General features: G+C 39.1%; 4 protein-coding genes across 4 annotated transcripts in view; 2 read left to right on the plus strand and 2 right to left on the minus strand.

Annotated features, from left to right (window-relative positions):
* rnf180a (ring finger protein 180a) overlaps positions 1 to 12,548 on the plus strand; it is a 16,861-nt gene extending 4,313 nt beyond the window's left edge. The window contains exons 2-4 of the mRNA XM_073819705.1: positions 7,154 to 7,385; positions 10,644 to 10,769; positions 10,894 to 12,548. Coding sequence (XP_073675806.1) covers positions 7,154 to 7,385; positions 10,644 to 10,769; positions 10,894 to 11,096 — 561 coding nt within the window. The 3' untranslated portion in view covers positions 11,097 to 12,548. The remainder of the gene's footprint in view (positions 1 to 7,153; positions 7,386 to 10,643; positions 10,770 to 10,893) is intronic.
* A 5,709-nt stretch (positions 12,549 to 18,257) lies between these two features.
* On the plus strand, positions 18,258 to 26,643 carry rgs7bpa (regulator of G protein signaling 7 binding protein a). The gene is made up of 6 exons (XM_073818659.1): positions 18,258 to 18,862; positions 20,269 to 20,435; positions 23,260 to 23,390; positions 23,662 to 23,806; positions 23,910 to 23,980; positions 25,708 to 26,643. Exons 1-6 carry the CDS (start codon positions 18,722 to 18,724, stop codon positions 25,797 to 25,799), a joined length of 747 nt encoding a protein of 248 aa, XP_073674760.1. The 5' UTR covers positions 18,258 to 18,721; the 3' UTR covers positions 25,800 to 26,643.
* Positions 26,644 to 27,959: 1,316 nt separating this feature from the next.
* c7a (complement component 7a) lies at positions 27,960 to 42,665 on the minus strand. The gene is made up of 18 exons (XM_073818658.1): positions 42,535 to 42,665; positions 42,249 to 42,307; positions 40,206 to 40,314; positions 39,905 to 40,046; positions 39,658 to 39,793; positions 39,430 to 39,568; positions 39,157 to 39,300; positions 37,711 to 37,954; positions 37,477 to 37,593; positions 37,169 to 37,335; positions 36,830 to 37,058; positions 32,612 to 32,783; positions 32,364 to 32,451; positions 32,138 to 32,270; positions 30,490 to 30,678; positions 30,206 to 30,296; positions 29,899 to 30,083; positions 27,960 to 29,220 (listed from the first exon to the last, which is right to left on the minus strand). Exons 1-18 carry the CDS (start codon positions 42,538 to 42,540, stop codon positions 29,036 to 29,038), a joined length of 2,535 nt encoding a protein of 844 aa, XP_073674759.1. The 5' UTR covers positions 42,541 to 42,665; the 3' UTR covers positions 27,960 to 29,035.
* A 13,935-nt stretch (positions 42,666 to 56,600) lies between these two features.
* The window catches only part of plcxd3 (phosphatidylinositol-specific phospholipase C, X domain containing 3), a 43,402-nt gene continuing 27,913 nt past the window's right edge, over positions 56,601 to 72,089 (minus strand). Inside the window, exons 2-3 of the mRNA XM_073819488.1 lie at positions 64,640 to 65,348; positions 56,601 to 58,097 (exon numbers count right to left, since the gene is read on the minus strand). Coding sequence (XP_073675589.1) covers positions 57,941 to 58,097; positions 64,640 to 65,348 — 866 coding nt within the window. The 3' untranslated portion in view covers positions 56,601 to 57,940. The remainder of the gene's footprint in view (positions 58,098 to 64,639; positions 65,349 to 72,089) is intronic.

Here is a 72,089-nt window from a genome sequence, read left to right on the forward strand (position 1 = left end):
ACTGTGAGAAACAAAATTGTCTGGTCTGATAAACCTCCATTCCAAGCATCATGTTTGAAGGAAACCAGGCACTGCTCATCACCTGCAGAGTACTATCCTAAAAGTAAAGTGTTCTGGTAGCAGCCTCATGCTTTGGGGCTGTTTTTCGTGGCAGGGACTGAAGGACTTGTCAGAGTAGAGGAAAAGTTAAATCCACCAAAATGTTGAGATAGTCTTAATGAAAACCCAGTCCAGAACATTCAGAACCTCAAACTGGGCAGGAGGTTCACCTTCCAACAGGGCATTGACCCTAGGCACACAGCAAGAGTGGCTTATAGACAACTCTGAATGTCAATCAAATATTTCTGGAGAAACCTGAAAATACATGCTAGACCCCATCCAATCTGACAGAGCTTGAGAGGTAAAGAGGTGAGGCAAAGAATGGCAGATAATTGCCAAATGCAGATGTGCAAAGCTTGTTTCATCATACTCAAAAAGACTTGAGGCTGTAAAGATGCTTCAGCTAAGTACTGAGTTAAGGCCGGGTATGAATACTTATGCAATGTACTTATTTCAGTTTTTTTTATTTTTAATAAATGTATCAAGTTGTGACAATTCTGTTTTTGCTTTGCAATTATGGTGCATGGACTGTAGATTGATATGGGGAAAAAGTAATTAAAACAGTTTAACATAAAGCAGTAACATAACAAATACTTTCGCAAGGCACTGTATGTACAGAAAGCATACTCTACTTCTCTCACTCTCTCTCCCTCACAAATGCACACACATAGTACAGACACACTTGCACAGAAACATGTAAGCTCTGCTCTGATGATTTTTCAGTAAAATAGTTCAGCAACTTAATAGCAACTCATTTCTCACTAACAAAACACATCTGTTCTTGAAGATGATGAACTTTTAATATGATAATGATGAACAACAGCAATAATAATAATACATTGTTAGTAAATAACAACAAACCTCTTTGACAATATATTATTATTATTATTGCTGTTGAACCAGTTTCGTCATTAGTAGAAACACTGCCGCCGAACACTGTTGAGAGACACACAGACTCAGAGGTAATTCACACACGCTTAATCTCTCTATTTTTCTCCGTCTAATAATTCCAGTAATAACTGCATTCATCTGCTATCAACAGTTTAAGCCTCCGTTACTAAGTCTAAAATGACGTTTGGAATTAGCAAAGAAGGCAATGAATGAGATGCGTAAGAAATTAATCCTACTCACAAGAGAGTTTCAAGGACGAAAACTGGATGAAATGTCTTTAAACACAACATCTGAAGGTGTGGTAACCATAATATAAGCAAAATAATTCACTCCGCTCCATTAAAATAACAGAAAATATTGCTCGTGTGCATTATTTTTTATTATACTAAGGGCCGTTGAATGTTTGAATCTGATTGGCTGACGAACGTTCTAATGGTGTGCATTATTTTCAGGGAAACTCACAGGCGAAAGTAGTTCCAGGCAGCTCTTGACCGCATTACATGTCTATATCACTTCGCCACACCATTATTTCCAAAGGTCCTTACAGCCCAAAACAGCAAAATAATCAAAACCCACAATGACACTGGCCAAACAAATAAATACAGTAAACAATAGGATAAAAACAGTGGATTATTTCCATGTTTTGCCACAATATTACGTTTCATTACTCTATTTCTCTCACTCTCTCTCTCTCCCTTACAGATGCACTAACATACAGTTTGCACATACATTAGCATACACGCTAATGTTGTTAGCGCTGCTCTGACGATTAACAACTTAAAAACTACATGACATTTCTCACAAGTGAGGGAACAACGTTGTGGTCTTGAAGAAAATTAACTTAAAGGTGCCATAGAATGCATTGAGAGAATATTTTAAATTGTTCTCTGATATCTACATAGAAGGTATATGGCATAGGAAAGGGCAAAAAATCTCCAGAAACGGTTTTACAAGTCCATTTACAATCCTAGGATTTGCCCCTAGAATGAAATGCTCTGTTTTTGCCTTATTTGGAAGCTTCATGAATAATAATGAGCTCTGCTCTGATTGGCTGTTTCACAGAGCGGCTCAATTCAATAGCTGGCACATGGATAAAAATATATATTTAATTAGGAGCTCTAGCCGCTTTTAATATGTGGTTTGTTGAATCTGCCGTTTTGAATCGCCGACATTTTAGTCTCATTCCATTACTGTGATCGTGTATACCAGGGGTCCCCAAACTTTTTTCTGAGCGGGCCACATAATTTTCATTTCTTTAATGGGGGGCCGGGTCGGTTTACAAAAGAAAATTCCATGGGCCGGACTGACTACTATTATTATTATTTTATTATGATTTTACCTGTATTTTTTATACCTTTTAATGCTAGAATAGTTTATTATTTTGTTATGCACCACACAGACAAATGATTTTTTTTTTTTTTCAAAAGATATACAGGTGCATCTCAAAGTAGAATGTCATGGAAAAGTTCATTTATTTCAGTAATTCAACTCAAATTGTGAAACTTGTGTATTAAATAAATTTAATGCACACAGACTGAAGTAGTTTAAGTCTTTGGTTCTTTTGATTTTGATGATTTGGCTCACATTTAACAAAAACCCACCAATTCAACAATCTCAACAAATTAGAATATGGTGACATTCCAATCAGCTATTCAACTCAAAACACCTGCAAAGGTTTCCGTCAAGCTGTCAAAATGGTTTCACAGTTTGGTTCACTAGGCTACACAATCATGGGGAAGACTCCTGATCAGACAGTTGTCCAGAAGACAATCACTGACACCCTTCACTAGGAGGGTAAGCCACAAACATTCATTGCCAAAGAAGCTGGCTGTTCACAGAGTGCTGCATCCAAGCATGTTAACAGAAAGTTGAGTGGAAGGAAAAAGTGTGGAAGAAAAACACCAACCGAGAGAACCGCAGCCTTGAGAGGCTTGTCAAGCAAAATCGATTCAAGAATTCGAGTGAACTTCACAAGGAATGGACTAAGGCTGGGGTCAAGGCATCAAGAGCCACCACACACAGATATATCAAGGAATTTGGCTACAGTTGGCGTATTCCTCTTGTTAAGCCACTCCTGAACCACAGACAACATCAGAGGTGTCTTACCTGGGCTAAGGAAAATAATAAATGGACTGTTGCCCAGTGGTCCAAAGTCCTCTTTTCAGATAAGAGCAAGTTTTGTATTTTATTTGGAAATCAAAAACACTGAAGTCCAGTGTTACATTTCCACAGTCTGTGATAATTTGGGATGCAATGTCATCTGCTGGTGTTGGTCCACTGTGTTTTTTGAATCACACGTCAAACTCCTCAAATGCTATTGAGTCATTTTGTCATCACTCTGTATTTTCTAGCTGCCTCTTGCATCACCTCTTCGATTGCGATGACACATTACGTTGAATGTACCATTCTGTTGGTGAATTTAACAAATAATTAGGCTATGTTAATAACTAAGGGAAATTTTAGTTTGAAAGCCAACCTTTATTATCAAATACCGACATGATATAAGTAAAACATATTTAAAATTACATTTTCAAAATATGTCTCTGGCATTGTTCAGAGGGCCAGTCCAAATGTGGGGGCGGGCCACATCCGGCCCCCGGGCCTTAGTTTGGGGACCCCTGGTGTATAATCTGTATAATGTTATAATGCAGAGGGAGTGCTTCTTACCACACAAGTTCAGCTGATACTCGGGATCTGCAAATCATTCACCATCATCCGTGCAGTTATTTTCTCCATCATTCACCATCATCAGCGCAGGCATCTCTCTGTTTATGTGGTAAGTGAAATCTTTTGGACTGCAATGTAACAGGCTAGCGCTAGCATTAAGCTAACCGTGTCCCTTCAGTGACTTGCCTTGTTTTACTGATGTGCTGACGTTACCGATGATTGGGCGATGCAAATGTTGGGGGCGTAACTATGAACGATCCCGGGGATGTTTCGTAACAGTCCTATTTTTTGGTGGTCTTTTGCAAATACTAGATTTATACAGTATAAGAAGGAGGAAACGATGGTGTTTGAGACTCATGGTATGTCATGTCCATGTACTGAACTGTTATTATTTAACTATGCCAAGGTAAACACAGTTTTCCATTCTATGGCACCTTTAAAGTTTCATTCACTATTAGTAGAGACGATGCTGACAATCACTTTTGAAAGAGGCACAGACTCTTTCTGTCTGACTGCCTGTCTGTCGATCAGTCTAAACTTCATTAGCATAGCTTCATTGCTATGAGTGTCGTTAACCTTACTAGGTCTAAAATGATGCTTTGGAACTAGCAACGAAGGGTTGGATGAGCTGCGTAAGAAATGAATCCTACTTACAATAGCGTTTTAAGGACAAAAACCGGACGAATGTCTCGAAATATATCATCTGATCGATGTCTTGAAGTGTGGTAACCGTAGTATAAGCGGAATAATTGACTTTCGTCCGTTGAATTCTACGAAAATTCAACCCAGGAACACTTCCTGTGTACACCAGAATCCTATCAATAACATCTCAAAATGGAATCTGTTAACACCTATCCAGTTTATTTTTGCTGTAAGAGTAGACGTTTGTAAAGTTTATGGTCTGCCTTCCGGTCTCATCCGCGTCCAGCTATTTTAGCTGTACAACACAGCTTGTTTAGCTGCTTGATATTGCAAACTGGTGTGTATTACCATATTATTTTAATGTATTATCTTAATTATAAACACACTGGGTTGTAGTGCAAACAGTTTTACTGTTTACTGTGCATTATTCTCTCCTTATTTCTGTAGCGGCTAGAAAATAATGCACACCCAAGGTGTAACAGCCGCGTTATTCCGTACATAAATAATTTATATCTTATATAAATGCTCTCATGTTTATTTATTTATATGATAGGGGAGGGATTTTGACTTTATAATCCACTTTATTCTTCATCGCGTAAGTACAGTATGTACTCACTTTTGTTGCCAGCTATTTTGACAATAATGGCTGTATATTGGCTGTTATTTTCAGAGGACAGTAAATTCATACTGCTATACAAGCTGCACATTGACTACTCTAAAATATATCCAAGTTTCATTTCTATATTATTGTACCTTGAGAAGATATACTAAAATGGTTGCTGAAATGTGAGGGGTGTAAGTACTGTAAGTCTATGGGTGAGACTTCCGGTTAATTAGCTGCTAGAGAAATAAGGAGAGAATAATGCACAGTAAACAGTAAAACTGTTTGCACTACAACCCAGTGTGTTTATAATTAAGATAATACATTAAAATAATATGGTAATACACACCAGTTTGCAATATCAAGCAGCTAAACAAGCTGTGTTGTACAGCTAAAATAGCTGGACGCGGATGAGACCGGAAGGCAGACCCATAAACTTTACAAACGTCTACTCTTACAGCAAAAATAAACTGGATAGGTGTTAACAGATTCCATTTGAGATGTTATTGATAGGATTCTGGTGTACACAGGAAGTGTTCCTGGGTTGTCAAGTGGGATGTGTATTTGTTGATAATGACACACCTAGGGAACGAGGGGCATGGGCTCTGGAGGTCCCCATGGGTGGAAGAGCTGTAATTATGCAGACAGGCCCTGTGCACCAGAGGAGTCATGTGTGGGACACACCACCCCTGTGGGCTGCCTGTGACACAATCCAAAACAGTTCAGGGAATCTTGTTGTGTGCTTGTGTCATGATCTGGGCTGTGGGGCTTCCCTCAGCCACCTGAGGTCGCTGTTTTCCTTTTCCTGCACTGCACTCTGATAGCATTCACCTGTCCTTGTCGTTATCACTGATTACACGCACACCTGTTCACAATCACTATCTGGACTATAAGAGATCCCACTACTCACTCTGCATTCATGTCTGCATTGTCTTTTGTTGTTCATGTTATTTTGTGTTTCTGCGATTCCTGGCCTTAGACCTTGTTCCCTGTTTTGGTTCTTTTGAGTTTATGTTGTATTTTGCCGTGTTGGCTTTTTGTTTGTTTATTTGTATTTGTTTCATTAAAATCACTCACCCTGCTTTTGGACCCAGACCTTTATATCTACGTGACAGAATGCAGACATCCCAGATGGGTCCAGCGGGGAGTAGTTTTTTTTCTGAGGAGGCGGAGGCGGCGTCGGTCGCCCGCTTCGAGACCATCTACGCCTGTTTGGCGGTGATGGATGCCCTCAACGCTGAGGCGGCGCGGAAGCGTCCCTACTATAGGGCGATGGCGGAGGCGTTTTGTAGAGAGAGGGCGTCCACTCTCTCTGTTCCGGACGCGGCGGTGACCGCTCTCTCTGTTCCGGACGCGGCGGTGGCCGCTCTCTCTGTTCCGGACGCGGCGGTGACCGCTCTCTCTGTTCCGGACGCGGCGGTGACCGCTCTCTCTGTTCCGGACGCGGCGGTGACCGTTCTCTCTGTGCCGGACGCGGTGGTGGCTGCTGGCGTTCCTCTGGTGGCTATGCCAGCTCGCGTTCCTCTGGCGACTGTCGTTCCTCTAGCGGTGAGGCCGGCTCGCGTTCCTCCGGCGGCGAAGCCAACTCACGTTCCTCCACTGCACGGGCCTGGCCCGCCATCCCTCCCCCTGATGCACCTTCCACCGTTCCTCCTCCCTCCAGATTTTTGTTTTTTTTGGGAACGTCTGGAAGCCGTTCCCTTGAGAGGGGGTACTGTCATGATCTGGGCTGTGGGGCTTCCCTCAGCCACCTGAGGTCGCTGTTTTCCTTTTCCTGCACTGCACTCTGATAGCATTCACCTGTCCTTGTCGTTATCACTGATTACACGCACACCTGTTCACAATCACTATCTGGACTATAAGAGATCCCACTACTCACTCTGCATTCATGTCTGCATTGTCTTTTGTTGTTCATGTTATTTTGTGTTTCTGCGATTCCTGGCCTTAGACCTTGTTCCCTGTTTTGGTTCTTTTGAGTTTATGTTGTATTTTGCCGTGTTGGCTTTTTGTTTGTTTATTTGTATTTGTTTCATTAAAATCACTCACCCTGCTTTTGGACCCAGACCTTTATATCTACGTGACAGATTGATAGTCCAACAAGCCAGTGTGTTAAAAGTCAAATTAAAACACTGTTTATACAAACCATCAGCACAACACTGCAAGCGATGCTCCCTGGTAAAGGTGAAGCTCAGCAGATTGTTGAGTTGAATAGCAGCACTGAGTCATCTCTTGTCCTCTCTCACTCTGCTCAAGAGCTCTACAGGGAACCCATCTAGCAGCAGTGAGGATGAAGAGCTGCCGGGCCAGGATCGTGAAGGCTATATCTGTGCTGTGTGTCTGGATGTCTACTTCAGTCCATATATGTGCCATCCCTGCAGCCACGTCTTCTGTGAGCCTTGTCTGCGGACGCTGGCCAAGAACTGCCCCACCAACACACCCTGTCCATTGTGCAGAACCACCATAACACACGTCTTCTTCCAGAAAGGTTTGTTTCAGAAAATAAGATCCTAAATTTTGTTATCTTTTTGCAAGTGTGAGCAGGAGTAGTAGCCGTAGTAATAATAGTAGTGATAATAATAATAATAATAATAATAATAATGTTGTATTTTTCACAAATCTTTTGGGGAATTTGATCAAAAACAGTTAACAATTATCAATCAGATATTATTTATAATTTGTTATTATTGTTCTTCTTTTTGTTGTGATTTTTTTATTTTATTTTATTTTTTTTAGATTTTGGGGACATTGTCTAAGAGGTTTCTTGTTATTTATCTAACAATTATTATTATTATTGCTGCTTTTGTTGTTTCTGTGATTATTTTTTTTATCTTATTTGGGAATTTGTCAAAAACAGCTAATAATAATAATATCATTTTGTTTATTATTATTCTTCTTATTATATTATTATTATTATTTATTATTATTATTATTATTATTATATTGAAAAAAATCACAACAACAACAATAATAATGATAATAATATTTAACAAATAATGATATTGGTATTACTGTTTTTGACAAATTCCTGAATAAAAAAAAATCACAACAACGGCAATAATAATACTAATAAATAATAAATAATAATACAAATTAACAAATAATGATATTATTATTAGCTGTTTGACACATTACCAAATAAGATTGAAAAAAATCACAACAACAGCAAAAGCAATAATAATAATGATAATAATAATAAACAAATAACAATACTATTAATAGCTGTTTTTTGACACATTCCCTAATAATAATAATAATAATAATAATAATAATAATAATAATAATAATTTGTTAAATATTATTATTATTATTATTATTGCTGTTGTAGTGATTTTTGTTCAAATCTTATTTAGGAATTTGTCAAAAACAGCTAATATTAATATTATTATTTGTTAATTATTATTATTATTATTATTATTATTGTTGTTGTTGTTGTTGTTGTTGCTGTTGTTGTTGTTTGAAGAACAAACCTCTTCAAATTCCTCAAAATATTCCAACAAAATAACCTGACAACAAAAATGATAATAATAATAATAACAATAATAATATGTAACAAATAATTATATTATTATTATTAGCTGTTTGACAAATTCCCAAATAAGTTTTTAAAAAAATAATCAAAACGACAAACGCAATAATATTAATAATAATGAACAAATAATTATACTATTATTAGCTGTTTTTGACAAATTCCCAAATAATTTAAAACAACAACAGCAAAAATATTAATAATAACAATAATAAAAGTAATAAATTGTTAGTTAACAACAAACCTCTTTGACAATGTATTATTATTATTATTATTATTATTATTATTGATGCTGTTGTGATTTTTTCCTTTATATTATTTAGGAATTTGTCAAAAACAGCTAATAACTGTATCATTGTTTATTTATTATTATTATTATTATTGTTGTTATTAATAAAACAACAATAATAATAAATAAACAACGATACAGTTATTAGCTGTTTTTGTTTTTCTCCAAAGCTCAAGGAAACGAATATCTAAACAAATGTTGAGCAGAATGCAAACAAAAAAGGTTAACAATAATTGACAACAAACACATAAAATAAAACAACATCAAAAGAGGGAAACGAGCAAAACAAAACAAAAGAGCACAACAGAGCTCTTCACTTTGTAGTCCTAAAACCCTGAAGACAATTTGGATTTACAAGCAATCGATTTCCTCTGGAATTTCCTATGGGTTTAGATAGCGGTTTAGATTCATGAGTAAAACGAGGTCTGTGGTTCACATTTCTTGAAGAGATTTTCACATTATTTTCAACAACATATAATACACACAGTCATGCCTCAAGCCTTATTTTTAAAACCTTTGTGTGCTTTATAAACATAAGTGGCTAACAAGTTGCTATGTAACAAATAACAGCGGCTAAATAGACTAAAAACCCATTAGAAATTCCTAAGGGAACCCAAGTAGCATTAGCCTCCTGGGTTGGCCTTCAAACAGTTCTGTAAGACAAAGATTAACAGTGAGGAGAGGAGAAGTGCTGTGAGAATAGAGCTTAAACTCAGATCTGAGGGAGGAAGTTCATGACAGTGAATAATCTACTAACTGAAGTAGACTTGAAATTAAAGGAACTGACAGTGCAGGCATGTAAAGATGGAGGTCAGAGAAGGTCACTTTTTTTTTTTTGTAGCTTAAACTATATATTTATAAACTTCTTAATATTTGAATTTACGTCTGCAGAGTAGTGCATTGCAATAATCATGGCGTGCAGTGATAATGCATGGACAAAAGCATCTCCACGGCAAAGAGATACGTTATGAAGATATTAAATGGCAATTCTAATAATGGCACTAATGTGGGCTTCAAATGTAAGGGAAGGAACAAATGTAACATCCTTCACTCACATTACGGACGTTTTTAGTGGGATTGAGCACAAGAGTGAGCGCCTACATTTTTCAGACACTTTGTTCTGGAAGTACTTTTTCCATTTTCCATATTTTGTCCAGGGATTTAAATAGTTCTACCAGCTTAGAGATAGATTTTCTTTCATTAATTCGTTAATTTACAGTACCAGTCAAAAGTTTTTGAACAGTAAGATTTTTAATGCTTTTTAAGTCTTTTCTGCTCACCAAGCCTGCATTTAATTGATTTATTAATTTATTATTAATTGAATTATTAATTATTGTTGTTGTTGTTGTTGTTGTTTAACAAATAATTATATTATTAAAATAAAAATCTTACTGTTCAAAAACTTTTGACTGGTAGCGAATGAGAGTGTATTCTACTAATGCCATCTAGAAAATCATATACACTGTAAAAAATATATATTTTAAACCAAGATTAGTGTAGGACATTTTAGAATAAAAATTACTTGAGTCTTTCAACTTCAAAATTTCAAGTTTAATTCGATGTGTTACTTCTTCTTAATTCTTTTACATTGTGAAATTTACTTCTTTTGAATTGTTTCCACACCAAATTATTTTCACTGTAACAGTCTTATACAGAATTGTTAAAAATCTGTTTTCTTAGTGGGAAAATGAATGGAATCTTTCATTTCAGTCACTCACTATGGTTTTTTCACAGTGAATGAACAGATACTAGGCTCTTATATTGCTTACAAATACTAAAAATGACATCAAAAAATGTGAGAAACATGCTATATGAGATATAATAAATCCATTTAAAAATGAGTGTGGGCTTTCTAAAAGTAATGCACATTGCATTTAGCACACTAATGATTCACAGATAAATAAATTCACACATCCCACTCTTCACAGAACTGAACCATACAGCCCGTAAATTCTTCCCAAAGGAATACCTGTCTCGGAAGCAGAATTTTCAGAAAGCGGGCTGTGCAAAATGGCCTCTCCCAAGCTGCCGTAAACTATTTCGAATTTTTGGAGGTAAAGTCATTTCTACATCTATTCCATTGGTTACATAAACTCTTCAGATTCAGTTGTTGTTCTTTATATGGTATATTGTTCTTTATCTTGCTCTTTTTTTTCTCTCCCACTCTCTGTTTCTTAGGCTTTCAAAGGCAGGCAAGTCCAATCGGCAGACGGCAGTTCCCTCACGGGGGCTACCGGCTTGATGCCTTCAACTTTGAGGATGATTCGCATGGCTGGCGATTTGACATGGACATGGTGATCATCTATATATACTCCGTCAACTGGGTCATTGGCTTCATTATCTTCTGCTTCTTCTGCTATTTCTTCTTCCTCTCTTTTTAAAGAGAGAAGGCACAGGGAAGCTGTCTGCGGTGTTTCAGATCTTTTAGGACAATACAAGAGTCGGCAAGAAGGGAATCACATGCTGCAGCTGCTTCTGGACTATGAGTAGGAAACACCAACCAATCAGAAAGAAATTGATTCATGCAGCTCAAATTCCAGAGCGTGATGATCCGTTTACTGTAAAGATGAATTGTGATTTTTGAGTTTGTGGTTTGCCTAATATCTGTTTGCTTTTAAACAGAATTTTGGCAGACTGCGTGGAGAAGCTTTGCATGGATAATCACACGAGTGGACTTCATTTCACTACAAGTTGAATTCATATGCTGTCCACTACTAGACAACTGTGTTTTTGAACAGTAAGATTTGTTTTTTATGTTGTGTTATAAAGTCTTTTCTGCTCACCGAGCCTGCATTTATTTGGTCCGAAGTGCAGCAAAAACAGTAACATTTTGAAATATTTTTACAATTTAAAATAACTTACTTTATAATTTATTTTATGTAATTTTTTCCTTTGATTAAAGCTACATTTTCAGCATCATTTCTCCAGTCACATGATCCTTCAGAAGTCATTCTAATATGCAGATTTGCTGTTCAAGAAACATTTCTTTATTTTTAGTATCAATATTTCAAACTTTTCAGGATTCTTTCATGAATAGAAAGATCCCAAGATCAGCATTTATCTGAAATAAAAAGCTTTTGTAACATTATACAATGTACCATTCAAAAGTGTGGAGTCTTGTTTTATTTAGCAAGGATGTTTTAAATTGATCAAAAGTGATGATAAAGATATTTATAAGGCTGTTCTTCTGAACTTTTTATTCATTAAAAAACTTTAAACTGTTTTAAACAGCAGCAAATCAGAATATTAGAAGGATTTCTGAAGGATCATGTGACTGAAGTAATTATGCTAAAAATTCAGCTCTGACATCACAGGAATAAATTATATTTTAAAATATATTTAAATAGAAAAGCTATTTTAGTAAAAATAGTAAAAATATTTCAAAATTGTACTGTTTTGCTGTACTTTGGATCAAATAAATGCAGGCTTGGTGAGCAGATGAGACATATTAAAAAAAAAAAAAAATCTTACTGTTCAAAAACTTGAGTGGTAGTCTATATTCAGTTTGAATACATTTGTAAGGGTCTTTTCTTACAGCTCATTTCCAAAGCTGTAAACTAAACTATCCATAATACTGCTCAGTTTTTCAACTATCCATAAAATATGCTGAGATAAGAACATCTCATTTGTTTTTAACCTTTCTTGCTTGCTTTTACAGTATTTCTAAATTGGCCATTAAGGTTCCTTGTCTAGTCTCAATTCCTAATGCTCAGTTTGGTGTCTGTAAAACTATTATGTCAAATATAGACTTTTGCAATACTATATGTGACCCTGGACCACAAAACCAGTCTTAAGTCGCTGGGGTATATTTGTAGCAATAGCCAAAAATACATTGCATGGGTCAAAATTTTTGATTTTTCTTTTATGCCAAAAATCATTAGGAAATTAAGTAAAGATCATGTTCCATGAAGATTTTTTGTAAAATTCCTACTGTAAATATATCAAAATGTAATTTTTGATTAGTAATATGCATTGTTAAGAACCTAATTTGGACAACTTTAAAGGTGATTTTCTCAGTATTTTGATTTTTTTCCACCCTCAGATTCCTGATTTTCAAATAGATGTATCTCGGCCAAATATTGTCCTATCCTAACAAACCATATACCAATAGAAAGCTTATTTATTAAGCTTTCATATGATGTATAAATCTCAGTTTTGTAAAATTTTACCTTATGACTGGTTTTGTGGTCCAGGGTCACATATAGATAAATAAATAAATAGATTAATGAGACCAAAGACTGTCTGTTAGATTTACCCAAAACGAATTATATCTCATGTTTAACCACTATAGAGACATCAGAACCAGCAGCAAATTCCAGCAAGATCTAACTGAGGTAAGGTAACCCCAAATATTTGAAGTCTAAACAAGTACATTATACATTCTCACCCAAAAAACTCTTTAAACTATATTCCCGTGACACAAAAACAGCATTATTTATAAAATTATAGTAGATTTGGGTGTTTGCCATGACAACTGGTGAAATGGTTGAAGTTCCAATATCACTAGAATATCGCACTCCTCTCAGCCAATCAGATTTGAGGACCAGAAAGAACCGTATATATACAGTTGAAGGCAAATGTTGACATACACCTTGCAAAATCTGCAAAATGTTAATTTTACCTAAATAAGAGGGATCATACAAAATGCATGTCATTTTTTATTTAGTAATGATCTGAATCAGATATTTTACATAAAAGACATTTACATATAGTCCACAAGAGAAAATAAAAATGACCCCGTTCAAAAGTTTACATGCGCTTAATTCTTAATACTGTGTTGTTACCTTTATGATCCACAGCTGTTTTTTTGTTCAGTGATAGTTGTTCATGAGTCCTTAGTTTGTCCTGAAGAGTAGAACTGGCTGATGTTCTTCAGAAAAATGCTTTAGGTCCCACAAATTATTTGGTTTTTCAGCATTTTTGTGTATTTGAACTCTTTCCTACGGTGCCCGCCAGGGGACATCTTCGGTTCACTTATGTTTGTCGTGGCCACAACATATAAACTCGTGGGAACGTGATATTATGTTGTGGCCACAAGATATTAATTCGTGGGAACGTCATATTATGTCGTGGCCACGAGATCATTTTGTCGAGGTAACGACATCCTTATGTTGTGGCCACGAGATATTAACTCGTGGAAACGTCATATTAACTCGTGGGAATGACATCCTTATGTCGTGGCCACGAGATGCGATGATGAGGGAACGAGATCCATTTCTCGTGGCCACCAGTTTACTACATAAACAAACCTGCGTGACCATAGTAACCCAGGAATAGATAGGTTTATTAATATTTTATTTTGAGTTAACAAATGATTGTATCAATTATTATAGAAATTAATACAATATTAAATTATTATATTAACAATAGGCGATGCTGTCTGTGCGCGATGTAGACAGCATTCAAAAGTTTATCATGAATAAATATTACAAAGTACATCAAATAAAATAGCCCTACAAAAAATATTTTATGCATCCCACATTCTTGTCCATTAACTGATCCTATTTTGTACGTAATATTTGTATTATTCGTTTATATTCGTTATTTTCCCCTTTATTTCGATCACTTAAAGGTCCCATATCGTCAAAATCAAAATTTCCTGGCTTTTTTCATGATAACTAAGGTCTAGGGGCTATCTAACTACCATATGAGTTTCAAAACAGTCAATCCACAGTAAACTGCACACAGCCTGCTTAAAGTAGCTGTTCATTTTCATGAGCAGCTGTGACTTCCGTAACGATGTGACGTCCGATCGACTCAAGTCACCGCCTTCAGTCACAAACCAACGTCCCACCCTCCTTTTGTCAAACCCCCAGACAACAACGCATCCATTCCATTGAGCAACAACAACAGGAAAACAAGTGGAGAAAACCCTGTTCAGTCGATAGATGTCAAGCTACGATCATTACACAGGCTTCAGAACAACGTGAATATAAGAGACCAGCGGCACGTCAACTTCATCCTCTTTCACACAGCGATTCCGGTAAATACACGGATAATGTGTCCCACGATTTGTTCCGGAATTGTTTAATTTGGTTCATTCACAGTTGTTTTCCGGAATCTGTGCGTGCTTTACACACAAACCATAAAGACATGTGACGTTTGGATGTGAGATGTAATGCGACGCGTACGTTTCACTAAACTGAAACTAACCTGAACAAACTGTGCTTCAGCGCTGATAGTGAGGAGCTGGCTCTGCCCGATGATCGCTGCTTCATTCCACTTTGCACGTAACGTTATTTTTCGTTGTGAAGAGTCGCTTGATAACGTGCATCATTACTACAACACTGCCTTTAGGTTCTGGCTTTGGTTCACACAGTTCCCGTAATTTTCCAGAATCAGCGCGCATTGTGAAAGGGGCTTTACTAAAGCAACAGTTATGTAGCTTACTGCATTCGGTGTTTGTAAAAGAAAAAACATTAATGATCATTCTAAAATATCCTGTTGAGTATCAGCTCTCTCTATTGCTCTGAGCTCGCTTACGCTTACAGCATACATGACCGTAGTTACCTGTGATTGGCCTGGTTGTGCGTCACTCAGAAAACAACAGGCCAATCAGAAGAGAGGCTCATGAATATTAATTAGATGGGCCAAAATCGACCTGTTTTTGACAGAGCTCCTAAAAAAGGAGCTGTAAAAATATATTGAGATGGATTTTGGCACTTATACCGCAAATATATATTCTTAAGGACATCAACAAATAAAATAAACCTCCAGAAATGTGTACGATATGGGACCTTTAATGTTCTTAATACTGTAAGGTATGACTGGGGTATTCACTGGAATGCAGTTTAAAGGTTGAATTTACCATATATTGTAATTTATTTAGTCTAATTAATAGACAAATATAGTGTTTCACTGAAGAGTGAATTATTCAAGTAGTTTCATTTGGAAATCATTTATTTTTTCAAATCAAATCACGTCTTTTTTCCGTATTATAATTATTAATAATAATAATTATTATTAGCAGTAGTAGGCTAGTAGTAGTGATTCCTATTATTATTGTATATTTTTTAATTTTCGTTTATATTCGTTTATTTATATATTTATGTGGAAATGATACTGTTATGCTTGACATATGCTATGACTGATTTTTACTGTAATTTAAAGTTTGAATTGAACATATATTTTATTTTATTTAATCTATATAGACTAGACTAAATAATACTATTGTGTTTCACTGAGGAATGAATCATTCACATAGCCTAGTTTCATTTATAAATAAAAACATTTTCGTTTATCGTCACACAGGGGTGTAAATGCAATCATAAAGTCAAAACTTAATTGGTAGCTACAATTGTCAGGCGTGAAAAAATATAGCCCTAACCAGTTATTAAAATAATAATAGCCTAATAATAATTATAATAATAAATGATAAGTGACTTAGAGCTATATTTTTTATTTATTGTGTATCGCTTTATCTAAAAGCGTATCCTTGAGGAGCCTATTGTTGTGTAGGCTATAGGCCTATGTTATTTATGCCATATATTTAGCAAATATTGTGAACGACAATTATGCCAATACAGTTTTGTTTTTATGATTGTACTTATGCCCGTGTGTGACTATAAACGATTTACAAATGAAACTACGTGAATGATTCACTCGTCAATGAAACACTATTTATATAGGTTATCTAGGTAATAATTAGACGAAATAAAATGAAATATATGTTAAATTCAACCTATAAACTGCATTCCAGTAAAAATCCCATCATATAGCATAATCAAAGCTTTACTGGCATGTCCAGCATTTACAGTATCATTTACATTAAGAACGTTAAGAGATCGAAATAAAAGGAAAAATAACGAATATAAACGAATATAAACAAATAATACAAATATTACGAAAAAAAATTCAGTTAATGAATAAGAATGTGGGATGCATAAAATATTTATTGTAGGGCTATTTTATTTGATGTACTTTGTAATATTTATTCATGATAAACTTTTGAATGCTGTCTACATCGCGCACAGACAGCATCGCCTGTTAATATAATAATTTAATATTGTATTAATTTCTATAATAATTGATACAATCATTTGTTAACTCAAAATAAAATATTAATAAACCTATCTAATCCTGGGTTACTATGGTCACGCAGGTTTGTTTATGTAGTAAACTCGTGGCCACGAGAAATGGATCTCATTCCCTCATCACGACATAAGGATGTCATTCCCACGAGTTAATATGACGTTTCCACGAGTTAATATCTCGTGGCCACAACATAAGGATGTCCTTACCTCAACAAAATGATCTCGTGGCCACGACATAATATGACGTTCCCACAAGTTAATATGAGGTTCCCACGAATTAATATCTCGTGGCCACAACATAATATCACGTTCCCACGAGTTTATATGTCGTGGCCACGACAAACATAAGTGAACCGAAGGTGTCCCCTGGCGGGCACCGTACTCAGTTGCCCGCAGTGTGAAAAGATGGGTCTCAAAATAATAGTCATTGTTGGAAAGGGTTCAAATACGCAATGCTGAAAAAAACATTTTTGTGGGAACTGAGGGATTTTCTGAAAAACAGCGGGCATTTCTTTTAATTAAATAAATATTTCATGAAAAATTTCATGAAGCATCATCCTTTAGAAAAACTTGTCCAGTCCATGTTGTTAACACGCGCTGTCTTGTTCTGCAACATTGTCTAAACTTTAAACAAGACACTCCATACCGGATCCATCACATCAATTCTAGTCATCTCATGCACACAAAAACAGTATATCAAATGCAGTGGTTTCTAGTGATTTGGCACAGTACAACAAAACAGGCTGCCATTAGCAGCTCATCCAACATTAAGTCTAAAGTCTGCTTGCTTTTTATACAATTAGGATTTGGTACAATAAACAGTATGAGTCAACCGCTAATAGAACATTTCCTAACAACCAGCCTTAAGATACTTTACTCTTATGAATTTTTAATAAGATTTATTTGAAATGGCTTGCATGAGAAACATTTTATTGATTACACACTCATAACACATATGTGACCCTGGACCACAAAACCAGTCTTAAGTAGCACAGGTATATTTGTGGCAATAGCCAAAAATACATTGTACGAGTCAAAATGATCCATTTTTCTTTTATGCCAAAAATCATTAGGATATAAAGTAAAGATCATGTAAATTTTCTACAGTACATATATCAAAACTTAAATTTGGATTAGTAATATGCATTGCATTTGGACAACTTTAAAGGTTTCTCAATATTTTTTTTTTTTTTTTTTTTTTTTTTTGCACCCTCAGATTCCAGATTTTCAAATAGTTTTATCTCAGCCAAATATTGTCCTAACAAACCATACATCAATGAAAAGCTTATTTCCACCAACACCAGCTTGACCAGACTAGAAGACCAGCTAACTTGGCTTTAACTTGTCTTTTTTCAACATAGTAGATACATTTGAGCTGCCTATGATTTGACTTGTGTAATTTTACTGCTTCCTTTCAGTGGCACATTTGATGAAGCCCTGAACACAGTGGAGTTGGTGAATCTGTTGCATTAGTATTCTCATCCTATGAGAGTGCAGTGTGTTGAACCACGTCATGCCTCAAGCAACTGCACCTATCAAGGTTAGAATAGCGCTCTTAGATCACCTTCTGCTACCTACTCTCAATAAACGCCGTATAGAGTTTATCATTTCAACTTGCGGCGCATATTAGTCTATTTCGAGTAGCGTTTGCAGTCGCGGGGAGGTGTTTCGTTTAAAAGCGGCTGCTATTTCTTCGTTGAAGGACTATACGGGGCATCAAGACATGTTTGCATCTGGTTCTTTGTTATCGCATTTCTCTCTGCTGAAGAAGACAAAGCCCTGCAAGGACACTTCAGCTCTGTGCTGGAGTGAATGAAGGTGACTCGGCTTCTGCATCGTGGCAATGCGGAGAGAATCCAGGAGCAAGACACGGGCAGATCGATCAATTGAGTAAGAAATTTTCCAAACGAGTGGCAGCGCATTGATCAATCAGCGTTTTATATCAGGGCAGTTTCTTCACTTGATGTGTATGCATGAGTTCTGCACCGAATGGGCGCAAAAACCGCCCCAGAACTGCCGGGACCATTTTCCAGATCGGCAGTAAGCCCCCGTCCAGAGAGTCGGAGCGCCGGGAGAGCAGCGAAGCTCTGCGTGCCGTAGCGGACTGCAGAATGGTGCGTATATGCCTGCGTCATGACCCACAGCATTATTCCGCTCTGAATCCTGCTGATTGTTCAAGCACTGTTTGAAATTCACGCAGGGTTCTGCAAGTGCCAACATCCTAAATGTGTAATGCGACACTAGGGACGTTAAATATGGAATGATTTGGCTTGGAGCTCTGCGACTTGTCCTGTGGTGCGGCGGTAGTTCCAGCTTCATTTTCTCGGGCTGCTTTTCCAGAAACAACGTTTCATTTGGCAGATTATGGCGTGGACAGTTAGTTCTCCATTTTGGGTTAAAACTGCGAACACATTTGGAAAGCAAACTGGCTTGTGTGCTCTGTTTGAGGAGTCTTTGCCCCATTAACAGGCAGAAGGCTTGTGGCAAGCCGTGTTAACATTGACCGATTGCTTTGAATTTTTGACAGCGAATTCTGTGGTGCAGATATCAGCTGTTCGTTTATGACTAATATATGTATTCTAGTTGTTGCTGGTAACTATTCCAGTGTTGCTAGTGAGTGCTGGAGTAGCTATTTGTAAGCTACTTGTCATCATTAGTCAGTAGTTGACATCTTACCCACAGATTCCTGTATGCAGTATGTATAATGTAAGTTACTGGTCACTATAGTAGTGAGTGAATGCATAAATAGATACTACGGAAATAATCAGCTTCATTTCTAATGAATAGTAAACTAGTGAAGTTATTGAGATTACTTATGCGAGTAATATGTGACAATGGACCACAAAACCAGTCAAGGGGCAGTTTTTTAAAATATATTATGAAATAAGCTTTCCATTGATGTATGTTCTGTTGGGATAGAACAATATTTGGCCGTGATACAACTATTTGAAAATCTGGAATCTGAGAGTGCAAAAAAATCTAAATATTGTGAAAACCGGCTTTAAAGTTGTCCAAATGAAGTTCTTAGCAATGCATATTACAAATCAAAAAGTAAGTTATGATGTATTTATGGTAGGAAATTTATCAAATATTTTCATGGAACATGATCTTTAGTTATTATCCAAAACAAAAAACTATAATTTTGACCCATACAATGTATAGTTGACTATTGCTACAAATATACCCATGCGACTTATGACTAGTTTAGTGGTCCAGGGTCACATATAGTAACAGATTCTAGTCTAAGGTATTTATGTTAAAACAGCTTGCCATTGAATGCTTCCTTTCTACCAAATATTGATAAAATGGCATGAGCATTTGTCGCCTGTGGCGCTGCTCTCCAACAAATAGCCTGTTTTACCTTTGTGACATTGTTTGGTTGTTTCAGTATTCGGAATGAAAAAAATTCTTGATGAGTTACCTGTCATTTCGTCAATGTTTTGTCACATTTTCAAGGTTAAAATGGTTGTGTGAGCCTTATATTTTCTCAGTTTGCCTTTGTTTTTCTTTCTTCCATCAGGTTGTCCAGGAGTTCAATACACTTGTGGCCCTCTATAGGGAGTTGGTTATCTCTATTGGAGAGATTTCTGCTGATTGTCCCTCTCTTCGTGCGGAAATGCACAAGACACGCACAAAAGGCTGTGAGATGGCACGAACCGCACATCAAAACCTTTCTGCAATATCAGGGTAATAATATTGGCTCATGCTTTATGTGCATGTAGGTACACAGATAATCTAATGTATCCTGTCACTTAAAAATATCAGTGAGTTAAGGTGTTTTACAGTTATAAAAGACAGTGTTGCAGTGCAGTTCTTTTAATAGGCAAAGTCCAAGTATTTGATTATGGATGCAAAGAAACATATATATGTGCATTACATGGCCTACTAACATTGTGCGTTTAATGTGGGAGGGTGAAGGAGACATTTAGGTAAACATTAGTTTATTTAGCTTTGTTTAAAATTAATATCCAAGTTATTTTTTATTATTTTTTTCATTTCTTTCACAAAGATTAGTTTGTTATCAAGCTTGCAGTACCCCTGCTTTTCCCCTAGGGGTCATGTATTCATTCCATTGTATTCATGTTATATATTATGAAACTGACAAAATTTCACCTTCACAGCAATATTTAGGTCATAAATATGAGCTAGTGCTGACTGGCATATCATGTACTATATTGGGGGAACAGGGTAAATGCTAATTAAGTTGGAAATTATGTTTTCTACAGTGCATTTACTATAAATCACAGGGCTGTTATGTAATTTTATATTCTAAGAACACAATAAATTGATATTACAGCTTTTGATTAGAAATGGCCAAATATTTGAAATCGTTTCACTGCTCTTCTGCACTCAAATACGTATTGCTTGGTTTGTTTTTAGGATGACAAAAAGGTTTTAAAGTTGCATTTTTAAGCTGGTCTGCCTCAGCGGTTTAATCGTCAATCCTGCAATTGTTGAGATGGTCAAATTTCAAATTCAAGCACCAAGCTTCAGTTTTAACATTGAATTTAACTTCAGTTTTACTGAGAGTAAAATTTTATGAAAATGAAGTATTGTTTAAATGATTCAAGTAATTCTGAACTGAATGTGGCGGATCGAGACACGTTTTGCATTTTCAAAATATTAAGCATACAGATGAAAGTGTATGTATGCATATTTTAAAATAAATATTATTTAACTACATTACAAACACAAATAGACCTATTTCCTTCAGTGCTCAGTCTTTATACTACAATGGTCAAGACGTGATTATGGCCTTGCTTTACATGATTTATCTTTTATGCATGCATTTGGTGCATCTCTCTGTTCCAAGTAATTCTAGAACAGGAAAATAAAGTATCCGCCATGCCACAGCATTACACCTGGGAATTACCGAACAGTAATTACAGGCGTAGGATTCTGAGAAATATGATTTTCTGAGAATTCTCACTCGCCACTGAGCTAATATGTTTAGAGCTCAAGATTGTCTGTACAGCCTTGTGAACATGCTGCTCAGAAATAGTTAAACATCAACGCAGGGAGAAATACTGAATATTCATGATATATTCACAATGCTTTTGCTGGGGATCGGGAATATTGCCATGATTTCAATGGGATTTTTATTTGGTTATTAAGTTTCAGAAAGACAGTGATGTTTAAATAGCAAAAATGGTGTTAGAACTGGTAGGTTTGATGTATTTCTTTGATGTATTTCAGTTCTTTTTCCATATATCAAATCAAAACTCAACATTCCATTCAGTCTGCTTCACATTTTAAAGTATTTTTGTTTGTATTGTTTTATTGTTATATTTTGTGCATTTAATACTTCCTTGTGTTCATTTAGTGAAAACACTGTTGAAGAAGTGCAATGGTTGTTTTTAATTAGATTTTTACTGTTTTAGATTTTGAATGTACAGTGGCTGTTCTACAGATTATAAAATATGCTGTTCAGCAATTTCAGTGCAAATAATAAACACAAATACATTAAATATCACCAAAAGGCTAAAAAATAGCAATATATACACTACCAGTCAAAAGTTTTTGAACAGTAAGATTTTTTGTTTTTAAAAGAAGTATCTTCTGCTCACCAAGCCTGCATTTATTTGATCCAAAATACAGCAAAATTGTGAAATATTTTTACTATTTAAAATAACTGCTTTCTATTTGAATATATTTTAAAATGTCATTTATTTCTGTGATTTCAAAGCTGAGTTTTTATCATCATTACTCCAGTCACAGGATCCTTTAGAAATTATTTTAATATTCTGATTTGCGTCTTCAGGATTTTCAGGATTCTTTGATGAATAGAACGATCCAAAGATCAGCATTATCAAAAATGTATCTGAAATAAAAAAAAAAAAAAAAAAAAATATATATATATATATATATATATATATATATTATTATTATAATTTTTTGGAAGAAATTAATATTTTTATTTAGCAAGGATGCTTTAAATTGATCAAAAGTGATGATAGAGACATTTATAGTGTTACAGATTTCTATTTCAGATAAATGCTGTTCTTCTGAACTTTCTATTCATCAAAAAACCTGAAACAGTTCTACTCAAGCTGTTTTTAACATAATAATAATAATAATAAATGTTTTTGAGCAGCAAATCTAAATTTAAAGTATGATTTCTGAAGGATCATGTGACTCGAGTAATAATGCTAAATCAGCTTTGAAATCACAGTAATAAATTACATTTTTGAAATATATTCAAATAGAAAACAGTTGTTTTAAATAGTAAAAATATTTTACTGTTTTTGCTGCACCTTTGATCAAAGAAATGCAGACTTGGTGAGCAGAAAAAAACTTTTGACTGGTGGTGTATAGTCAATGCTTTAGATACAGTATATATTGCCCAGCATGATTTACAGTGTATCACTGGTCACTTGTTGTGGACTGTGAGGCATAGGAACGCAGAGATATGTAACTCGTGAGAAATTAGACAGGTTGAAGCGCAGGGCTCGAGGCCAGAACTCTGCAGAATCCAGATCTAAGATGCATTATTGATGCTTTTTTTCCACAGCCCAGAAGATGGAGAGATACATCCGGAGATCTGCCGCCTCTTCATCCAGCTGCAGTGCTGTCTGGAAATGTACCTGACGGAGATGCTGAAGTCTGTGTGTCTGCTGGGATCCCTGCAGCTCCACAGGAAAGGTAATGCTGTGAGGGCGCCCCTGGGCTCCCAGCAGGAAACAGCCACACCAGCGACAGGAAATTGATGTTGATGAAGCCTGGCTTGTCCAACTGTAGAGCTTTCCAGTGGCTTAGTGTTTACAGGAGTCAACACTGCTAGCTTCTGTGATTTGAGCCTAGTTTCTGGATGCTCTGGGAGTAGGTTGACTTTTGTCCTGGGGTTGAACTTTGAGGTGACATATTTTGACCATTTCTGTTTGTCTAGAGTGACGTCTCATTGTTTGTGTTGCAGGAAAACATTATTTAGGAGCTACAAAGATAGACAGTAAGAAAGACGACAGCTCTGACATCCCAATCCTGGAAGACACGTCCTCCACTCCGCCGGACTGTCCGCAGACATACTTCCTGGTGGCCACAGACATTGAAAACATCGAGAGGTGAATAATCTGAGCTGATGAATAGGATCTTCTTCTTTTCTTTTTTTTTTTTTTTTTGGTGAAACTGACATTTTGAATCTGAAATGGTTCCTTGATGTTCTAGGGACATGACAGAGATGAAAAATCTGCTAAGCAAACTCAGGGAGACCATGCCTTTACCACTGAAGAACCAAGGTAATATCTTTCAGCTTTCTGAATATTTTGCAGACAAATTCATTGGCCATCAAACAACAATATCTCAACAAAGTAATCAAGGTCTGTTCTGCTCTTCAAATGTCTAGACATTGTCTGTTTTTAAAAGAAGAGTCATCAAGGCTGCATTAATTTGGTTTATAAAATTATATTTTATAGTATTTTTTTAAAACTGTTATCTATTTTAATATATTTAATATATTTTTTTGTGGTGGTAAAGCTGAAATTACTGTCAAACTGTAATACTTTTTCAGGATGTTTGATAAATAGAAGGTTTGGCAACACTTTACAATAAGGTTCATTATTTAACAGCATTAGTTAACATGAACTAAGAATAAACAATACTTCTACAGCATTTATTCATCTTGGTTAACATTCATTTAATTTAATAATGCATTAGTAAATGCATTATTAAATTAAATGAATGTTAACCAAGATGAATAAATGCTGTAGAAGTATTGTTTATTCTTAAATTTGCAAGTTGTTTTTGTTAACATTAATTAATGCACTGTAAATTAGCATGAACTAACAATGGATTACTATATTTTTATGAACTAAAATAAACAAAGATTAATAAATACTGTGTATTAATGTATTGTTCATTGTTTTTTCATGTTAGTTAATACATTTATCCAATGTTAACAAATGACACCTTATTGTAAAGTGTTAGCGAAGGTTTAAAAGAACCGCATTTATTAGAATTTGAATATTTTGTAACATTATCAATGTTTTTACTCTCATTTTTATTAATGCATCCTTTTTGAATATAAGAATATATTTGAATATATATATATATATATATATATATACTGACCCCAAACTTCTGAATGGTAATGTATTTTCACTTAGCATTACAGATGGCCTTATGTAATTGGATTATTTTCCAGAAATTAATATTAATTGCATCACAAGTTGCCACAATTTTTCCATTTTGCAAATTTCAGATTTTTGCATTATTTTGAATATAACTCCAAAATAAGGTTTGCAACCTGGAGCTAGTGCAAAATTTTTGCATGTTGAATTACAAATTAAGTTTCATTATATGTATACTAGGGATGTAATGATATGAAAATCTCACGATACGATAATATCTCAATATGAAGTCCACGATACGATATTTATTGTAATAAAAAAAAATTGAATTTTTTTTACATTTTAAAGTTAAATTATTTTATCTAATGCACTTTGAGAGTTCAAAATTAAGAGCTCCAACCCATGTTCTTAACTAAGAAAACAAAAAAAAAGTCTTTACACTTGCTTTACACTACAGTAGGGAAATTACAATACTTCTTTCCTAATTTCTACACTTGAAAGAGATATTTTGAATTTGGACTGCAGTATTGTCAGCAATTCATACTGCACTTTTAAACTTTTATTTTGATGTAAATGGCAGTAGAGCTTTTATTTTGATGGAAATATCTACAGAAAATCTAGTGAAATGCTGTAGTCATCTGCCACAAAAATAAAGCATACTGGTGGCTGTTGCGTTCCCAAATGCAGCTAAACTCAAGCATATGCAATGAGCGAGTTCACTGCATTCACTGTGAACTGAGCCGTTCTGATGCACGGAAAACACCAAATCACAAGCTGATCGCCTGAACAAAGATCACGCTTTGCTTTGAAACGTGCAGCGAAAACAGACTTGATGAAGGGCCAATGGCCAATGAAAGGACAGATCTTCATGTTTATCTCTCTTTGTATCGATACAGATGACAGCAGTTTGTTGAATCTGACGCCATACCCGTTGGTCCGGCAGAGAAAGCGGCGTTTCTTTGGCCTCTGTTGTCTGGTGTCCAGCTAAGAGCTCTCTCTCTCTCTCCCAGAATTCAGTCACAAATGACTGTGTTTCCTCACAATGTGTGACACTCACCAATCCACAGTACTACTGCCATTTCCCAAACCAGTGCTTTCTTTTGGTGAGTTCTGTCCAGTTTCCTACTGCTATGAGAATAAATAGTAATATCTGTGTAACATCGGTAGTCATACAAACACTATATAATATTTGATCAGTATGACAGATTTTCATTTTGAACTGATTGTTCGTCTACATTATGCTTAGTAAAGAAAATGGTTTGTAGTATGAATACTGCTATGTTTGTCCACACCATTCATATGCTGTGCTTTTTGTCAAGACAGGTGTTGTAATAAGGCGTTCAAGAGTGCTATTTAGAACAGAGGTTATGCTAAACATTTATGATTTTTTCAACAAAAAAGAAAAATATACTGCAACATGAGTGAATGTGGTATCTGTTGGTTCTTTTAATGAGATTTGACTTATTTTTTGCTGTTACCATATTTTCACTACAGTATTATTTAGTCTTCCATAAACCGAAATCCTGTAACTTTCTTCTTTTTGTTTCAGCCTTTAGGAGTATACAATACCTGAAGAAGCCTTTGTAAATAAAGAATATATCTATAAATGGAAATTTTAGAGATGTACATATACAATGTAAACCTAGCGCTCTGAATTATTTTTCAAAACTGTGATTCCTTTAAAGAGATTGTCAGTAAAGGGTGGCATGTCTATCCATCTGGTGTGATATAAGTCCAGATTGGAGGGGCTCAGCATGGGTCTTGCTTATTAATAACAGTTCTAAATGTGTCAGGCATGGTGAAGATACTGTAGTGTTTATGAAAAGGCGCAGTGTCGTTTTACATTGGTAATAAACCTTTTTTTAATGATTTAACAAAACTGGAACTTTGTGTCTCGTGTTAAAAATGGTTTTATTTAGCATACAAAATCTGTGGAAGAATAAAAGTCAGTATCAGTACTCAGAAACAATATAACATCTGATATTCACACAATTCTCAGAAAAGCCCACAGGGTCACAGGCTTCAATTTCAACGTCTCCCATTAAATGTATCACGTTTGGATCTCAGTCAGTTATAGGTAATTGGATTTGTTAGCACATTAATAGGGAGGCTGTGAAATTCGCACCTGGCAGCAGTGCCTACCCTTTTACTTGCTCGCAACAATGCTGAAGCAGTAATGGAGGGTGCAAAAAAAAAGCGTTTACAGGAACAGACATGGTTTTCAGGTTAATTATTTGGCTGCAGTGCTGACGCTGGACAAGCTGTTGGCGGAATCCGGGCTGGTTGTCAGGAGTTTGGCAGGACGTCTGGAGCTGGCTCAGTATGATGCTGTTCAGAGCCCAGTGGAAGTCCAAAACAGGTTGACAGGAATATACGGCAATGTTGGTTCAACTTGTGCTTTTTTTTGCTGGTTATTAGGCTAACCAAAGAGTTAAGAAAGGGAAGAACACACAGTTCTGCTTGATTTTTGTCTTTAACTCATTCAAATAAATGATCATAAAGTCTTTAAAAATTCCATGAAATCAAAATGAGAGTTTTGTGGCTTTTACTTAGCTTTGTTGACAAAATAGTCCCTGGTTTTCCAGCATCTTTTGCGTATTTAAACCATTTATATTTTATTTTATTTATATTTTCATACTAAGGACAACTGAGGGACTTATATGAAACTATTACAGAAGATACAATCGCTCACTGATGCTCCAGAAGGAAAAACAATGCATTAAGAGTCAGGGGTGTAAACTTTTGAACAGAATGTTGGTATATTTTTCTTATTTTGACTAAGTATCATATTTTTTTTTATTTAGTACTGCCCTTCATAAGCTATAGAAGACATTTACATGTTCATCAGAAGACAAAATAAGTTACAATTACCCTGATCTTCAAATTTCAAAAGTTTTCATCCCCCGGCTCTTAATGCATTGTGTTTACTTCTGAAGCATCAGTGAGCGTTTGAACATTTGTAATAGTTGCATATGAGTTTCTCTGAAGAACAGCTGGCAGTTTAACTGTTCAGGACAAACAAGGGACTCGTGAACAACTATGACTAAACAACAACAACAAAAAAACACAAGCTGTGGATTATTCAGGTAACAACACAGTATTAAGAATCAAGCGTATGTAAACTTTTGAACGGGGTATTTCTTTAAGAAATTATAAATTGCTACATAAAGGGTTTCCACGGGTCCTTAAAAAGTCTTAATTTTCGTTGTATAAAATTTAAGGCCATAAAAAGTTTTAAATGCTACAAGACTTAATTATGTCTTAATTATAATTTCAAGAGGTCATAAATTTGCAGGCGGAAAGACGAGAATTGTGTTATAGCCTAATGCGACAAATAAACTTTAAAAGGCTATGATTTCATTAAATCACGAGAGTCGGGTGTCGCACTGCTTTGTGTAATGCGGTTATGAGAAAACGCTGTATTTCTTGCACTACAAAAGCGCCACCTGCTGGCAGAGAATGAATGTGCTTTTCAATAAGCCCGTCTGATGAAATGTGAAAATCAACCCATTTTTATATTACAAACATGCAGAGTTGTAAATGTGAGAGTTTAAAATGGAAGTTGTTTAAAACGGAAGTCATATGACTGTGGTGTCATTTATTTATCCACCCTATTTTCTCGTAAGAGCGGGCGCTGCCATTTGTAAATTTTAAGGGTCAGGCTTCCGGTCTCATCCACGTCCAGCTATTTTTAGTCGTACAAAACAGCTTGTTTTGCTGCTTAATATTGCAAATTGGTGTCTTACCATAGTATTTTAATGTATTATCTTATGAACACATTGGTTTGTAGTGCAAACTGTTTACTGTTTGTTGTTATTCTCATTATTTCCCTTACTCCATGTTAAAGAATAAGATGGATAGCTTACATTTAGCCCTCTGATTGTATTTAGGCTTCAAAATTCATTAAAGCTTTGTTTATTTGTGAAGGCTATTATGATGAACAAAATGTGTAAGAATAATTAACTTTTGTTGGTCACAGAGCTTATTTTCTGCTAAAATTCAAAAGCCATCTGAAAAATCTTATTGGGCAGAACAAGTGTGATGCTACCTTTCGGATTAGCCTACAAAAACACACTTTCACTGCAGCACTCTATTCCTGATCCTGCCTAAACTTACAGTTTTACCATTTTTTAAAGCATATTCATAGAGATTTGACTGAATCCTCTGTTCTCAGGGTTCAACATAAATTGTTACACAATTAAATCAATTAGCGAGGCTGTGAGATTATGACTGACAGGGTTGAATGCTGACAATGCGGACAGCCTCTCCTCTGCATTTCCTCACAGCCGCCTCACATTCCGTCATTGTCACTGGTGCAGACGCTTCTTCCTGCTGCGCACACACATGGATCCAAGCGTCCGGGGATGAGCATTCCTCACTTGTCTTGCAACGGCAGCTGTTCGTTGGCTCTGCAACAACATAATTGTTACAACCAAGCATTCCTGAATATTGACTAGTTGCAACATTTTATGTCTTTACAGTAGAACTTTCCTTACCGGATTTGAAAATACATTAGCAAGAATTGACATTTTCCAGCCACAGGTTCCCTCAGGGAACCCAAATGTTTTTTTTTAAATGTGGTTCTGATTTCTGTGGCTAGCATTTTTTGAAGAGACTTAAATGATTTGTTTCACAACATTAAAGCATTGTGCTACATTCACATTTGGGTATGACAGACCTTCAAAATGTCTCAGATTTACGTTACAAAATGACCCTTGTGAAAAAGAAGTGTGCTTAATTGACATTTTAAGGACAGTAGAAGTTATGAAATGCATTTAACTATTTTAACAATGTCCTTACTACCTTTCTGGGTCTTGAATGTGTCAGTTGCATTGCTGTCTATGCAGGATCAGAACGCTCTCGGATTTAATCAAAAATATATTTTGTCTGTGCATCGTTTGTGTTCCAAAGATGAACAAAGGTCTTTCAGGTTTGGAACAACATAGATAAGGGTAAGTAATTAATGACATAATTTTCTTTTTGGGTAAACTATCCCTTTAAGTACTCTTTTTTAAAAAGTATGCTAAAGTGTACTTCTTTTTCACAAAGGCTTGTGTCATATTATTTTGGATTTTACAATCCCTCACCATCACACATCTCCCAGGGAGTGCAGTGCGGGCAAGCAGTGAATGAGCGAGGTGGCCACTGGCAGGCACTGTCTTCAGCAAGAGTGTATTGATGTCCCAGACAGCGCATAGCTTGTATTTTACACAGACTGAGTGTCCTTGTCCGACCACGCTTCTCATCAGTGGCACATATCTCTAAAGAAGTCCTGCAGAAGAGTGAAAAACAACACTTTATTAAACTGAGAGTTTGCTTGTATAGAAATTTACATGATTTTTTTTGCCATTTGTGTTGTGTAATGTATTAAAGCCTTCCTGTCTGGGAACATACTTGCACTCATGGGGTACTTTACAGACACATTTGTCCTTTGCCAGGTTCTCCCATGGTTGGCATTGCACTGGCACAGCGGTTGGTATAAAATCTAGTAGAAAACAAATAACTTTTACTCACACTCAATAATTTTACTTAATTTTTTGCATTAACACTATATATTAATACAATATTTCAAAATTTGCCAAATGACCTTGTAGCGAGTAATGCGTATCTGCATTTTCTTCATTTTGACTTAGTGTACAAAATAGAACAGCTTCTAGCTGTGAAGACTAGTTTAGTACCTGTGAGACACCTGGTTTCTTGTGGTTGTGGTGACCAGGAAAGGCCAGCGTTGCACTGAATCTCAGCTGGACCTTTTCTGACTTTCCCTTCAGGGCAGGAAAGTGAGACAGCTTCACCGATGTTATAGGTAATCTTCCTCGGGCTTCCAGTGACATCTGGAGGAAGCTGAGGTGGATCACATAATGTTTCTGCAGACAGCAATCAACATTTATTATAAAACTTTTAACATACACACCTCAAGTCCAAAGTTTTTTGAACAGTATGATTTAAAATCAAGTCTACTATTTAAAATAACTGTTTTCTATTTGTATATATTTTAAAAATGTAATTTATTCCTGTGATTTTCTAGAATTTTCAGCATCAATTCTCCAGTCTTCAGTGTCACATGATCCTTCAGAAATAATTATATTTTTTTATTAATATTATTATCAATATTTAAAACAGGTAAGTACATTTTTTTAGGATTCTTTGATGAATAGAAAGATCCAAAGATCAGCATTTATTTGAAATAAAAAGCTTTTGTCAGTATCATTTTTTAAAAGATATAGAAATTAATACTTTTATTTAGCAAGGATGCTTTAATTTGATCAAAAGTGATGATAAAGATATGTATAATGTTACAAAAGAATTCTATTTCAGATCAGTGCTGCTCTTCTGAACTTTCTATTCATCAAAGAAACCTGACAAAAATTGTACTCAGCTGTTTTCAACATAATAATAATAAATGTTTTTTTTTTTTTTTGATCAGCAAATCAGAATATTAGAATGATTTCTGAAGGATCATGTGACTGGAGTAATGATGATAAAAAATTCAGTTTTGAAATCACAGGAATAAATTACGTTTTAAAATATATTCAAATAGAAAATAGTTATTTTAAATCGTAAAAATATTTCAAAATTGTACTGTTTTTGCTGTACTTTGGATCAAATAAATTCAGGCTTGGTGAGCAGAAGAGTCTTCTTTAAAAAGAAACTGTTAGTGTATGGTTTCTCATTTCTCTGAATGTAAAATATTCAATATTTGATCAAATTCATTTATAAAATTAGTATTTAAACAATAACTGAAAAAAAAAGTCATTCTAAATACACAAAATGCATAACATAAAAATGACATTGTGTTTATACTACATAGTATTAATAAAAACATGATCTAATATATATAAATAATATAAAAATAATAAAATAAAATAATAAAAAATTATTAATTGTTTTAGACATTAATTAATTGTATGTATTTATTTATTACATTTTAAACACTATTTTAATTAATTCTATACATAATATAAAACAACATCAAATATATCTTTATACTATACTATCATTTAGTATTTATAAAACATGGTTTATCATTATCTAAAATGCAATAAATAATTGAATAATTGTATACAATACATCAAATATATTACAAAAAGAGTTAACATGTTTACATCATTCAATATTTGAATGAAATATAAGTAATCCTAAAAAAGTTGCTTACTGAGAATGATTCATTAAGTATTCATGAAATATGGTTTATGTATAAATATTTTAAATAATTATACACAGAATATTAAATGCATAATATAAAAACACACTGTATGTAAAGATACATCGAAAATAGATTCTACTATCAGCAGATGACAGCTCTAAAAAGTCATATACACTTACTTTTGCACTCTACTTCATTTCGCAACCAGTCAAGATTTTCTTCGCATTCTGCTATAGGATCTCCGATCAGGTGGAAGCCCTCAATACATGCATACTCAATTTTACTGCCTACTGGATATGAATCTTTGGGGTACTGCAATTAGGAGAACACAACAACATTATAACAAATCAAAAAAACATATTTAATCACATTTTAATGGGAAATATTTGATAAAATTATTCTTACCAAAACAAACGCATTAGCGAGGAAGGGGGGCGTTTTACAACTTTTCCTAGGCGTTAATGATTCTTCAAAGCAGTGAGGCTCCATTGTACTGAAAATAGGTCAAAACCAATAAGTCAGGTTTCCACATAGTGGCAGTGTTGTTGCACAGTAACATTCCCTGGGTCTCTAGCACCTTGTAAAGAACAGCTTATTACAGCTTTTCAGAACAGAGATTTGTACTGTTGAAGAGGCTGGTGACCTTTCCTCACCGGAGGTAATCTAATTCCTGCGCTTCATCACAGGCTGTCGTCTCCACAGTGTTCCCAATACAGTCCCTACCGCCTGAAGGAGCGGGACGACTGCAGGAGCGGCTCCGGCTTTTCTGACCTTCCTTGCAGGTGCTCCATGAAGACCAACAGGCCCAGTCTCCATGAATCACTCCTAAAATACAAAGACATGAATGAGTATAGTGACCTTAAAAAATATTTAGATGCCTAAAGAGATAGTTCACCCAAAAATTTAAATTCTGTCATTAATTACTCACCCTCATGTTGTTCCAAACCTGGAATACCTTTGTTTATCTTCAGAACACAAATTAAGATATTTTTGATAAAATCTGAAAGCTTTCTGACCCTGCATAGACAACAATGCAACTGACACGTTCAAGGACAGTGTTAATGATGTCCTTCCTACCTTTCTGGGTCTTGAAAAGTTGTCAGTTGAGCTGCTGTCTATCAAGGGTTTAGAAAGCTCTCGGATTTCATCAAACATATCTTAATTTGTGTTCAGAAGTTGAACAAAGGTCTTACAGGTTTGGAATGACATTATGGTGAGTAATTAATGACAGAATTTGTATTTTTAAAGGTTGTATCAGCGATTTCTAGCCTGAAACATAAAGTGTCAAATTCAGCTGACCTTTCATCACGATCCGCTCGCTGCCTGCCCCATAAATTGTCTGTGAAAAAACCGCGTCTCTCTGGTCAGCCTAGGGTCCGAGATATGCCAAAAAAACAATCGGCACTACCAACCTTTCCACAGATAAACAAACAGTGTTCCAACCAATCAGCGTCAGGGGTTTGGTGTCGTGGACTTTCGCTCCGCCTCCCTCACATCCCTGCACCAGTAGGAAAGTCCACAACACCAAACCCCTGACGCTGATTGGTTGGAACACTGTTTGTTTATCTGTGGAAAGGTTGGTAGTGCCGATTGTTTTTTTGGCATATCTCGGACCCTAGGCTGACCAGAGAGACGCGTTTTTTTCACAGACAATTTATGGGGCAAGCAGTGAGCGGATCGTGAAGAAAGGTCAGCTGAAATTGACACTTTATGTTTTAGGCTAGAAATCGCTGATACAACCTTTAAGTGAACTATCCCTTTAAGCCACACTTACAAATAATTGATTTACATATAAATTAAGCATGTATATACTTACATTACATTCCCAATCTCACATCATAAACTAAAATACTAAAATCACTAAAAAAAGAAGTGATTACATTCATAAAATAATACAATTAAATATATAAAATACAAATGTTTCATTATGATTTCTAAAGATTGTAATTCATTAGATAAATCACAACTAATCTTCCGACATCGATCTTTTAAATCTTCATGTTTATAGATACAGTATAACAGTACTCTAAATATGGATAAAAATATAAACTATGTAACAATGTAAATTGGTCTTCATAGATGAAAATATTTATGCCTTATTTTAAAAATTGTATTACATTTTATTTAAAAATCCTTTAATGGCAATTTGTTAATATTTAACATTTCGTGGCGAATCTTTTTCTAAAAACTGTACATTTTCATTTTCATTAATGTAATAATTTTATAGAATTTAAAGGGATAGTTCCCCCAAAAATGAAAATTAGCCCATTATTTACTCATCCTCCAGGCATCTTAGGTATTTATAACTTCCTTCTTTCAGATGAATGCAATCTACGTTATATTGGCATCTCCAAGCTTTAGAATGGCATAGGTGAGTGTTTCTCTTCATCAGTCCATACACTGTAAAAAGTTTTCACCAGAATCAACTTAAAAACCTAAGTTCAGCAGCTGCCTTAAAATTTTAAGTTAAATCAACTTAAAACTACTAGTCATTTTAACTTGAAAAATGAGTTGATTTAACTTGTGAGTTGAAATGACTTAAGTTGATTTAACTTAACATTTTAAGGCAGCTGCTAAACTTAAGTGAAAACTTTTTACAGTGTAACAAGTCCAATAAAGTGCATCCATCCATATTAAAAAGTGCCTCACATGGCTCAGGGGGTGAATACAGGCCTCTTGTAGAGAATCAATGCATTTGTATAAGACAAATATCCATTTTTAAAATGTAAGAATAACTTCAATCTAGCTTGCGCCAACAGCTTGTGCACAGAAGCCGCTCCGAAGGATGGCGGATGACGTCGGCGTTGCACATGCGCCGCTCAGACGTGACGAATGCAGACACGCCGTCAAGAAAAGTAAACAAAGCACCGTTCACAAATTCGAAGTTTAAAATGAGGATTTGTAAAGAAAAATGTTGGAGGATTTCGATATAAACCAAGAAGAGAATGGTTTTGCTTTGCTTACTTTGCTCCAATAAACAAATGTTGGTTTTCACAAGAATCAGAGTCGCAACACAAACATCCTACGTCATCCGCCTGGAGCGGTTTCCATGTACGACTGTTAGCGCAAGCTAGATTAAAGTCATTATTACATTTTAGATATGAATATTTTTCTTACAAAACTGCATCGATTTGCTACAGCAGGCCTTTATTCACCCCCCGGAGCCGTGTGAGGCACTTTTTATTATGGATAGATGCATTTAATTGGACTTGTTTTGGACTGATGAAGAAAAACACTCGCCTATGCCGTTCTAAAGCTTGGAAGTGGCAGGATAACTCTGATTGCATTTGTCTGAAAGAAGGAAGTTAGATACACCTAGGATGCCTGGAGGGTGAGTAAGGCTCAATCCCAATTCTACCCCTTACCCCTACACTTTGCCCTACCCCTCCGTTTGGCGCGTTCACGTGAAGGGGTAGGGGTGTCTCATTTCTCTTTTGGTTGGAGGGGTAGGGGGAAGGGGAAGGGCCAGATAGCCCTCCAAACAAAGATTTTTCGGGACCTCACTTCAAACGGGCTAAGAGAAATTTCCAACATGGCTGCTCACTCGAGCAAGCAGTCTCATAAGTAATTTTTTGCCATTAATAAGGATTTTTATGACAATGTTTCATTATATGTATATTGCCTTCAATCTTGTGTTTGTGTTTATGGTGTTGTTCTGTAAATAAACGTTTGCAAAAAATCGCTAAAGTTTGCTAGCAGATATCACTGATTGCACGATATTACAAAATATATTTTTATGTCATATACACTTGACTGCATGCTAGAGACATGAAAGACCAGTGGCATGGCAATTTGCAACGGTGGTGTAGTGGACGGTATACGCAGGTATACCACGTATATTAGGCTACTTTGCGTACACCCACTTTTTAAATCCCCTCTGATGCGCAATTTTCAGTAGTGTCCTGCATTAGCCAAAATCACAGCAGTCCACCACATCCAGTCATATGTGAATAAATGGAAATAATTGCTAAAAAGGACCGTGGCGCCGGCTTGCTTTGAAATGTATTTGATAATTGCGCCTAATGTGACTGCGCCCGCTCCGTCTCCCACACCCCAGTCATTTGAATCAGTACATAATAATGAAAATAATACCTTACAATTAAAAAGAAGCAGATTTTACGATCAGAAATTTCTTAAGCCATTGAACCCCTGTAAACATTTCAGCCAAGGAAGCAGTAAACAATTGCGTTCAAATACAAAGTTCAAAATGAAATTCACAAATGAAGCATATACCCACTTCTCAAAGCACCACTACACCACTGATTTGCAATTTGCCGCGCATGTGATAACGCATTGTTTGTTTTGCTTACGGCCATATACATGTAAATGAACGGTGCGTACACCCTACATTTGCACTTTTTGGAACACAACAACATTTTTTTCAACATCTTGAAATGTGTGATAAACATCGGTGCATGTCCTCTGATGTAACATTAGGAACTAGCGACAACGTATGATGACGTATAACAGTGTAGTAGTGGTGTCCCATTTCTTAGGGGAAATATTTTAACCCTTCCCCTTTCCACTTTGTTTCAAGGGACAAGGGAAAGGGGCGAGGGGAAGGCGAAGGGGTAGAAAATAGAATTGGGATTGGGCCTAAATAATTGGCTAAGTTTCATTTTTGGGTGAGCTAATCCTTTAATATAATAATATAACTAGAGCTGCTTAACAGCAGAATCTAATTCATTCTGCAATTTTTTTCTGTTCATCTCTTTGTATATCTTGACTTGACTTGACCTGAATTAATATAAAAAGTCTACATTTTCTCTTGAGATTGGGTTCGGATATTTTGGGGTCTGTAGTCTCTTTTGGGGTAAAAAGTTTGAAAACCCCTGATCTATGCAACATAAATTGAAGTAATTAATCTGTACCTGGCTGTTCATCGTGTGGTGTCCCATTTTCACATGCCTGGCCTGTGGTCCCTGGTTTACACACACACTTACAGACGTCATTGTCAAGCACGCGCAGCCCATTATTCTGGCATGCTCTGCAGTGACATGGATGTTTCTCACTGAGGTACGTCTCAATTGCGCGCTTTAAGAGATGCTTTTTCACCCCTGCACACGAGACCTCTTTCACCAGCTCATGGAGAGGTCTGAGCTGCACAAATCAGAAATTCACACATGGTTTCACACACTCTTTGTTATTATAACAACCTTGTTTGCATACAATAACAATATTTTTATAGTATATTGGTTTTCCAAACCAACCTTCGGTTTGATGACTTTTGGAAAATCCTTCACTGAACCTGACCACTGTGAAAAAGTCCTGCCATTCTCCATTGGTGTGTGTTTGCTTAACATTGACAGTTTTGCTATATGTCCAGGAGCACCACCAATGATATCTGTTTTCAAATCATTTTTTGGTATGCTTTTATCTGTTTGGGAAACATATTGAACACAAAACAGAATATTATTATCCAGTACACTGCCTGTATACAGAAATTAGTATGCATAAATGTGCATAATTTAGTGCCATTGTCTCCCAAAAGCAAAATAAAGCTTCAGTTGAGACTTACAAAATGGTATAGATTTCTCAACTGAGTCTTGTTTGCAACTTTCTGTGGTCCACCTGATAAAAATCATGATAGAATGGTAGGTTTTGACGCAGTGTTTATAGTCTATTTTCACAGTTTCTATGGGAAAAGAGATAACAGACAAATGTTGGACAGTATAATGATCTTCAATGAAAAACAACATCACCAACTTCTCATGTAATAGTGAAACAAATATGTGACATAAAGACCACTCACGCAATTTTTTTAAGACATCTTGGCTGGCCATCATATATAATCTGAATTGGCCCCCAAGAGTGCCCTCTGAAATATAGTGGGTCCCAAATCTCTCCAGCACATTGCGATAAGCAGCATAATCATATGTGACAGGCAAGGACAGCAGTGCTTTCCAAAACTCTTCTGAAAGTGGCAGATATTCCGGGGCCTGGTTTTGGAACTGGGCCACATCCACATCACTTTTCATGATCAGCAGATTTTTGGACTGAAAGGAGAACACAGTTTCTTAAATTAATGCCCCTGTTAACTTTTAACACTTAAAAAACAGACAACCAATCATAAACTGCCTTATTCTTAGCTCATGTACAACTGAAGTCAAAGGTTTACACACACCTTGGAGAATCTGCAAAAAGCTAATTATTTTACCAAAATAAGAGGGATCATACATAAAGAATGTTATTTTTTATTTACTACTGACCTGAATAAGACGTTAACATATAGTCTACAAGAGAAAGTAGCTGAATTTATAAAAATGACCTCTTCAAACGTTTATATACACTCGATTTTTAAAATCCTTCAGATCCAACAGATTCTTTAATTTTTCAACATTTTTGTGTATTTGAACCCTTTCCAACAATAACTGTATAATTTTGAAGTCCATCTTTTCACACTGAGGACAGCTGAGAAACTAATTTGCAACTATTACAGGAGGTTCAAACACTCAATCACGCTTCAGAAGGAAAAACGATGCATTTATTGCCGGGGGTGAAAACTTTTGGAATTTGAAGATCAGGGTAAATTCAACTTATTTTGTCTTCTGGGAAACATGTAAGTATCTTCTGTAGCTTCTGAAGGGCAGTAATAAATAAATAAAAAATATGATATTTAGGTAAAATAAGAAAAAAATGTACACATCCTCATTCTGTTAAAAAAATTACACTGCACTGCACTGTCTCTTAATGCATTGTTTTTCCTTCTGAAGCATCAGTGAGCATGGTTTAAAAGTATATAATTTTCTTTTTCTTTTTTAGAAAATTAGCAATCGTTATGCTACATAAAACCCTTATTCTTCAGCTGGGATCATGTAGAGCCCTTGAAGCTGCATTGAAACTGCAATTTGGACCTTCAACATTTCCCCCATTGAAGTCTCCATTATATGGAATGTTTTCCTCAAAAACCATAATGTCTTTATGACTGAAGAAAGAAAGACATGAACATCTTGGATGACATAGTGGTAGTAAATTATCAGGAAATTTTAATTCCAGAGTGAACTAATTTTTTTAAAACAGAAAGAGTGGATTTGTGTCGACATGCACACAATCACAGGTCACATGCTCATCCCTTGCTGTACCTCTCAATCAATGGTATTCACCACATACATATGTAAATAAGTATATTAAATGTATAGAACCTGACAGGCCATGTCAATATTATGTAGTGAATACAGTATGTCATAACATACAGTACCTGTGACTTGAACAGGTCATCATGGAAAACAAAATCATAATGTCCAGAGGATGTGCCTCTTGTTCTTGAATGTTGTTCATAGTGATTAACGTAGTGCCAAGAGCTGTCAAAGGATTCATCTGAAAAATCATTTTCTGCGGTGACCTGGCAAAAACAAATGCAGAGAAAGACAAAAACCTTTATAGAAACTCTTGCATTGGTAACAAATGTATTTCTTTTTGTATCTCAAAAGTCTATTTATCTTAGTCTATTAAATTGTGAAATTTGAATTGCCTGGAAAGTGTATCTGAGGACACTTTGGGGAAGTCTGTATAGGTCCATGTGGTCTCCACTGAAGGTCCTTTTACACAGACCTCCAAAGCTTTTGGTGTTGATGACTGTTCCTCTTGCCTCTTTTCTCACTGCATCAAACCTATAGTTCAAACATTTACAGTCATAGTGGCTTTAGAGATGTCTACGTCTGTGTGAATGTATTGTTGTACTGAATATGGAAACAGTTACCCTTGACCAGTGAGCTCTACATTCGGTGGAGGTTTTTGCAGATCGCAGAGCACTTTACTGTCACATTTCCACTCATCTGAGCTATCTTCACAGTCATAATCTCCATTGCAAACCAGAGACTGGCTGATACATTTTCCTTAGGAGAACGAAAGAGAAATTATTCAACACCTCTTAAAACTTTTTTTTTTTTTTTTTTTTTTTTAAACAATTTTTACCTTTTAAAGACCTTCAAATAGAAAAAAGTTACCGGACTGGCAGCGAAAACGTTCTCCACAGCCCTCCTCTAGAGGACAGACCTGAGTCGGTATGCATGACTGAGTGCGGCTTGAGCTCCCAGTGCACGGCTGACCACCAAACTGAGGGTAGACTGCAATGGAGCGGCTCTGTGTCTGTAATGTCCCCACATGTCAATATACAGATACCACAATTGCATTTACGTAAATGTATTCAGTGTACAGACTGCATGCAATTATTTAGTGTGAGATAAATGTACACTTTTACAATGATGCATGTCTATAAACAGGTCAGAAACAAAATACTAGTCCCACCTGTGTTTTGGAGCAGCCATCACAGGCAGACCAGTTTTCAGGGGACCAGGGTCCCCACTGGCAGTGCACAGGACCAGACACAGACCTAATGGATCTCACTGACACTGCACTGATTCAGGAACAAGCTCAATGAAAGTATGTCATCCCAAATATAAAATATGTACTGTGGCTACAAAAAGTATTTTGACTTTTTTACATTATATAACAGAATTTCAAACCAGGTGGCATCTGCAAAATTAGACTGGAGCTTTTCTCAGAACTGATTGTGTCCTGTACATTAGTTTACTAGAATAGTAAACTAATTTTGAGCTAGAAGTATTCAAATTAATTTAAGTAAAAAAAAATTATAAAATCATCATGTAAGTAACTAAACTAAATGCTAAATGTAATGACATTTTAAAGTGTGACTTCAGTGTCAAACACTTTTTGGGGCCACTGTCTATGAATATTGTACATTCTAAACTGCCTTGCATTTAATTTCAGAAGATAGAAAGATAGACCGATACACAGACAGACAGTAAATAATATTTTATTATTATTTTATCCAAAATCTGATCCAAAAACTTATTTTAAAACTGCCATGCATTTAATTTCATTAAAAAAATTATATATATATGCTTTTATTTCAAGCTTATCCAAAACTTTAACCAAAAATGCAATGTGATTAAATAAATAAATAAATGGTTTTATCCAAAGCTTGTCCAAAACTTTATTCAAAAATGTCATGTATTTAATTTCATAAATAAATAAGTAAATAATATTATTTGCTTTTATCCAAAGCAAATAATTAATAATTTAATAATTCATTAAATAAATAAATATCTATTTAATGCTTTTATCCTAAACTTATCCAAAACTGCCATGCATTTAATTTCATAAATAAATATTTGATGCTTTTATCTAAAGCTTATCCAAAAATGCAATGCATTTAAATAAATAAATAAATTGTTTTCTTTCCCAAAACTGCCATGCATTTAATTTCATGAATAAATAAATAAATAAATATTTATAATTAATTAATTTGATGCTTTTATCCCAAGCTTGTCCAAAACCTTATCCAAAAATGTATTACATTTAAATATTTGATGCTTTTATCGAAAGCTGATCCAAAACGTCATCCAAAAATGCCATGTATTTAATTTCATAAATAAATAATATTTATTTGATGCTTTTATCTAAAGCTTATCCAAAACTGCCATGCATTTAATTTCATAAATAAATATTTGATGCTTTTATCCCAAGCTTTTAAATAAATAAATGAATCGTTTTTTTTTCCAAAACGGCCATGCATTTAATTTCATAAATAAATAAACAAATTAATTAATTAACAATTTATTAATTCATTTGATGTTATTATCCCAAGCTTGTCCAAAACCAAAAATGCATTGCATTTAAATAAATAAATATTTGGTGCTTTTATCCAAAGCTGATCCAAAAATGCCATGTATTTAATTTCATAAATAAATATTTATGTGATGCTTTTATCCAAAAGCTTATCCAACACTGTCATGCATTTAATTTCATAAATAAATAAGATTTATTTATTGCTTTTATCCAAAGCTTATCCAAAACTGACATGCATTTAAATAAATATTTTTATTTTATTTTATCCAAAGCTGATCCAAAAACTTTATCCAAAAATGCCACGCCTTTAATTTTTATAAATAAATAATATTTATTTGATGCTTTTATCCAAACCTTACCCAAAACTGCCATGCATCTAATTTCAGAAATAAATATTTATTTGTTTATTTCATGCTTTTATCCCAAGCTTATCCAAAAATGCAATGTAAATAAATAAACAAATGCTTTTATCCAAAGCTGATCCAAAACTTTATAAAACTTTATAAACTGCCATGCATGAAATAAATAAATAAATAAATAAATAAATACATATTTATTTGATGCTTATTTATCCAAAGCTTATTCAAAACTGCCATGCATGAAACAAATAAAACTATTTCTTTAATGCTTTTATCCAAAGCATTTTGCATTGCATTCAAGCTAAACAGATTAGATGATATAGATGAATAGATTACTTACTGTGTAATGGCTGCTGAAGACAACAGAGAGACCAGAAAGACTTCATGGAGGAACACACACTGAGAACAAAGTTAAATGAAAAACAGTTTTCCTCCTAATAACCCTGTGCTATCAACTGTGAAAAGTAAAATGCATTTAATTATTATTGCATTAAGCTTGACAATTGTAGCCTACTGAAGAACATAATTTGCATCAGTATAAAAGTAAAGCCTCTGGCATTTGTATTGGTTCATTAAAATGATACAGGAACGTTTAGATATCTACTTAAAAAATCAAAAGTGCTTACCTTCATTGTAATAATCTAATGAGCATGCACATTTCTCTCCAAACCTTCTGTCTTCACTGTATGCAGGCAGCTATAGGAAACACTCCCAGCCCCTGTCTTATCTCACGAAAACAAGCCATGAGCGGGAAATGATCATTTCTCTGCCAAAACTGCCTGTAACAACACAATCCTCATTTCACTGGAATGTGAGTCAGACTCAGAAGATAGAAAGAGCACATAAATCTCCCTAATGACTCCAGAGGATTTATGGTGCATGCCGAGAATTAAACGGTCATTTATGGATGTCCACTTGAGTAAATAGACAGATTAAATCATGTCCGCTTAGGTAGCTGTCATGCATCTAATGAGAAACTGACATCTACATTGAATTCTCTATGTCAAGCAGGTATACACAATAAACACTTGATGGAGACAAAGCGCCATTTGGCATCCAATCCTGCACCATTAAAAGAATATTTCACCCCAAAATAAAAATGTGCTTAAAATGCACTCACCCTCATCCAAAATGTCTAATTTAGACATTCTGCTAAGTATTGGTAGACTGTTATGGTCAGGGTTAGTTAAATTAATTAAAGGGATAGTTCACCCAAAAATGAAAATTTGATGTTTATTTGCTTACCCCCTGGGCATCCAAGATGTAGGTGACTTTGTTTCTTCAGGAGAACACAAACGAAGATTTTTAACTGTCCAAAAGTCTGTCAGCCATATAATGGCAGTGGATGGGCACCAAAACATGCACACACAAATCCAAATTACACCCTGCGGCTCGTGACGATACATTGATGTCCTAAGACACGAAACGATCGTTTTTTTGCGAGAAACTGAACAGTATTTATATCATTTTTTACCTTTGATACACAGCCACATCCATCGGCCCTGAGCATGAGCTCAGCATCCGGCCATTATATGACTGACAGACTGCACCGCTTTGAGTTAAAAATCTTCGTTTGTGTTCTGCTGAAGAAACAAAGTCACCTACATCTTGGATGCCCTGGGCGTAAGCAGATAAACATCAAATTTTCATTTTTGGGTAAACTATCCCTTTAACATGCAATTGCAAATGTACTTATAGTCAGTAGAATATGTAGTGCACTATTTTAGTATTACCATGTTTGTTTCTTTATTTAAAACAAATTTGGAGAAATTTCTCCACTCGGATCCTTTTCAGTGAATGGGTGCCATCACAATGACAGCTCAAACATCTGATAAAAACACTGCAGATTTTCACTTTAGAGGATGCTGACTGATGGACTGGAGTCAGGTGGATTACATGTGGGTTCTTGTAGTGCTTTTTTAGCAGATGTCATTCTGATGGCACCCATTCACTGCAGAGGATCCGTGTAATTCAAGTGAAGAAATGTCTCCAAACAAACATGGTAACACTTTAGTAGTCATCAGCTAAAGTTGTGTGAATTACTTGTGGATTATTGTGATGTTTTTATCAGCTGTTCTGACTCTCACTCTGACGGCACCCATTCACTGCAGAGGATCTGTGTAATTCAAGTGAGAAATTTCTCCAAAAAACACAGTAACACTTTAGTAGTCATCAGCTAAAGTTGTGTGGATTACTTGTGGATTATTGTAATGTTTGTATCAGCTGTTCAGTCTCTCATTCAGATGGCACCCATTCACTGCAGAGGATCTGTGTAATTCAAATAAAGAAATTTATCCTAACAAACATGGTAACACTTCAGTAGCCATCAGATAAAGTTGTGTGAATTACTTGTGGATTATTGTGATGTTTTTATCAGCTGTTTTGACTCTCACTCTGACGGCACCCATTCACTGCAGAGGATCTGTGTAAATCAAGTGAAAAATTTCTCCAAACAAAAATGATAACATTTCAGCAGTCAACAGCTAAAGTCATGTAGATTACTTGTGGATTGTTGTGATGCTTTTATCAGCTGTTCGGACTCTCATTCTGATGGCACCCATTCACTGCATAAAATCCATTGGTGAGGAAGTGATGTGATGCAACATTCTCCAAAAAATTGTTTCTGATGAAGAAACAACATCATCAGCGTACATCTTGAATGGCCCGAGAGTGAGTACATTTCCAGAAAGGTTTAATTTTTGTGTGGAGTATTTAATATATAGCCTCTTACATTTCAGACGTCTTGTTTACTGGAAAGCTCACTGTATTTAAAAGTCAAATCTCCTGATGTATCTCCTAAGAGAACGACAGCACTTTTCCAGCATATAGATGCCTATGTGAATAATAATGCGTTATATTGGCTCTGGGTCAGGGGTTAATCGGCACGCTTTTCCGCTCCTTAGACCTCAGGATCCACAGTTCCTCTGAGGATCTCATTTGCTTAATTAAAAGGTAATTGAGTTTCTCAGTGAGCCCCTCATCAGCAAGCTGTTATTAGCAACATGTTCAGCAGGCAGGTAATGCATCATAAATTCATGTCAGAGTCGTACGGTCACAGAGTCCTTTCCTGCAAGTGTTCACACAAACAAAAATAAATACATACAATTTCTCTTAACACTGAAACGCACAGAGAAGGAACCATACAGCTGGACTTGGGAACTCTGATATGTTTCTTCATTAGCACTTAGATGTTTCAAATAATTTGAATCTTGGTGAATGAATGGCAGCTGGAGAAAGAAATATTTCTGATCTAATTGACCTTTTGCTAGCACCAGGTAAAGCATTTTTCAAATCACTTATTAGACTCATTCAAAGGTCATGCATGTTGTTCATTGGGGTCCAAAATCTCTGTTCGGTAGTGAAAATGCTTTTGTTCTTCATTATCTGATTTAATTTAATTTGAATTGAAAGTTTAATTGAAAAACTAACAGAGCGTGTTAGTACTTGGTGTATCTCTCCATGACTTAATGACAGAAGTACTCAAACTGCATGAACTTCATAAGTTTGTTTAAAACCTGAAGATCATGCTCTCCAGCATGATTTGAGATGATCCACAGAAAATCTTGAGCATTAATGTAAGAACATCTGACTTTCTGTACAAAGTGTCCCATACTAGCGACCTAGAAATCTGCAGAATCTGTTTTTTTTTTTTTTCAAAAGCAAGGTTCGAACTAGATTTTGAATCCCATTTCCAAAGGGATCCAAAACTTGTGGGCAAATTTAGTTTGCTAGATTACACATAGAAACACTACAATACACTCAAAAATCATTCAAACATTGATAATAATAAGAAATGTTTCTTAAGGAGCAAATCAGTATATTACAATGATTTTTGAAGGATCATGTGACATTGAAGACTGACGTAATGGTGCTGAAAATTCAGCTTTGCCATTGCAGCAATGAATTACATTTTAAAGTCTGTTTTTGAGAGACTTGTACTTGAAAACGTCTCGGGTTACTATTGTAACCTTAGTTCCCTGAGGGAACGAGACGCCGCGTCTAGAAACGCTATGGGGAACGCCATTGGCGGGCCGCACTCTGAATCATGTCTTGCAACCAATGAATGACGGGGGTGACGTCACAGGCGCGGTGACGTCACCGACCAGGAAGTATAAAGCACGTGCATTTGACGCCCGCGGCAGCTCTAGCATGAAGCGAGCGCCGCAGGGGGCGGGAATTATGGTCCGAGACGCGGCGTCTCGTTCCCTCAGGGAGACTACCTACGTCCCCATAATTTCCGAACCCTGCGCAGTGTCTGTGCCAGCAGGTGGAAAGAAAAGAGCCTTTGTCTAGCATTCCGCGGACAAGAGGCCCTGTAGTCCTCGGCCCTAGGGCACACGAGGAATGGTAGTCTTCCTCTGTCTGGTCGCCAGCCAGAGCGAGAGGTACTCCGCGGCCCTCAGGCACACGCAGAGTCTTAGTCCTTTGTCTGGGAGTCAGCCAGAGCAAGAGGGACCGAATGACCACTGTCTAGCACTCGGCGGACAGATGGTGTGTGTAGTCCCCGGTCCGTAGACCCACGAGGACTGTGAGCTTGACCTCCAGGCTCCTCGGCCCTCGGGCACACGAGGAGGGGGTGATCCTTTGTCTGGGGGTTCAGCCAGAACAAGAGGGATCCAAGGCTCGGCCTGCGCTACGCCAGGACGCGAGGGATAAAGCCATTGTCTAGCATTCCGCGGACAAGAGGGCACTGCAATCCCCGGCCCTCAGGAACACGGGGAAGTCAGTAGGGGCCTCTGCGCGGTAGCCAGCCAGCGCATGAGGCACTCCTCGGCCTTATTCTAAGGCAGACGAGGAGTCTTAGTCCTTGGTCTAGGAAATTCCGGAACCAGAGGGACCGAATTACACTCGGTCTGGTAGCATCCTGCGCCAGAACACGAGGACAAGTAAGCCATTGTCTAGCATTCCGCGGACAAAAGGGCTGTATGGTTCTCGGCCCGCAGGCACACGAGAATAACGACCTCCGCCTGGTTCGCCAGCCAGTGCAGGAGGCACCCCTCGGCCCTCGGGCACATGAGGGGTCTTAGTCCTTTGTCTGGGGATTCAGCCAGGACAAGGGGGACTGAAAGCTCGGTCTGGTAACAGCATCAGAGCACGAGAGTAAGGGCCTTTGTCTAGTTTCCACGGACAACAGGCTGAGTATTTCTTACTTTCTTTGCAGATCTCTTTAGTTTGGCGAAACTGACTTCTCTTCTTTCCGCAGAAAGAATGCGCCTTGAGAAGTCTCCTCCTGGCTAGGGAGGTGGCTGACTCTCTAGGCCTAGCGCACTAGGCCGAGAGCACAGCAGAGCCTGGAGTGGCTCTGAGGTCAAGCTCATAATACCTGACAAACGTCAGGGGCGAGGACCAACCCGCAGCTGTATGGGGACACCTGCCATCAGAGCTCTCGAGGCACTCATACCTCGAGTGGAGTGAGCCTTGAGTCCCAACGGAGAAGGGAGACCAGAGGACTCATAAGCAGTAGTTATGGCATCGATGATCCATCTACTAATAGTGGGCTTTGAAGCCGGGCTCCCCCTCTTAGGGGGGCCGTAACAGACGAACAGTTGCTCTGTTTTACGCCACATGGCAGCTCTGTGGACGTATGCGTCTAAAGCTCTGACTGGGCACATGCAATTTAACTTCCTGTGACTTTGCTCCACGTATGGAGGAGGATAAAATGCCTGCAGCGTTATTGGCTGCGGTGCTAGGGAGGGGACCTTCGGGACGTACCCGACCCTGGGATACAGAAAGGCCTTGGCCATCCCTGGGGCAAACTCTAAATGAGACGGGGCCACTGACAGGGCCTGCAGGTCGCCTACTCTCTTGAGGGAGGTGAGTGCTAACAGAAGCGCTGTTTTTATTGTGAGGATGCGATCTGTAGACTCCTCTATGGGCTCAAAAGGGGGCTCACATAGAGCTTCTAGCACCACAGCGAGGTCCCACGCGGGGACCCTGGGTGTCACTCGAGGCCTCAACCTGAGCGCACCGCGGAGGAACCGTACGACCAAGGGCTCTCTGCCCACTGAGAGGCCACCTAGAGGGGCGTGGTAGGCACTTATAGCCGCCACGTAAACCTTCAAGGTGGAGTGAGCTAGCCCTGCGGAAAGGCGAGACTGTAGGAATTCCAGAACTGTACCGACCGGGCAGTTGACTGGGTCTAAGTGGCGCTCGCGGCACCATCTCGCAAACAAGTTCCACTTGAGGCCATACAGTTTCCTCGTAGAGGGAGCTCTGGATTGGAGAAGGGTCTCAACCACCTCAGTAGGGAGACCCGCTCCTATGAGTTGCGCCCCCTCAGGGGCCACACCCATAACCTCAACTTCTCTGGGTGGGGGTGGCAGACTGCGCCCCCAGCCTGAGACAGGAGGTCCCTCCTGACGGGAATCTCCCATGGAGAGCCGTCGAGGAGAGATACCAGGTCCGAGAACCAAACTCGTGCCGGCCAGCGCAGGGCTACTAGTAGCAGCCGCACTTGAAACCGACGGACCCGTTCCAGAACTCCCGGGAGCAGAGCGATTGGGGGAAAGGCGTACAGACGCAGCCTCGGCCACGTCTGTGCCATGGCGTCCAGCCCCAGTGGAGCTGGAGGAACTAGAGAGTACCAGAGGGGACAGTGCGATGTCTCTCGAGTCGTAAACAGGTCCACCTGTGCCTGGCCAAACATTCTCCAGATCTGCTTCACCACCTCTGGGTGAAGCATCCATTCCCCTGGCCTCAGCCCCTGCCTTGACAGGACGTCTGCTCCCACATTCAGATGTCCAGGAATGTGGACTGCTCTCAGGGAGAGGAGTTTTCCTTGAGACCACAGGAGGATCCGATACGCCAGCTTGAATAAGGGGCGTGAGCGGATCCCTCCTTGATGGTTATGTAATAAACTACCGCTGTGCTGTCTGTACGAACGAGGTCATGACGGTTTCTTAGGTCTGGTAGAAAACTCCTCAGGGCCTGGAACACCACCAGCATCTCTAGGCAGTTTATGTGCCATGAGAGGTGGTGAGGGCTCCACAGGCCTTGGGCTGAGCGGCCACTCATGACCGCTCCCCATCCGGTAAGGGACGCATCTGTCGCTAGCGTGACGCGGCGGCATGGCATCCCCAAGACCGGTCCCTGAGAGAGAAACCAGGGTTTCTTCCACATGACAAAGGCACGTAGGCAGCGCCGCGTGACCTTGATCTTGCGGAATGGGTTTCCCCTCGGGGAGAACCCCCTGGTTTTGAGCCACCACTGTAGTGGTCTCATATGCAGCAGTCCAAAAGGTATCACGTTGGAAGCGGCTGCCATAAGACCTAACAGTACTTGGAACTGTTTGACAGTGAGTGACTGGCCTAGCTTGACCGCATTTACTGCAGTGAGTATGGACTCTATCCGAGCAGGTGACAATCGTGCCCGCATCGTGGATGAATCCCACACCACGCCCAGATAAGTAGTCCTCTGTAATGGAGAGAGGACGCTCTTCTTGGCGTTGAGTCTCAACCCCAACTTCTGCATGTGAGCGAGAACAACACCTCGATGCTGAACCGCTAACTGCTCTGAGCTGGCTAGGATCAGCCAGTCGTCTATATAATTGAGTATGCGGATGCCCTGGAGTCGCAGTGGAGCCAGCGCAGCATCCACACACTTCGTAAAAGTTCGGGGTGAGAGAGCTAGGCCGAACGGAAGTACTCTGTACTGGTACGCTTCGCCCCTGAAAGCGAACCTGAGAAACTTCCTGTGCTGAAGAAGGATGGAGACGTGAAAATAAGCGTCTTTTAGATCTATCGTGACGAACCAGTCCTCGGACCTGATTTGTGACACGACCTGCCTGACAGTAAGCATCTTGAACTTCAGTTTTCTGACTGAGCGGTTTAGAAGCCTGAGATCTAAGATGGGCCGAAGCCCCCCATCCTTCTTCGGAACAATGAAGTAACGGCTGTAGAACCCGGATTCCCTGTCTTGAGGAGGGACCACCTCGATGGCCTCCTTCCTCAGAAGAGTATCTACTTCTTGTTCCATTACCAGACCCTGCTCGGGGCTCACTAAGGTTGGAAATACCCCGCTGAAAGGTGGCGGCTTGGTGCCGAACTGGATGGCATAACCTTTCTCTACAGTACGCAGGACCCACTTTGAAATATTTGGCAGTAGTTTCCACGCTGCCAGAGAATTTACTAAGGGTACCAGCCTCTCGAGACTGGTGTCTGGATTTACTCGAGGAACTAACTCGGAGACCTGTAACAGCGGACTGGCAGGACGCTCCTGAGCTAGCTCCTCTGAGGACCCCCGCAGGGGTTGCGAACTCTCCAGGGCCGCTACGTTTTCGGGCGGAACAGCTAGAGGATGTTCGCGGGAGATCGCCGCGCCCTGTAACACTGGCAGGGTTAGCTGACTCATCTCCTGAGGGCCTTGAGGGGGTTTGAAACCGCGAGGGGCTGCCCTCAACGGCCCTGAGCCACAACCGTCAGGGCCGTTTAACTGAGGACTTCTTCGACTGAAGGACGACCCTCAGGTCGGGCCTTCTGTCGGGAGCCCTCGGCTTAGAGCGTCGCCGTCCCCGCCCTCTAGGCTGGGCCGGAGGGGTACGGGTGGCAACGCTCTTCTTCTGTGCCTCACGGTACGAGGAGCTCGTACACGGCTGGGGCTGCTCCCGTCCAGCAGCCCCAGAGGAGTAGACACGGCGAGGGAGGAAGGTCCTGAACGCTGCAGCCTGTCTACGGGCCTCCTGGTGCCTGGCGACAACTGTGTCGACCGAGGCACCGAAGAGGCCGGACGGCTGCAAGGGGGCGTCCAGGAGTGTGACCCTGTCCTTCTCTTTGACTTCGGACAGGGTCAGCCAGAGATGCCTCTCCGCTGCCACCAGGGCTGCCATAGACCAGCCCACAGCACGGGCGGTCTCCTTGGTGGCGCGGAGAGCGAGATCTGCAGTACGTTGCATCTCTGACACATTCACTTCCTCACCATCGCTCAACTCCTTCAGCAGGTCGGCTTGATAGGCTTGTAGCACTGCCATGGTGTGAAGGCAAGCGCCAGCCTGACCTGCTGCCGTGTACGCCTTGCCCATTAAGCCTGATGTAACTTTTAATGGCTTTGTGGGCAAGGGCGGAGCCTTCAGGGACGATGCCGAGCCGGGGGACAGATAGCCCGCAAGCGTCTGCTCAACCCGTGGCATCGTCCTATATCCGCACTCCTCCGCGCCCGCGATATTTCCATAATTCTCAGCGGGGTTGAACAGGCGGAAGGTATACGGCTTCTCCCACGATCTAGAAAGCTCTTTATGTAGATCGGGGAAGAAGGGAAGGCTCCGCTTAGGGGGTGCTGACTGTGTCCGCAGGAAGCGCTCATCTAACGCGCTTTGCTGCGGCTCATATGCTTTGTGACTTTCTTCCGCGGGCCAAGCGATGTTGAGCTTGGCCACAGCGTTTGTCAGCACCTCCAATAGCTCCTCGTAGTGAGGCGAACGGGGCGGTGGTTGTGGCTCATCATCCGGAGCTGCAAGGTCGACCTCCTCGGAGGAAGACAACAAGAGCTCCGGGATCAACTCTGGAGGGGAAGAAACCGCAGTGCGGGCTTCCGCGTCCAAGAGAAGATCGCTCGACTGGCTGAGTGAGGGCGGAGATAGGGGTTCACCCGTCTCCATTCCCTCCAGCAGATCGAGCTGCGAACCCCACGAGTGCAGCTGCCGCTCCGCCTCGGCGGAAGCGGGGCCACTCCCGTGGGGAACGCTGGTGAAAGCCCCCTCCTCGAAGAGTGCAATCGATCACAGTGCGCACAGCCAGCCTTTTCGAGGGCTGACTGAGCGTGCTCCGCTCCCAAGCAGACCACGCATAGGCTGTGTGTATCCCCACCAACAATGTAGCGTTGGCAAGGAGGGACACACTGCCTATGCGGGCGCTGAACCGCCACCGCTTTTCTTAGTTGCTTAGATGCCATTTACTCAAATAAAAGTGTACCAAACTGGGCACAAAAACAGCAAATGGCATAGACAGACACAGACACAGAGCGCTCTCGCTGAATGACAAAAGCTGCCGCGGGCGTCAAACGCACGTGCTTTATACTTCCTGGTCGGTGACGTCACCGCACCTGTGACGTCACCCCCGTCGTTCATTGGTTGCAAGACATGATTCAGAGTGCGGCCCGCCAATGGCGTTCCCCATAGCGTTTCTAGACGCGGCTCGAGTTCCCGGAAGGGAACTGTAAGCGTATTCATGTATATATACATAATGGAAAATCAAAGTACTATCAAATGGTATCTTCATCTACTTTTCTTGAGTGCTTTGTAATGGGGCTAGGAAGGAGCATTTGGTTTGTGGTTCTGATGACACAAAACCAAAGAAACCAGCTTAGAGTAAATCTCACAGTCAAGATTTGCAAGGTCTGAGAGTTTGAAGAAACAATTCTACAACACTACCGAATTCAAGTAAGCTGCTTTGAACTGTGATACATGCAACAATATTGAGTAGGTCTATTTAAATGGTTCACATCACTAAAATGTAAAAAAAAAAAAGAAGATATTTATACAGTTACTTTTGTGTTATTTGACTCAATGTGAGTTGTAAATGGATGCTGTCGAACTAGGATGTTCTAACTGGGTAATATTGTTCAGCTGCCTGTCTGAAAGCATGCTGGCATTAGGAAAACTCTTATCTTACGCCAGTGCTGCTTTCAAAATGGTGCCATGCTGCTCGTAATTACACTGTGGACCGTGAATGTGAGGTTTATGCCCAACCTTATTTGGCAATCTGAATAGCGTTTTTAATAACGCTGCAGGCAACTGTCAAACACGAATAGATCGAGTTGGCAGGAGAAAGAGCCAGTCAGACAATGTCCACTCTTAATCAGAAATGGAAACTGACTAATGATTATATCATAATTGCCTCCCACAACAGGTTTTTATGTATGCCAGGGAGAAACATTTCTCAAGAATTATATACATCTAGAACTCGGAATTATTGTTGATTAAAGGATTCACTTCCAGAATAATAACCCCCATGTCCTCCAAGATGTTCATGCCTTTCTTTCTTCAGTCGAAAAGAAATTAAGGTTTTCGAGGAAAACATTCTAGGATTTTCCTGTATATAGTGGACTTCAATGGGGATCAATGTGTTGAAGGTCTAAATTCCAGTTGCAATGCAGCTTCAAAGGGCTTTAAACAGTCCCAGCTAAGGAATAAGGGTCTTGTCTAGCGAAACAATTGGTCATTTTCTAAAAAAGTACAATATTATATACTTTTTAACCACAAATGTTCGTCTTGCACTAGCTTAACTTTATGCATTACGTAGTCATGTTGGAAAGGTCACGTGTGACGGTGGAAGTATGAACGTGCAAAGAAAGTCAAACACCCTTTATTTAAAAAGATAAAACAGTAATGTCAGATAATTTTGAAGTTGAAGAAAAATGAGAGAGTTTTTCGAGATGTTTTTAACAAAATGTGTGAAGTCGTAGACATGCATCACAGAGTTGTTTGGGGTTAAAAAGTTTATAATTTTAATTTAATTTTTTTAGAAAATTACTGTTTTGTGTAGAACCAATTCAATTTGGACCTTCAACCCATTGGCCACCATTGAAGTCCACTATATTGAAGAGAAATCCAGAAATGTTTATTCTGGAAGTGAACTTAGTAATATAATATAATGATAATTTAGTTCATTTCAAGATATAGGAAGTTATTGATATCAACAAAATCAGTGACAAATTATTATAAATAGTCATCTGTAGTGATCACAGATTGTAAATTATTAATTATTAGAATGCAATATAATTTTAATAATATTCATTGTTGCTATTATTATTATTATACGATTTTTTTCCACTAATGTTGGCACACTGGTTTAGTGTAATTTATAAATTGCTGGGTTGATTTTATATTTTATAATGGGAATAATCAAAATAAATTTATTTCTAGGTGAAATGAGTCTTGTCTACAGTATTAAAGTAATGTCTATCTTCTTAGCAAATGTAATAGTTCATGCAATTCCTCTCATTATAACATTTCAGCAAATAACATTAATTTTAGCTAAATTAAAGCAGTTTCAAGTGATTTATTAGAATACATATGGTAAAATGTCCACATAACCTGACAGATATCTCTGAGTCCTGTGAAATCAAACATCTCTTAGTCAGAGTTAAAGGCTAAGTTAACCATATAGGCTCTGTAAACAACAAACATCCTTCAGAAAACGAGCCAGCCATAAAAGTTTCAGCCTGTGTGTCATTTTGAATGCTCAGGTTGGCTGACATATCTTTAGAGGATGGTTTTGGATAAAGATTGAATAGATAAAGTTAACTGGTGGAAATTAGCAATCTGGCTAAAATCACTTACAACACATTTAAGGGGGTAGAAATTTGCAGATAATGTACTCACCCCCTTGTCATCCATGTTCATGTTGATGTCTTTCTTTCTTCAGTTGTACAGAAATTATATTTTTTAGAAAAACATTTCAGGATTTCTCTCTCTTTATAATGGATATCTATGGTGCCCCCGAGTTTGAACTTCCAAAATGCAGTTTCAATGAAGCTTCAAAGCGTTCCCAGCCGAGAAAGAAAGGTCTTATCTAGCAAAATAAAATTACATTTGATATCATTTTTAACCAAAAACACTCACATTGGCCTAGCTCTGTGTGAACTGTGTGTATTCCTGTTTATCAGGGTTGCCAGGTTTTCACAACAAAACCTGCCTAATTGTTACCGCGTTCCAGAGGGTAAAATACACATTTTGTGGTGGTGTTCATCTGGTATAATTAGCATTCCAGGGGCTAAATATCATGTGGCAACAGTATGAAAGTAGCCCAATTCCACGGCAAATATGCGGACTTGGCCACACTGCTGTTTAGGAGAGTTAGGGTATGTCAAAAAACTCCCATCTCATTTTCTCCTCCAACTTCAAAATCGTGAAATACATCAAATTACAAGAAAAGGTAAAACATTGATGTAGGACAATTTTGAAGTTGGAGGAGGAAATCAGATGGGAGTTTTTTGTTATACCCTAACTGTCATGAACAGGAATACACAGAGTTCACGCAACGCAGACAAGCGTTTGTGGTTAAAAAGTATATAAATTGTAATTTTTTTGAGAAAATAACCAAACGTCTTGCTAGATAAGACCCTTCTTCCTCATCTGGGATCACTTAGAGCCCTTGGAAGCTGCATTTAAACTGCATTTTGGAAGTTCAAACTCAGGGGCATCATAGATATCCCTTATATCTAGAGAAACCCTGAAATGTTTTCCTCAAAAAAATAATTTCTTATGACTGAAGAAAGAAAGACATGAACATCTTGGATGACAAGGGGGTGATTACATTATCTGTAAATTTTAGTTCTCCTTAAAGCAGTTAAACACCCAAATATACAGCATAACACCTCCAAAATGTCTTAGGCCGCGATCACACCGAACGCGTTTTTGCAGTTGGAGGCGCCTCTTTTGAATGGTTTTCTGTTGGCAGTGAGCGTTCTGCGCGCTGCTTATGCGCCCCAGGCGCCTCGTGTTTTCGCCGCCTGCTGCGCCTCGCGTTTTTGCAGGAGCGCTCTGAGCGCCTGAAGTTGAAAAAAAAATCAACTCTGAGCGGAAAAACGCCCAACGTCATTCGCATTCTTTTCCACTGTCCAATCGAATGAATGGAGAGGCGGGCCTTCTGTTGTGGTGACGAAAGTTTACCATTGCTTAAAAAGTCCGGAGACTGCAAGAATTAGAGGAGAAACCTTTGGTGTCTATCGTGGGTAACCCGGAGCTGTATTATTTAGGGTTTCTGCTAATATGACAGTTTACTTAACAGCAAAAAACTAAGATTTTAGAGCGCTCGCGCTATAATCCTTTGATTTGACTGACAGGACAGCTGTTTTGGTCGTTGCTTAGCAACATAAAAAACCGCAGCACACTGCTCTTTTTTAAAAGTCACCAAAAAAAGGCAGTGCTGTGCGCCTCGCGTTTTTAGAACTAAAAGACGCGTTCGGTGTGATCGCGGCCTTAGTCTCTTCAAAAGGTCAATTGCATACCACAAAACAGCAGAGTTGGTCTATCTGCTGTGCTCTAATTTAGAGAATCACAGTTACAGCAACACTTCTTCGTTGCAGTTTGAAAAATACAATCAGCAGACTAACAGCTTCTACTAATAAGCTCACAATCAGAAAAGAGAGCACATAGTGCTCCCAATAAGTGAAAGAGAGCTTTTTCACAGCTGCATAGTGCCATTGTCAAAACAAGCTGAGCGGACCTCTGCCAGCAATGAATAGCTGTAATTGAGAAAGCATGTAATGAGGCCACGGACTCTGCTCTCGGCATCACAGAGAGAGTGAGAGAACTGGCAAACTGCGCATCTCTGCAAACGTTACTTTTTCCATCGTTATTTATTCAAATTAGCTTCTCATCTGCATTTCAATAGATTTCAATAGTCGTGGCTTATTTGGTGGAGGATATCATAGAAGACCTGGAGCAAGAATTTCAACACATGCAATTTAACTGTATTTAACTGGCATTATCAGTTATGATTGTACATTTATTTGTAGAGATAACCACCTGATCTCATTAAAAGGCACTACTGTTTGACATTTTGGCAGATTTGAATTGAAAATGTAAGACTTTGAGAAAAAAAAAACTGAGGTCTACCTCTAAACCTAACCCTTAAAGGGATAGTTCACTTAATAATGAAAATTCAGTCATTAATTACTCATCTTCATGTTGTTCCAAACCCGTAAGAGCTTTGTTTTGCTTTTTAAATAGTAATAAAAAACTCACTATGTGGTATATATGCAGTATTTACATTTATTGTACACCAGTTTTGTCAGAAATGTTAGATTAGGACATATACCCATAGAAAGTTTACGTACAATTTATCGACCTAGACAACTACATGCAATTTTATACTGTACAAAGGCATGATTAATTCATTCACACAAGTCCATGCTCCAGGTTGGCCATGGGATTGTCACATGAATTAACATGATTGAAACACTTCAATGAACAAACAATGCTGCAAACTTTCTGAGTTGGTTTTCCAGTGCCTCCTGACTGTAAAAGGCAGAAGGCAGCAATGTGGGACATTGTTTCATAATGTCATATATTGAACAAATTCAATTACTTGGCATCAGTGTGATTAAAACATTAGCATGGCCATTTACCCAATTAGTCTGGCTAATTAGAAAATGGTGTTATAATAAGTCTCTTCACACCCGTTAAGTGAGTCTCTTGCTTGTTTGTTTATGTAGGGGTGTTTACAGTTGAATGCAAATTGTGCATTATTGAGTAATCGATTGTATGTGGGGGTTTTCTGCAACTTCAGTGGCCACTCTTTAACAGTCCACAGTCATAGCAGTGCAAATGCAATAAATATGTATGTTGTTCATGGATATATAAAAGAACCTGTCGGATAAAGTAAAAGACGACTACAAAAATGTAGATACAAAGCCTCACTTATTAGTGTTGATAATGGCAGAAAGGCAAAAATGCTGTTACATACAATTGCAGTTTTTGGTTGTGAATACAAACATCTAATAGTTCACTTCTTCAACATTGTAAGACCAGACCAAGGTTCCCGAAGGGAACCTCGACTCTTGACGAATGTTCGGGCATGACAAATAGTGAGCAAAGTTACAATTCAACAGGTTTACAAGTATTTACAACTCGACAATCATACAAGTTACTATGACCACTAGAAATAAACCTACTATAGATTCAGCATCACATTCACTGTACAAACGATATTTATTCCCATGAAATTAGTTAATGTTACTGTTACTTTGATCAGAAGCAGAATTGGGGAACTTATCAAGATTTCGAGCATGTGGATCAGTAACTACTAGTCCAACAGATCGGAAGCAGAAAACGTGGGAAAAGGCCAGTCACCTTTTTTTTTTCCCAGAAAGAAATGAAATCACCATCTGCCCCCATTCATTCTCAGATAAAACCTGAAATTATTTCACCTGACCGTGTCTGGTCTCTACTACCATGGTTTTCATTAGCCCTAAAATGTCACGAAACAGAGCTCTATGATCCAAAAAATAAATAAAAATCAATAAAACAAAAATATGGCAAAGAGAGAGGGAGCAAGTAATTGATACCACAAGCGATGTAGGACATTTGGTGGTTCAGGTGGCGTTCTCTTCCTCATCATCCAGGTAGTAGTTGAGGGTGATAACAGCGCTGATAAATTCCCCCAGCTCCACAAAATCGGCCGTGATGATGTTTATTCCGCTTTCCCCAGGTCGCTGTGAGCGGATCCACTGCATCATGCCAGGAAGAGCCCTGAGAAAACACACACATATATATACAGTCAGTTTCAATCCAAGGGGATTAGGGTATTTGTTCCCAAACCGAACAGCAGCGAACAAATGAGCTCAGTTTCAAAATATAGTGAGCTGCCTCGCTGTTTGCTGCCGACATAGGCAGCTGCCTTTTTCTGACTTTCCTGTAACTTTACAAGTGACCAATTTGGAATGTAAGCTGCAACACTGTATGCCATATAAATAGTGCTCCACATGCATAGATATGTACATTTTGATAGTCTTTAATTAGTTTTAAATTACTTTTATAAATTAACTATTTTTACATGAATTTTAATGTAAATCATTTATAAGTCAAAATTAGAATATAAGGCAATTATGGGATAAAAATTTAAATTATGATGTTAAAAGACAAAATTATGAAATTAAACATCAATTTTCCACAAAAAGTCAATTATGACATGACTTTTTGTCTAATAGTTTTAACTTTTTGTTTTACCTTCAAGTTGTATTTAATTACTTTGATGTTTTTTTACATAGAAAAACAATCAATCCTTTGATAAATCATAATTATAACTTACAAGTCATTATTCTTAATACAAGTCAAATAACTTACAAGTCAATATAACAAAACTATAAGATACTAAGTCATAATTATGAGAAAAACTATGACTACCAGTCAAAAGTTTTTGAACAGTAAGATTTTTAAATATTTTTTAAAGAAATCTCTTCTGCTCATCAAGCCTGCATTTATTTGATCTAAAATACAGCAAAAGATAGCCTGGAAAAAATCCAGACCCTAATCTATTAAGATTAAGGGTCTAGCATCGAGCAATGAAAACTTGAAAAGGGCCTAACTCGAGGGGCGACACCAAGCATGCATTTGAAACTCTCACTGCACGCGATTGGATAACGCCACGACCAACCACAACAATACAGCCCCATACGCTTAGCTACCAGCGGAGCTAACTGATAGTTCAAACTCTTGCCGTATCCAGTCGGCAAAACAGCAAAAACGTCCTTCTTGCAAAGGAATGATTCGAGCGCGGTTTTCTGTTCCTCTTTTATATGAAAAGCCAAGTCTAACTCGTTCATTGTAGCGGCCAAAGCCGTTTCAAACAACTGGTGTTCATCTGTAGCCAGCTTTCAATGTTTACTAAATGATTCCGGACGTCGCAGCGCTGTCGTCATCAGTTTAGCTCGCCTCTGGCCCGCCTACATCAGATACACCGATTTGATTGGTTCCCAGAACTGCTTACGTAATGCAGTAACCTGCATCATTGCTCGATGCCAGAGTGTCTTGCAGAGACAATTCAAATTGTGCTCTCGCGAGACCTCTGGATTTCCAGGGTAAGCAAAAGCAGTAATATTGTTAAATAGTTTTACTATTTAAAATAACTGCTTTCTATTTGAATATATTTTAAAAATGTAATTTATTCCTAGGATCAAAACTAAATTTTCAGCATCATCACTCCAGTCTTCAGTGTCACATGATCCTTCAGAAATTATTCTAATAAGCTGATTTGCTGTTTAAGAAACATTTTTATTATTATTATTATCTGTATTTTTAAAAATATCAACAAAATAGGTGTACTTTTATTTGGCAAGGATGCTTTAAATTGTTCAAAAGTGATGATAAAGACATTAATAATGTTACAAAGACTTCTATTTCAGATAAATGCTGTTCTTCTGAACTTTCTTTTCTTCAGAAAAAAACCTGAAAAAAATTCTACTTTCAACATAATAATAAAAATAAATGTTTTTTTTAACAGCAAATCAAAATATTAAAATGATTTCTAAAAGATCATGTGACTGGAATAATGATGCAAAAAATTCAGCTTTAAAATAATTTTTAAATTACATTTTATGAATATATTTAAATAGAAATTAGTTATTTTAAGTAATTAAAATATTTCAACATTTTACTGTTTTTGCTGTACTTTGGACCAAATAAATGCAGGCTTTTTTAATGCTAAAACATTAAAAATCTTACAGGTCAAAAACTTTTGACTGGTAGTGTACCTCAAAATTATTTAGAGATAAAAGTCGCAATTATGACATAATTCAAAGTCATAATTATAATTTTCAAATAAAAAATTTCCAATGATAATTATTTAAAATTGTATTTATAATATATAATTATTTAATTTTAGGTTTTTTTGTTTTTAATTGTTTTCACAATTGACTAATTTGTTCCCTTGTTGTAAGTAAACTGTGCGCTAAATAACAGCAGCAACAGGTTTATGAGAATGCAGAATACAATTTAAAAAAAAAAACAATGTTATCGAGCGGACGACTTAAATAAAACGAGGAAATTAATTAGTAAACCGTGTGCACAATTTAGTAACCAAGGATACGAATTGAAAATTGTGCACACAATTTACTTTTTCCCCTGCATGTCATGTGTGGGGCTCCCTAGTATGTCACACTTGTTCCCCAAAGCTATGTTTTATATGGCAGAAATTGGCTTTCATAGTGTTTGTAGGAAGCAATATTAACCTGTGTGATTAGGATACTGTCTAGACAGACAGCTCTCTAGATTTTGGTACAAATCTCACATGCATTGTTTGCTGTGTCTGTCTTTAAAGGATCTGCAGGTGGTGATGCACCTGAAGTGGGGTCACATCGGCAGACACAGAATCATTCCTGTGAGGGCTATGACTCAGGAGTTATCTCATGCTCTGCTGCTCACTCCTAGATGATGCAAGGGCTAGAAGGCTTTATCAGCTAATAAGACGCCATGCTTGTCAGATTGCAGTGTGCTGGCAGAGGCCGTATCATTTTACTCTCTGTGCCCCACCTCTCCCCTCATCTATAATTAATTTGCCATCAGCACAGTTGATGCACAGAATAATGACACATTTGACCAAACAATCACATTGGCTTTGGCATGGATAAAATGAACTTAAATGTATGCATTTTCCTTAGAAAATAAAGATTTGATGCTTAAGATGTTGCTACATGCTGAGATGAGAATTCTGAATGAGTCTTCCAGCACGCAGGATTACTAACGTCGGTGTCAGCTCTGCCCTTTAGCTAATGTTCCAGTTACACTAAGCAGAAATAATGTGTTGCTCCTCACCAAATGCCCAGGGGGAATCAGCTACGTATGTGGATAGCATGAAGGTGGAATCATAAGGTACAGTTCAGATATAGTTCCACTATTTTAAATACCATGACCAAACAATGCTAGCTTCTGTTAATAGAATTACACAAATTCTTCTCTTGACTATTCATGGCTACCAGCAACAATCAACTGTTTAATAGTTTGAGGTCAGAAAGATTTTTGAAAGGAATTCATACTTGTATTCAGCAAGGACACAGTCATTTGACTGAAATTACAGTAAATAAGTGTATAATGTTATAAAACATTTTTTATTCCAAATAAATGCTGTTCTTTTGAACTTTCTATTCATCAAAGAATCCTAAAAAGAATGAATCTACTAAAATATCAAGCAGCAGTGATAATTCAACCCTGATAATAAGAAGAAATGATTCTTGAGCAGCAAATCAGCATAACAGAATGATTTCTGAAGGGTCATGAGACACTTAAGACTGAAGTTATGTGCTGCTGAAAATTCATGGAGGAAAATTTCATTTTCAAATATATTAAAATAGAAAACGGTTATTTCAAACTGCAATAATGTTTTGGTGAGAGAATTCTTTCAAAAACACTAAAAGATCGTACTGATCCCAAACTGTTGAATGGTAGGATGGATGGATGAAATCTTCTATGAATACTTTTAAAGCATAAATTTGATTAAAACAATAGGTTTACATAATCACATATGCAGTTCATAGGGGACATATTGTATTATCCCTACAGTTACAGCATGAAGTACTATTTAAAACTATAACAATTTACATTACATTTACCTATTTTATCTCACAATTCAGATTTCTTTTGCAGCAAATGCAAGTTTACCTCAACAATAGCAAGCTTGTCAATTCTGAGGAAAAAAAGATGGATATAAACTCATTCTGAGCTGAGGAGAAAAAATTGAAAATCTCAGAATTTAGTGCCAGTTTATCAGGAAGTGATGAATTTGTTCTCTTTGACTCACTGGATGGAAACAGTGGTTTATTTGCAAATGTTTTCTGTCATATTCCAGTTTTGCGCACAAGTTAAATTTGCGTCTTTGGATGGAAACAGCTATTTTCTACCACCAGGTAGGCTGTGACCACAGAAAAACATCATCACTGTTTGCAAACCCCGAACTGGTCTATAAAAACAGCTTAAATTGAAGCCAATCCAGAAAAACAGCAGGTTGATTAATATGCCACTTTATGATGTAATAGTGTGACTAAACATTGAAGAAGATCAACGCTTGCTTCTACATCACTTCTTGTTTAGCCCTGCCCACTGATTCGCATGCAGTAAGTAAATAACAAGAAAGGCAAACGCAGGTCTATGCAAAAATTAGTTGCCAAGTTGTGGAAAAACAGTCTTTGCATTGCCTTCCGTCTGATCCCAACATTAGGAAAGAGTGGATGAACTTCAGTGTCAGTGAGAAATTAGTCTTTTGTTCGCTTCATTTTATCACAGATTTACAAACCGTTTACAAACAAGGCACAATTCGATGCAGGATATTCTGAAAGATTGAAACTAAAAGACGATGCTGTGTAGACTATGTTGAATCCATCAGCTATGTCGCAACACAAATGTGAGTAAATGTTTTCATTTTGTGGTCACTATTGCTTTGTCTGTTATTACAGATTGTTTGATGTTTGAGTATTACAGTGCCTTGCGAAATTATTCATACCCCTTAATTTTTTTCATATTTTGTTATGTTGCTGCCTTATGTTAAACTACTTTAAATTACTTTTTTCCATCAATCTACACTGCCTACTCCATGGCAAAGCAAAAAATAGGTTTTGAACATTTGTGCAAATTTATTAAAAATAAAAAACTGAAAAGATCCCATTGCATAAGTATTCATTCATTTTTATAATATTATTATGGTGTATGGAGTGTAAATTTTACAAATTTATTGAAAATAAAACACTGAAATAAGTACATTGCATAAGTATTCATACCCTTAACTCAAGCTTTGCACATCTGCATTTGGCAATTATCTGCCATTCTTTGCCTCACCTTTTCACCTCTCAAGCTCTGTCAGCTTGGATGGGGGCTGGCAGACATTTTCTAGAGTCCTAGTTGTTCCAGTCGTCTTCCATTATGGATAATGGAGGCTACATGCTTCTGTGAACCTTCAATGCAGCAGATTTTTTTCGGAACTTTTTGGTTTTTGCTCTGATATGCAATTTCAGCTGTTAGACCTTTTCTGAGAGGTGTGTGCCTTTCTAAATCATACTCATTCAAATGAATTTGCCACAGTTTAACTCCACTCAAAGTGTAGTAACATCTAGAAGCAATATGAATGCTCCTGAGCTAAATTTCGAGTGTCCCAGAAAAGGGTACGAATACTTATGCAGCGGGATCTTTTCAGTTTTTTATTTTTAATAAATGTAAACAAATGTTCAAAACCTATTTTTTGCTTTGCCATTATGGAGTAGGGAGTGTAGATTGATGTGGGAAAAAAGTAATTTAAAGTAGTTTTACATAAGGCAGCAACATAACAAAATGTGAAAAAAATGAAGGGGTATGAATAATTTCGCAAGGCACTGTATGCATTTTTAACCTAGATCACAGCACCGTCCATATGTGAAGGATGTAGGCTGTCAAACATACACAACTATTAGCCAATCATAGCAGTGGGTGTTTACTTCTGTGTCTACCATCCGTCACGCCTATTCAAATGGAGCATTCTGCTAAGGGGGGTCAAAACAGGCCTATTATTATGGTTTTTGTAAAAATTTTGATAAAATTATAAGTGGACCTCAGAGAATGGTACAAAATAAAAAACAAAGGCAGTTTATGATTGCTTAACACAAATTTTCTAGTCATAAGACTGAAGAGTCATTTAAACGTCTAGAACATCTTTTGCAGGAACTGTTTTACAAATATTTATTATCTAATCAGCTGGAAAAAAAAGCATATTTTCCAAAAATTTCTTCCTCAGAAATACTAAAAGAATCATTCCTTTAAGAAGCCAGAATCACTGAGAGGAATCTAATTAAATTCCTTTACAATTCCAATGCCTAGTTATTATGGCTGTGCTTAGCTGCATGCCCAGTGGCACACTATATATCATGCCTGCTGACAGGCGAGAAAGAATAACAGAAGATCATCCTTTGACAGCCGCAGATGCCAATGTATTCCATGCGGGAAGCAGAAAGACCCCCTTTCAGACATTTGAATGAGCAGAATATTGGTGCACTCTTGAATTAATGCACTGAATATGTCGTTCTGTCGTCCAGAGCCATTTCGAAATGCTTTCTGCCAAGAGTTTCATGTTTCTAAGCAAGCCTGACAAATCCTGATCAGTGAGGCCCAAGAGACTCTGAGCAACGGCTAATAACTGTAATGAGATTAAAATGGGACTGTAAAAAAATCTGCCTGGCGCTGATTTGAAGATAACAGAGAGTGAGATCTAATGAGTCAACATGTTCTTAGATGCTACACATTTCACAGAACAGATTTTGTAACATACAATAGCTTACCTCTCTGTGATGGTCTCCCTTAGGCCGCTGGTGACACCCTTCATGACGGTGCTCGCTTTGGGAGTGAGAACCACTTGGGACACAAAAAAGGTGCCCTTACGTCTCCGATCTTTTACCGAGGCTTGAAGAAACTGAATGAGCTTCTCAGGATCTGTGGTATTGGCCCAAGGAGAGGGCATCATCTGACCAGGCCACAGGAAAGGAACCTCCAGAGCCATGGGATTGTGATAGAAGACCAGCACCTGATACTCCTTCTCCCAGAGGTACTTCAGGCTTACCTCTTCAGCAAACACTACCGGACAGAGTCGGTCCCCGAAGATGGTGCGCAGCATCTGGACAAGCTTCTCGTGATGCAGGTTCTGTACGCCGTAGAAGTGATTGAAATCCAGGAACACGACCTCGCGAGCATGGGAGGCCAGGAAGGTGCTGATCTGCTCCAGGCCTTCGCGTACGGTGGCGCTGAACAGGCCGTGTGCAAAGTAGAGCTCGTTGTCGGGGTCTCTGGGTTTGGTGGATATGCGGAGGTCAAAGAAGCGGATGCCTGCCTCCAGCTGGCTGTTGAAGTTCATGGTCTGTGTTGCCAACCACTTCCTCATCAGCTTCTTGGCCACTGTGCCAAACACCGAGACAAAGTTCTGCACTGTCTCAGGCTGCTCCGGCCCAACTGGTGAGGCTTCGTCGATGTAAAAACTGAAGGAGTCGTGGGAACCTGGATGAGAAGATTTCTGAGTTAGTGATATTCATTAAGAGAGAACATAAAAATGATGACGACTGACTGAACAAATGCAATTTTCTGGCTCATATAAAACATTCCAAAGGGAGCTGAATAGTTATCTCATGTATAATACAAAAATCACCAGTCTTTGTGGAATTATAGAGGCAACATTCCCTTTGCTATAGAGGAAAGGCCACATTAAAAATATAATATAATATAATGTAATATACCTACACTACCATACGAACGCTGAAAGAAATTAATAGTTTTATTCAGCAAGGATGCATTAAATAAGTCAAAGGTGATAGCAAAGACATTTATAATGTCACAAAAGATTCCATTTTAAATAAATGCTGTTCTTCTGAACTTTCTATTCATCAAAGAAACCTGAAAAAATGTATCATGGTTTCAAACACTGATAAATGTTTCTTGAGCAGCAAGTCAGCTTATTAAAATGATGTCTGAAGTGACTCTGAAGGCTGGAGTGATGAATGCAGAAAATTCAGCTTTGCATCACAGGAATGTATTAGATTTTGAAATATAGTCTAATATAGTGATGCTCCGATTGATCGGCAACCGATCATGATCGGCGATATTGGCTAAAAATAGCTTGATCGGCGAACCCCAAAAGCGCCGATCAAAAAAGCCGATCACTTGACGTAAATTACTCGCGGGACTTTTTCACAAGTGCATGCACGGCGCCTAGGTAAACAACAGCAGAGCGGAGCTTACCAGTGGCAACATGCAACATGAGTACTACATTCTTTATTAGTTTTGTAAGGGTAGTCTTGTTATTGGGCATATGACTAAGTTGTGCGTGTACAGAGCGCTGACTGTAGTTTTGCCGGGGAAGTTAAAGTATACTTTCGGTTCCCTTTCGATACTTTCACTCGTACTGCGTCTGAAAGACGCTTATGGGAAAAGCTCCTTTTCTCCTGAGACTGAAGCATTTCAATAACGCAGTGTAACTGCACGGCCATTGGTTCGTGCAGTGTTAAAGAAACGAACCAATGGCTCGGCAGCGGAGATGCACAAACCTATGGCGATGATTCGCGCCCGATCGCGCCAAAAGGGGCGGAGCATCTGGCTATATAAGCGAGCATTTCGCCATAGGGAACTCAGATCCTTCTTCTTCAGCGACGACTTCTGATCTTCGCAGAGACTGACTACGCAGACTTCGCTCAAGCAAGCCTCTTCTTCGCGGTTGACGAGCCTCGCAGCGGATCCTCACTGCTCGGCGGATTGACGCTCCGGAGCTGATTCCCTGCTGCTATCCGGCGAACATCTGAAAGAGCAAATTAAGAGCAAATTTCTACGGCGTTGTTTCAAATGCCACGGCGTTTTTGTCGCTCGTGCAGAGCCCCTCTGCACGCCGCTGACACTCACGCTGAGTGCGTCTCGTGCCTGGGTCACGCCCACGCTGAGGCTGCGCTCAATGAGACGGAATGTTCCCATTGCGGGAATATGAGTCTCACTTCCCTCCGCTCGCGGCTAGCTTTCTTTTCAGAGAGCGACGCCGCTTCTCACGCCCTCCCGCTTACTTCCTCGCAAGAGCCTGCTAGGAAGAAGCAGCGGGGCAGGAGAGCTAAGAGCGCGGTGACAGGCGAGCTCACGCCGGCTCAGACCCCGCGTGCCTCGCCTTCACCACATGGAGAGGAATCGCCAGTTCTCTTCCTGCATCCTGACCAGCGTCCCTCTGCGGCTGCGAGCGATCTGGTCTCCTTCGGAGGAAGTGAATGCGAGGATGACAGCATGTCATTGGCCGCATCTGACGCAGAGGAGTTGTCGAGCTCTTCCCATGACCCCGCCCCCTTGCCGTCTGCGCAATCCAGCGCCACCAGCGCCGGTATGGACGCCGAACTGTTCCGCGTCCTATCTAAAGCTGTCGAGGAGCTGGATCTTCAATGGTCTCCCCCCGAGGAGCCATCTAGGAGCCGGCTGGATGAATGGTTCCTGCCGGGGCGCCGCCAGGCCCCTCGTCAGCGAGCTTCACCATTCTTCCCCGAAGTCCACGACGAAATCTCTAAGTCCTGGCGTGCTCCATACTCCGCCCGCCTTCATACTTCCTCTTCTGCTGCCCTCACCACGGTCGATGGCGCTGAGGAAAAGGGCTACGAGAAGCTGCCCCCGCTGGACGAGTCAGTTGCTGCGCACCTTTGCCCGCCCACCGCTATCGGCTGGAAGGCTAGGGCGTCACACCCGTCTAAGCCGTGCAGGACGACCTCTACCCTCGCTGGACGAGCGTATTCGTCTGCCGGACAGGCAGCTTCGGCGCTTCACTCAATGGCGGTACTCCAGGTGTACCAAGCAAAACTCCTCCGCGGGCTGGACGAGTTGGGCCTGGATGATTCTCCGCTCAGAGAAATACGCAGCGCTACGGATCTGGCGTTACGCGCCACAAAGATGACGGCTCAGGCAATCGGGCGATCGATGGCCAGTTTGGTGGTGCTGGAGCGCCACTTATGGCTTAATCTTACGGAGATCAAGGACGCGGATAAGGTCGCCTTCCTTGACTCCCCCATTTCGCCGACCGGCCTGTTCGGCCCAGCTGTCGAGGGCTTCGCGGAGCGCTTCACTGCAGCGCAGAAATCGTCCCAAGCCATGCGACACTTTCTGCCAAAACGCTCAAGCTCCGCAACGGCTCCTAGTCGCCCCAAGCCGGCGCCGACTCAGCAGCCTGCAAAAGCCACGCCCCCAGCTGCGCAACCAGCTACTCAGACGGAGCTCCGTCCACGTTCACGCCCAGCCAAGCGTTTTCCCTTCCCCAAGCGCCAGGGACCTCGGCCAAGAGTGGTGTTGGACCAGGCGCCGCCAGCGTCTTCCTGATCTCAACAGCAGGAAGAGGGAGGGGCCAAGTCTCGCAGCAGCCGGACCAGCCCCCAAAGTGCCTCTTTTGAACCCTTCTACACTCCGTTCTGTTCCGAGTGTAAGGGAACTCATGTTTGTAAACAATGTAGCTGTAACTCACGGGCCCTTTGTATCAGCGCCCTTACAGCAAACCGCTGTGATAGCGGGAAAAATAAAAAACAAACATTTTCAAGAAAAGAGCAAATTTCCTCTTCCAATGCTTTCAGACAGCATACAGCTGTGCGAACCATTGCAGCCCCTAGCGACACGATCCGCGGCATGGCAAGCCATCCCCGGAGTGTCAAAATGTGTTTTGGGTATAATAGAACGAGGCTATGTACTCCAGTTCGCTCGAAGACCTCCTCGCTTTCATGGTGTGATCACCACCTCAGTTCGCAGCAAAGACGCAGACGTCTTGCGATTAGAGGTAAAGAATCTGTTGGCCAAGGGCGCCGTGGAAACGGTCCCCCCAACACAGAGCGAGTCAGGTTTTTACAGCCGTTACTTCCTCGTTCCAAAGAAGGATGGCGGCCTACGTCCCATCCTCGACCTCAGACAGCTGAATCGCGCCCTCATGAGACGGCCGTTCAGAATGCTTACACTAAAACAGATCCTCTCGCAGATACGCAAAGGGGACTGGTTTTGTTCACTGGATCTGAAGGATGCATACTTCCACATTCAGATCGCCCCCCATCACAGGCAATTCTTGAGATTCGCCTTCGAGGGAGTGGCATATCAATATACAGTCCTTCCGTTCGGACTGTCGTTAGCCCCTCGCACGTTTACAAAGTGCATGGACGCAGCACTTTCCCCTCTGAGACAGATGGGAATCCGCGTCCTGAACTATCTGGACGACTGGCTCATCCTAGCCCAGTCAGAGAACGAGCTAACACACCACAGAGCCTTAATCCTCAGCCACTTAGAGTGCCTAGGACTCAAGGTCAATTTTGCCAAGAGCGTGCTGTCTCCCAGCCAACGCATTGCGTTCCTGGGAGCAGTTTTCGACTCACGTCAAATGAAGGCAGCAGTTGCGCCGCAGAGAGCCCAAGCCATTCGCAGGCTCGCGGCTTCCTTCAAAATAGGAGCCCTTCGTCCACTCAAGATTTTTCAGAAGATGCTCGGCCTTATGGCCTCAGCATCTCCAGTACTTCAGTTGGGTCTGCTTCAAATGCGCCCCCTGCAGTTCTGGTTGAAACCAAAGGTTCCTCCTCAAGCGTGGCGTTTGGGACGCCAGCGCATCAAGGTAGATCGGGCCTGTATAGCAGCCCTGGCTCCTTGGAGGTGCGCTCAATGGATGGAACAGGGCGTTCCCCTGGACTTGGTGGTCAGAAGGAAAGCGGTCTCGACAGACGCCTCCAACTTAGGTTGGGGGGCGCTGTGCGACGGCCAGCCTGCTTTCGGCCTATGGTCGAAAGCGGAGAGTCGCCTTCACATCAACTGCTTGGAAATGCTAGCAGTATGTTTAGGCCTTCACACCCTTCTACCTGCACTGAAAGGTCACCATGTCTTAGTCCGTTCGGACAGCATGACAGTGGTGTCCTTCATAAATCACCAAGGGGGCCTCTCGTCGAGACGTCTATTTACGATGGTAGAACGTCTCCTGAAATGGGCTCAGCTGCACTTCCGCTCTCTAAGAGCGACGCATGTGCCAGGCAAACTGAACCAGGGAGCAGACATGTTGTCTCGGAGCAACGTCTCCTCAGACGAATGGACGCTTCACCCTCACACGGTTCAGCAAATATGGGCTGTCTTTGGCAAGGCGCGAGTAGATCTTTTCGCCTCAAAAGGCAATCATCACTGCCCAATTTATTTTTCGAAGGAACAGGACGCATTGACCCAAGAATGGCCCAATCTCCTGTTATACGCATTCCCTCCTATCGCTCTGCTGCCACAAGTCATCAGGCGAGTGCGGGAACAGAAACTCAAAGTCCTGTTAGTGGCTCCATTCTGGCAGAACCAGCATTGGTTTCCAGATCTTCCCAGGCTGCTCTCAAGAGCACCATGGGCCGTGCCACTGAGACGAGATCTCTTAACACAGGCGAACAGAACGATATGGCACCCCCAACCGGAATTGTGGGCGCTGCACGTTTGGGCTCTAGACGGGAGCCTTTAAGTCTCCCTGAGTCGGTTTTGAGTACTATTTCACAAGCTAGAGCACCCTCTACGAGGCGGCTCTACGATCTCAAGTGGTCTGTCTTTTCCGCCTGGTGTTCCACCCGCGGTACGGACCCAATTTTATGTGACATATCTGTGATATTGTCCTTCTTGCAAGAGCTGTTGGATAAGGGGAGATCCCCTTCTACGCTCAAGGTCTATGTTGCAGCTATAGCGGTATTCCATGACCTGGTAAACGGTCAATCTGTGGGAAGAAACGACTTGGTCGTTCGTTTTTTAAAGGGGTCAAGGCGGCTTAATCCCCCTCGCCCCGTCACGGTTCCGTCTTGGGACTTACCCACAGTATTGAGGGCCCTGAAAAGCCCTCCCTTCGAACCGCTTCAGTCCATAGGCCTTCGCCCCCTGACGTTGAAGACTGCCCTGCTATTGGCATTAGCATCAGTCAAACGCATGGGTGATTTACAGGCGCTCTCTGTGAGCCCCGTTTGCTTGGAATTCGGGCCAAATGACTCCAAGGTCATCCTGAAGCCAAGGCGTGGGTATGTTCCCAAAAGTCTCTCTACACCCTTTAGAGACCAGATTATTTCCCTTTTGGCTCTTCCTCCTACGGAGCAAGACCAGGGATTTAACCCTCTCTGCCCTGTCAGGGCTCTGAGATGTTATATAGAGCGTTCTGCCCCTTTTAGGCAATCAGAACAGCTGTTTGTATGTTTTGGTGGCCGCACCAAGGGGTGTTCGGTCACAAAACAGAGATTATCCAGATGGATTGTGGAAGCCATCACGCTGGCTTACTCCTCTTTGGGCCTACAATGTCCCATGGGAGTAAGGGCCCATTCGACTAGGGGCATCGCCTCGTCTTGGGCGTGGTCTAGTGGGGTTTCCATTGCAGAAATTTGTGCGGCGGCAGGCTGGGCCTCACCGTCCACATTTGCTAGATTCTATAACTTGGACGTTCCAGTCTTACAGACTCGGGTCCTTTCCACATAGTGGTATGTTGTTACCAGTATGTTATATATAGTGCATCTTGGCCTCTGTGGAGCTCCAAGTGTACTCATTCCTTGGAACGGATGTTTATCAGGCTATCTGATCGAACAAATTGGCCCTTATTAGCCCTTTAGTGCTAGGGTCATGTTAGTCGTTCCTCTACCTTAGCAACGGCGGGATTGTACTGGTTCCCCATAAGCGTCTTTCAGACGCAGTACGAGTGAAAGTATCGAAAGGGAACGTACTCGGTTACTTTCGTAACCTCGGTTCCCTGAGATACGGGAATGAGTACTGCGTTGCTGGCCGTGCTAGGTAGCTGCACGACTCAGTCGTCGCTTCAGTCGAAGTACCTGAGTTCCCTATGGCGAAATGCTCGCTTATATAGCCAGATGCTCCGCCCCTTTTGGCGCGATCGGGCGCGAATCATCGCCATAGGTTTGTGCATCTCCGCTGCCGAGCCATTGGTTCGTTTCTTTAACACTGCACGAACCAATGGCCGTGCAGTTACACTGCGTTATTGAAATGCTTCAGTCTCAGGAGAAAAGGAGCTTTTCCCATAAGCGTCTTTCAGACGCAGTACTCGTTCCCGTATCTCAGGGAACCGAGGTTACGAAAGTAACCGAGTACGTTTCATTCTGAGTGGTGAATGTGCGTGCTTGAATGTAAATGAATGTATCTTTCTATACCCGTCATATTGCAATAATGTTACCGCTGTATGTCTGATTGTTGTCATCAGTTCATGTTGTAGTTCAGTTCATATAGAATGAGCAGAAACGGTGCGCGTGTAAT

This window comes from Garra rufa, chromosome 15 (assembly GCF_049309525.1).
Source record: "Garra rufa chromosome 15, GarRuf1.0, whole genome shotgun sequence".
In the NCBI taxonomy this organism is placed as follows: domain Eukaryota; kingdom Metazoa; phylum Chordata; class Actinopteri; order Cypriniformes; family Cyprinidae; genus Garra; species Garra rufa.

Excerpts from the sequence above, each read along its gene's own strand:
- rgs7bpa (XM_073818659.1), top strand. The coding sequence starts at position 18,722 with ATGAGTTCTGCACCGAATGGGCGCAAAAACCGCCCCAGAACTGCCGGG. Across the intron at positions 18,863-20,268 it reads CCGTAGCGGACTGCAGAATG|GTTGTCCAGGAGTTCAATAC; the intron begins GTGCGTATATGC and ends TTCTTCCATCAG. Across the intron at positions 23,807-23,909 it reads GACATTGAAAACATCGAGAG|GGACATGACAGAGATGAAAA; the intron begins GTGAATAATCTG and ends TTGATGTTCTAG.
- c7a (XM_073818658.1), bottom strand. Across the intron at positions 37,336-37,476 it reads TGAGAAATCTATACCATTTT|ATAAAAGCATACCAAAAAAT; the intron begins GTAAGTCTCAAC and ends TTTCCCAAACAG. Across the intron at positions 30,679-32,137 it reads AAATGAAGTAGAGTGCAAAA|AAACATTATGTGATCCACCT; the intron begins GTAAGTGTATAT and ends TGCTGTCTGCAG.